Genomic DNA, 72,089 nt, shown 5'->3' on the forward strand with positions numbered 1-72,089 from the left:
CTTGATACTGCTCTGTATTGGAGGGACAGAAGTCTGCAGGGATTTGAGGGACATTTTAGGGTAGCTTTGCTGGCTAGTAATCTACCTTCTACTGCAGTGCTCTGTATGTAGCTGCCTGCTGTGGGCACTGATCTCTTCTGATCTCATCTGCTGTAATAACCCAATAGTCCTTGTAAGGACTGCTTTTATTTTCTTTTTTGTTGTTTTACTTTGCTACTTTAACAGCCAAGTGCTATTAGTCTAGCAGTGTTGGGGAGTGGGACTGGTGTGCTACTGTGCTGCTCCTAGTAGTTCAGCAGCACCAACCCGAGAATATTTTTTTTTTTAATATACATATATTTTTTTTTTTTATTTTACTTATCTTACTGTTCTTTAAGGTGTCCAGTGCTGTTTGCTGTTCTTCATAGTAGTGCACCAATAGTAGTGCACATGCAGGCATTATTTGCCCAGTGGCCATCTAGCTGTGTGAGCTTGTTCACATTCTGTCTAAATATCAATAATAATACCGTCTCCAGAAACACCACCTGAGTGACGTTTTTCAAGCAGCAATAATATATTCCGTATCCACCACTGCTGTAGTGTATACGTTGACCTTGTAGGCATTATTTGCCCAGTGTGTTCTTCATTTTCAAACCACTGCCACTTAGCTGTGTGAGCTTGTTCACATTCTGTCTAAATATCAATAATAATACCGTCTCCAGAAACACCACCTGAGTGACGTTTTTCAAGCAGCAATAATATATTCCGTATCCACCACTGCTGTAGTGTATACGTTGACCTTGTAGGCATTATTTGCCCAGTGTGTTCTTCATTTTCAAACCACTGCCACTTAGCTGTGTGAGCTTGTTCACATTCTGTCTAAATATCAATAATAATACCGTCTCCAGAAACACCACCTGAGTGACGTTTTTCAAGCAGCAATAATATATTCCGTATCCACCACTGCTGTAGTGTATACGTTGACCTTGTAGGCATTATTTGCCCAGTGTGTTCTTCATTTTCAAACCACTGCCACTTAGCTGTGTGAGCTTGTTCACATTCTGTCTAAATATCAATAATAATACCGTCTCCAGAAACACCACCTGAGTGACGTTTTTCAAGCAGCAATAATATATTCCGTATCCACCACTGCTGTAGTGTATACGTTGACCTTGTAGGCATTATTTGCCCAGTGTGTTCTTCATTTTCAAACCACTGCCACTTAGCTGTGTGAGCTTGTTCACATTCTGTCTAAATATCAATAATAATACCGTCTCCAGAAACACCACCTGAGTGACGTTTTTCAAGCAGCAATAATATATTCCGTATCCACCACTGCTGTAGTGTATACGTTGACCTTGTAGGCATTATTTGCCCAGTGTGTTCTTCATTTTCAAACCACTGCCACTTAGCTGTGTGAGCTTGTTCACATTCTGTCTAAATATCAATAATAATACCGTCTCCAGAAACACCACCTGAGTGACGTTTTTCAAGCAGCAATAATATATTCCGTATCCACCACTGCTGTAGTGTATACGTTGACCTTGTAGGCATTATTTGCCCAGTGTGTTCTTCATTTTCAAACCACTGCCACTTAGCTGTGTGAGCTTGTTCACATTCTGTCTAAATATCAATAATAATAACGTCTCCAGAAACACCACCTGAGTGACGTTTTTCAAGCAGCAATAATATATTCCGTGTCCACCACTGCTGTAGTGTATACGTTGACCTTGTAGGCATTATTTGCCCAGTGTGTTCTTCATTTTCAAACCACTGCCACTTAGCTGTGTGAGCTTGTTCACATTCTGTCTAAATATCAATAATAATACCGTCTCCAGAAACACCACCTGAGTGACGTTTTTCAAGCAGCAATAATATATTCCGTATCCACCACTGCTGTAGTGTATACGTTGACCTTGTAGGCATTATTTGCCCAGTGTGTTCTTCATTTTCAAACCACTGCCACTTAGCTGCGTGAGCTTGTTCACATTCTGTCTAAATATCAATAATAATACCGTCTCCAGAAACACCACCTGAGTGACGTTTTTCAAGCAGCAATAATATATTCCGTATCCACCACTGCTGTAGTGTATACGTTGACCTTGTAGGCATTATTTGCCCAGTGTGTTCTTCATTTTCAAACCACTGCCACTTAGCTGTGTGAGCTTGTTCACATTCTGTCTAAATATCAATAATAATACCGTCTCCAGAAACACCACCTGAGTGACGTTTTTCAAGCAGCAATAATATATTCCGTATCCACCACTGCTATAGTGTATATGTTGACCTTGTAGGCATTATTTGCCCAGTGTGTTCTTCATTTTCAAACCACTGCCACTTAGCTGTGTGAGCTTGTTCACATTCTGTCTAAATATCAATAATAATACCGTCTCCAGAAACACCACCTGAGTGACGTTTTTCAAGCAGCAATAATATATTCCGTATCCACCACTGCTGTAGTGTATACGTTGACCTTGTAGGCATTATTTGCCCAGTGTGTTCTTCATTTTCAAACCACTGCCACTTAGCTGTGTGAGCTTGTTCACATTCTGTCTAAATATCAATAATAATACCGTCTCTAGAAACACCACCCGAGTGACGTTTTCAGGCAGCAATAATATATTCCGTATCCACTGCTGTAGTAGTGTATACGTTGACCTTGTAGGCCTTGTTTGCCCAGTGTGTTCTTCTTCTTCTTCATTTTCAAACAACTCCCATCTAGCTCTGTGAGCTTGTTCACATTCTGTCTAAATATCAATAATAATACCGTCTCCAGAAACACCACCTGAGTTGTTGTTGTTTTTGTTTTAAAAATAATGCCAGGCAAAGGCAGGCCGCCACGCAGAGGCACTAGGGGCCGTGCTGCTATGCTATCCTGTGGCCCTAGGAAATTGCCCAGTTTTAAAAAGGCAATGACCCTGAACTCCCAAAATGCTGAAGAGGTAGTTGACTGGCTTACACAGCACACCCCATCCTCTACCGTTTCTAACTTTACCACAACATCCTCATCCTCCACTGCTATGGGCACCCCACGTAACACTTCCTCCACCACCGGCGCCCCTTCTTCACTGGAGTCAGAGGAGTTATTTTCACATGAGTTTCTTGAACTGAGTGATGCGCAACCATTATTGGCAGAAGAAGATGAAGGAGATGAGGACGTTACACCAGATTTAATTCTGGCAGAGAACACAACAGAGATGGACATAATGAGTGATGACGAGGAGGTCCCCGCTGCTGCTTCCTTCTGTGAGCTGTTAGAAGAAATTGATGCATCTGAGGAGAATGATGATGAGGAGATTGATGTTTTGTGGGTGCCCAGTAGAAGAGAGCAAGAGGAGGATAGTTCAGATGGAGAGACGGAGAGTCAGAGAGGCAGGAGGAGAATAAGACTTAGAAGAAGCAGGGAGGACAGCTCGCAGGGAACAGTAGGGCAACAACATGTATCGGCACCTGTGGTCAGCCGGCCAACGCACCCGCCATTGCCGCCGACTTCTACTTTTACCCCCAGATTGCCAGCCTCAAAAAGGTCAGCAGTGTGGGATTTTTTTAATGTGTGTGCCTCTGACAAAAGCGTTGTAATTTGCAATGAGTGCAGTCAGAAACTGAGTCTTGGGAAGCCCAACAGCCACATAGGTACAACTTCTATGCGAAGGCACATGAACGGCAAGCACAAAGCACTTTGGGAGCAACACCTCAAAGGCAACAGGCAAACTAAAAGCCACCCTCCTTCTGGTCCAGCATCTTACTGCTCTACCTCTGCTGTCCTTGACCCGTCAGAACCACCCTCCACTCCGCCTTCCACCTTGACCACCAGTTCCCATTCCCAGTCACCTGCCCCCAGCCAAGTTTCTGTGAGGGCCATGTTTGAGCGTAAGAAGCCAATGTCTGCGAGTCACCCCCTTGCCCGGCGTCTGACAGCTGGCTTGTCTGCACTCTTAGCCCGCCAGCTTTTACCATACCAGCTGGTGGACTCTGAGGCCTTCCGCAAATTTGTAGCAATTGGGACACCGCAGTGGAAGGTACCCAGCCGCAATTTTTTTTCAAAAAAGGGAATACCACACCTGTACCACCATGTGCAGAGCCAAGTCACCGCATCTCTGTCACTTAGTGTTGGGCCAAAGGTCCATATGACTACTGACGCATGGTCCTCCAAGCATGGTCAGGGCAGGTATGTCACCTACACTGCCCACTGGGTGAACTTGGTCATGGCTGGGAAGCAGGAAATGTGTGGCTCAACAACGACAGTGGAGTTGGTGTCACCGCCACGGATTGCACGCGGTTCTGCCACCACCTCTACTCCTCCTTCGCTCTCTACCTCGTCTTCTTCCTCTTCTTCGTCCTCTGCTGCTGGGTCCTCCTCCTCCTCCACACCTGTGCACCCCCAGCTCCCCCTAGGCTATTCGACGTGCCAGGTACGCCGTTGTCATGCTGTCTTGGGGATGACGTGCCTGGAAAGCAAAAACCATACCGGATCTGTACTCCTGTCATCTCTGCAGTCACAGGCCGATCGGTGGCTGACCCCACACCAACTGAAGATCGGAAAAGTGGTGTGTGACAATGGAAGCAATCTGTTGGCAGCACTGAGACTGGGCAATTTAACACATGTGGCCTGCATGGCACATGTTCTGAATTTAATAGTACAACGTTTTGTCTCAAAGTACCCAGGATTCCAGGACGTTCTCAGGCAGTCCAGGAAGGTGTCGGCCCATTTCAGACGTTCCTATACAGCCATGGCACGCCTTGCTGACATTCAGCAGCGGTACAACATGCCAGTCAGGTGTTTGATTTGCGACAGCCAGACTCGCTGGAATTCAACGCTCCTCATGTTGGAACGTCTGCTGCAACAACAAAGAGCCGTCAACGAATACCTGTTTGAACTGGGTGGTAGGACTGGATCTGCAGAGCTGGGGATTTTTTTCCCCCGTTACTGGGTGCTTATGTGCGATGCCTGCAGGCTCATGCGCCCTTTTGAAGAGGTTACAAATATGGTCAGTCGCACCGAAGGCACCATCAGCGACCTAATACCCTTTGCTTTCTTCCTGGAGCGTGCCGTGCGACTAGTGACAGATGAGGCTGTAGACCAGCGTGACGAGGAGCAGGAAGCGCACGATTTCTGGTCGGAATCACCAGAACGAACCCAGGCACCTGCTGCAACGCAGGGAGAGGTGTCAGAAGTGGAGTCAGAGGAGGAAGGTGGCTTTGTGGAGGAGGAGGACCAACAGGAGCAGGCTTCCCAGGGGGCTGGTGGTGACCTTTTGGGGACCCCTGGTCTTGTACGTGGCTGGGGGGAGGAGACCGTGGATGATGCAGTCCTTGATAACGAGGAAGCGGAGATGGATACCTCTGCATCCAACCTTGTGAGAATGGGGTCTTTCATGCTGTCATGCCTGTTGAAGGACCCCCGTATCAAGAGGCTTAAGGAGAAGGACCTGTACTGGGTCGCGACTCTACTAGACCCTCGGTACAAGCATAAAGTGGCAGAAATGTTACCAACATACCACAAGTCTGAAAGGATGCTGCATTTACAAACCAGCCTGCAAAACATGTTGTACAATGCTTTTAAGGGTGATGTCACTTCAGGAACTCATCAACATTCCAGGGGCAGAGGTGCCAGTAATCCTGCCACAAACGCACCTGCAAGGACAAAGCACTTTGGCCACTCTGTAACGTCAGACATGCAAATGTTTTTTTGTCCAAGGCAGCGGCAGAACCCTTCTGGATCCACCCTCAAAGAACGCCTCGACCGGCAGGTAACGGACTACCTGGCATTAACTGCAAATATCGACACTCTGAGGAGCGATGAACCCCTGGACTACTGGGTGCGCAGGCTTGATCTGTGGCCAGAGCTGTCACAATTTGCCATGAACCTCTTGTCTTGCCCCGCCTCAAGTGTCCTCTCAGAAAGGACCTTCAGTGCAGCAGGAGGGATTGTAACTGAGAAGAGAACTCGCCTAGGTCACAAAAGTGTGGATTACCTGACCTTTATTAAAATGAACGAGGCATGGATCTTGGAGGGTTACTGCACGCCGGAAGACTTGTTCTGACTCCCCATGCAGCTGTCCTTCTCTGCACGCCTCATGACTCCACACACAGCTGTCCTTTAGCGTCCTCCTCCCTCCACCACCGTTACAAACTAGGGTGCAAACCCTACTGGTTTAATTTGAATCCAGGTAAATCCTGAGTTTTTCTGGCCTCTGTGCTTCAGTGGCTGCGACCAAAAAAAACAGAATATTTTCAGCATTTATATGGCATATTTTTTCTGGCCTCTGTGCTTCAGTGGCTGCGACTAAAAAAACCAGAATATTTTCAGCATTTATATGGCATATTTTTCCTGGCCTCTGTGCTTCAGTGGCTGTGACAAAAAAATGAATATTTTCAGCATTTATATGGCATATTTTTTCTGGCCTCTGTGCTTCAGTGGCTGCGACTAAAAAAAACAGAATATTTTCAGCATTTATATGGCATATTTTTCCTGGCCTCTGTGCTTCAGTGGCTGCGACCAAAAAAACAGAATATTTTCAGCATTTATATGGCATATTTTTCCTGGCCTCTGTGCTTCAGTGGCTGCGACCAAAAAAATTGAATATTTTTAGCATTTATATGGCATATTTTTTCTGGCCTCTGTGCTTCAGTGGCTGCGACAAAAAAAACATTAATATTTTCAGCATTTATATGGCATATTGTTTCTGGACTTCTGGTTCAGTGGCTGCGACAAAAAAAACATAATTTTTCAGGAAAGTACACATGCCTAATTTTTCAGGGTTCTGCAACAGTGGCAAAATCGCATCTTTTATGGTCACCGCAGGTGATCAATAAAGTAGACCAAAACTGGGCCCACACTGCAGAATCAGTGTTTTTTGGTTCACTTCACTGTACATTGAATTACCTCTGCCTGACAGTGCACGTGCGCACAAGCACGGTGACTGCTAAACACACCACTACAGAAATATTGCCACCAACAGGACGAACATCCTGGAGGTGACAAGCAACTAGTAATTAAAAACTATTATTTGCTCACTTGACGGTATCATTCATTAAAGCTCTTTGCGTCTTTTTGCGTTGCAGTAAGCACCGCGTTTCGTCTTTGCGTGTGAACAGGCTGTAACTTTTACACGACTTGATTGGCATGTAGACGCCGGACGTTTTAAAGCATTTTATTACACAGGTTTAGAAATGTAGTGTGATTTCTGCCCTTTACAGCACAAAACGCAGCGCTGTGTCAACAATGGATTTTTTAGAAACATTTTTGCCCTTGATCCCCCTCTGGCATGGCACTGTCCAGGTCGTTGCACCCTTTAAACAACTTTAAAATCATTTTTCTGGCCAGAAATGTCTTTTCTAGCTTTTAAAATTCGCCTTCCCATTGAAGTCTATGGGGTTCGCGACGTTCGCGAACCGTTCGCATTTTTGACGCAAGTTCGCGAATATGTTCGCGAACTTTTTTTCCGACGTTCGCTACATCCCTAACCCCTGACTTCTAATATCCTTATCATTTACAGTAGGGGTTACATTATCCCTTATAATACATGAGTGATACTCAGTGTTCCCTGTATAACTCAGCCTGCAGCCTTGTGTCTTTATATGGTCACAGAGCAACCCCTCAGTGACTTCTAATATCTTTATCATTTACAGTAGGGGGGGTACATTATCCCTTATAATACATGAGTGATACTCAGAGTTCCCTGTATAACTCAGCCTGCAGCCTTGTGTCTTTATATGGTCACAGAACGACCCCTCAGTGATTTCTAATATCTTTATATATACCTCCCTTCCCACATATACACTCTGTGCTGCACTTCCCTACACTATACCTCGATATATACCTCCCATATACACCCACATATACAGCAAGCAACAAAAGTTTCCTGCCTCAATACACTGTAATGTAAAAGTTAATTTTAAACATCAGAATATGGAACAATACTATTGTCTTCTGTCTCTACTCCCCTGAAACAGTTAATTATAAACAGCAGCAAGCATAGCCAACAATACCCTCTGCCCTGCGTCCTTAAAGCCCCCCTTTCCAGCAGCCAGTTTGCATAGTGAATTTACGATCCTTCTTGTGACCCACGTTAACTTTAAACAGCAGCCTTCCAAAAAGAGTGTGCACTTCTCCTGAGCAGCACAGAACAGGCACCCAGTGCAGGCCAGTCCTCCCACATTCTTTTATTGAGAGAAGTGCGCACTCTTACCTGACCGGTGCTGGTACAACAGATCAAGGCCACAAGATGGATCATAATGTATTGCTGAATGCTGATTAAAAGATTCAATCTATTAGAATGAAGTTTAGGTCAGCACTGCTGTGCTGCTCCTGCATGAATATGTGCACTTTTGAAGAGTAGAGCGCTGCTCGCTCAAACACAAGCAGTTCATCAATCTGTTAGGAGGTGGGCTGGGCCAATTGTGAGGGCAGGCATCAGGAGAATGCACGCTCCTGCAGGGCACTCTCAGCATATGATACGTATGATCGTATCAGAAGAGGCTGCCCACAGATCTTCCAATCTCCGCCCTCGTGGCTCAGCCCTCCCCCTGTCCTAAAATGCTTGCCGACTGCCGTATACCTAAAGCAGACGGCAGGCATTCTTTCTAAAATAAGCTAATTAGGAGGAATAGAAGAAAAGTGCTGCGCCTAATAAAGCAGCATGCGGCCCACTTCAACACAGGATACAGTGGCCCCACGGGCATTTGCCCGAACAGACACATTATCAGTCCGGGCCTGTCCTCCATACAGGAATCCTCTACAGTTGGTCCTGACCCCAAAGGGAACTGTATTGGCGTGTGTGTGCCGGTCTCTGAAGAGAATGTATGTTTTCATTGAGGGTCTGGGTGGGGCTGCCATAGGGATGCACCAAAATCCATAACATTCAAATTTGTCAGGATTCTGCTTTATGACACATGACATAAGGGTTTGCGATTGGTTTGGCCAGGCACAGTCCTACAAAACACACATTTGAAAATGTTGATGACATCATAAGTACCATTAAACTCTGACTGTGCCTCCTCTATATCCAATTATATCAATCAATAAATATGTCAATATTATCATAAAGCACTAAAATAATAATTTCTAAAATCATAAAATCCATGTATAAGAACAACATAAATATTTAAAATCCTGTTTTCAATCACCTCTATGTGACACTAGGCGGGTCATGTAATAAAAGGTGCAATAAAAAGTTTGCTACAGGGCTAGACACCTATAGCAGCCAATTAGCAGGTAGCATTTACTGGTCTCTAGTTTAAAAGCAAACATCTGATTGGCTACTATGGGTTACTAGACCTGGGCAGATTTAGTGCCTATTATATTTTCTAGTTTCAATAATAAACCAACAATCTAAATTGATGCTTGTGCAAGGCTCTGATATTACCTTTAAAGTAGATCTGTCACCCAGACACAAAGATCTGTATAATAAAAGTCCTTTTCAAATTAAACATATAAACATATTTTTTATTAAAGCATTCAAAGCTGTTGTAAGCTCATTTAAAAATCTCAGCTGTCAATCAAATATTGTCTGCCCCTCCTCTATGCCTAGCCATAGAGACAGCGCAGACAATTACTTTCACTTTCCATTCAGCACTTCCTAGATGTCACTGCTCTCCACACATTCCCCCAGTTCTCTTCACCATTTAATTGTGTAGCCAGGGCATGGGGATGGACATCAGGTCCCCCAATCTGGTGCACAAACAAGATTCTGAAATGATGCAAGGCTTGTCTTAATAACAGTGTCCTCAAAATGGCTCCTGACTGCTTGTTATAATTATGAGTTCCCAGACTGAAGGAAACAAGATTCAAATAAGTTATATAGTGTAATTAAAGTTTAGTTTGTTTGACTAATGTGATAAAATAGGATTTGGAATTATTTTTTTTGGGTGACGGGTCCTTTTTAATGCCTGTCAGTATCTATCTATCTATCTATCTATCTATCTATCTATCTATCTATCTATCTATCTATCTATCTATCTATCTATCATCTATATTCAGTAATGATGTTTAATTCAGATTTATGGCCAAATAAGAACAGAAACATCAATGTGTAGCCTTTTTCTTTTTTTATTGTTATTTATGGTTCAACCACATAACAATATAGACATGAAAAACATGATGTGGGATCACAGTGAAATAATAATAGTACAAAAATAACAATATAATCACCCTTAATATTTTGAGAATATACACTGGAAATCACATCTAAATATATAAAAACATATTTATACATAAATAAAAATGGCCTATCCTGCCTGCAGATAGGGCTGCCACTGGGCAAGTTGTGCCAGTTTTATGCATAGGCAAACACTGGGAAATGGACATAAATTGATGTAAGATAATTGTTTCTGACCACATTAAGATGGTCAATATACAGTACAAACTTTGGAAACAATGACTGTGTATTGGTGACTTTATGTTACTGAAGTGATAGGGGAAGCTGAGAGACGTCGCTCACACTCTCCATGTTCTCTACCATCTCGATGACATCTTCCACTTGACCCTCCTCCAGTACATGTAGGGCATTGGAGCGGAATTTCTTCAGCAGAGACTCCCTGCTCAGGGGGTTCCTCCAGTGACCGTAGAACGTTTCAGTTCTTCCTATCTTCACGTCTCCGTCCTTCAGCACAATGACGACTTCTCCGTACATTTTATCGAAGTTGGCCACGTTGTCTTCTGGATGCTCCAGGACCACCTTCTTCAAGAGACTGTGGAGGTCAGGTCGATGCATGTTGTCGTCACTGAAGGAGCTAATGTTGACTTCTCCATCTAGAAGAGCTGTGCAAGCATTGAACTGGAAAGAGTGACGGGCTTCGTGTTCTGACTCGGGATAAGGCCTGTTGATGTATTTGGATACCGGGACTCTGAGAATTATAGACTGGATGGCGGATGGATTGAAAGAGCCATAGTGGTTTATAAGTCTGTTTCTAACAGAGACAGACGCATCGGCTATCCAATGCATTCCCAGATGTGCCGGGAAAGACTTAAAGGCAATGTCTTGCTTCTCCAGGAGAAATTCATAGTCCTCTCCTGCTGGTGACAATGATTTAGGATGATAATCTCCATAGAAAGCACTAAAACCTGCACACCCAGGAACATAATCCAGAATGAGAGCATTGGCTTCCATTCCCTTTGAGGCCAGCAGTGCAGCTTCCAGGCCCAGTCTGGTGGCATTTCCAATATGCAGCGGCTTTGAAAGTGTTGCAGCATTTGCCATAGGAGCCCCGGCCAGCGAAGCCGCAATAGCCAGGGCATGGGTGCATTGCTCTTTGTTTAATGACAGAAGTTTTGCTGCTGCTGCTGCACTTCCCATGGTTCCCACCACTGAGGGAGGGTGAAACCTGTAGGAAAACAAATGCCATTAAATGACCTTATTCTATATATCTGCACATACAGTCTGGGTCAAAAATACACCTTTTTGTGAACTTCCTTGGACTAGTTAGGAGGAAAATATACATACAGAAATACCTAAACATACCTCATTGATCGAGGTAGCATTGGTTGCTGCTGGGTTTTCTGTCTCACTGTATTATTCCTTTTTGGGATACATTTAATCTTGAAAGGGGATGTTCAGGCAACCAGGTCATTCTAAGCATCGTTCTAAGGAAGTATTTGGGTTTAATAAGTAGTAAAACAGCTACTCATTTAGTTTTTGTATATGAAGATCTGTGAATTCTGAGCCCTAATTGGCATAGATTTTCTAGTCCAATAGCCTATTGTAATCAATCAACCAGGGCTGGAAATAGGGGTAGAGAGAGAAGGCACCTAGGGTGCCATCATGGGGGGGGTGCACTTTTAAGGAGATTTTTTTGGTTTGCTTGACTTTTAATAGTTTTTAAATTTTATAAACTGCCTGTTCTTGCCCATGCAAGCAGAAGCACTTCCCACCTCCCTCTTGGCAGCTACTGGCACAGGTACATATTTGTGGGCAATATCTTGGCTGCTGCTTGCACATGTAAACAGATGATATGGGGCAGTATGATGGATTTTTGTCTGTTGCTGGCACATACACATATTTGAGGCCAATATGATGGATTTTGGCTTCTGCTGGCACTTCTACATATTTGGGGGCAATTTTGTGGATAGTTTGGCTGCTGCTGGCACAGGTACAGATCAGGGGCAATATGACGGATTGGCTGCTGTTGGCACAGGTACATGGGGCAATATGGTGGCTGCTGGCACAGGTACACAGATGTTTGGGGCAATATGATGATTTTTTGGCTGCTGCTGACAAAGGTACAGATTGGGGGTAACAATATGATGGATGTTTTGGCTTATGCTGGCAGAGGTACAGATTAGGGACTTGGGAGCAATCTGAGGGATTTACTGCCGTTGGCACAGGTACAAATGGGAGCAATATGATAGGTGTTGGCACAGGTACATGAGGCAACACAATGGCTGCTGGCACAGGGGGCAATATGAATGGTAAGGTGGGAAATGTTAATGCAGGACTGGGTGGAGGGCACTGATTGAAGCCCTTGCCTTGGCCCGGCCCTGCAAACAACAGTTTTTTCTGCAGTGGAGGGCAAACTGTACAGAACTGAACTGGTATTGTGCTATTGGACAATACACAGGTATGGCAAAAATAGCATTGTAACTTTTAGAACTGCCCCCTAAGGATACAGGTAGGGTTTATTGTTAAAACTGACCAAACTTCATGTGTTTATTGCTCTAGTAGAGCTATGAAAGAAAACATCTAGACAGATGCCATATGTTCCTGAATAAGATCTATAACAACTTGTGCCCATGTTAATGCTTAAACCCCTTGAGGTGTGATATAATAAAAGCTATAATGTATACACCGGGTCTAGAAATGTAGAGCAAACAATCAAATATTGTTTTCAGATAGGTGACCAGTAAATTAGTCTAGTAAATGCTACCTTCTTATTGGTTGCTATGGGTAACTAGATCTGGTGCGCACTTTGCACTTTTCCCACTAGTAATAACTTGTCCAGTAGCAAAGTAGATGTACCCTTTAGTCTCTAGAATAAATTGCCCTGTGCATGTTGAGTTACTTACTTTTTAGGAATATTCTTGGCTTCTTTGGAGAAACACATGAGCCTCCCTTGCACCTCAATCCCCACGTTATAGGCAGTTAGTAGGTCTTCCCCGCTGATTCTCTTCTCTTTAGAGAGCAACTGACTCAGTGCCAGAATGGAAGGCACCACTGCACCTGAAGGATGGGTGGCTGGGTGCCAGGTGTCATCGAAGTCCATGGAGTGAACCTAGGAAGAGACACAAAATAAGCTTTACTATAGTAACATATTATAAAAGTCAACCAGTAAATTGAATCAGCTGAAATGCTATTTGTTTCTAATTTATACATTCATATTCCAAGTTCCATATTTGTAATGCAGTTCAATTGTCGAATTTGGAAGCGCACACCAGTGGACCAAATAATTACTGGTTTGTGCATGTATAGTTTAATTGTTCAGCCCTCTGTTGGCTAAGCAAAGCCCCACCTGGTCTATTGTGTTCCATGATGCCTTTGCTATACAGATACTATCCCCAAACATCTATACAAAAGATGCTTTTTAGATACGGTACCACATTTCCAAAGTGCAGATTAATTGAACAACATTACTAAAAAACATGCCTCGCAAGGCCTTTTCCAGTTGTTTGTGGCAATTAAATAATGCCCCTCTCATCATGGCAAATGACATCATAAGAAATCTTATCATAGACTTACCGCCACTCCATTGACATAGGCAGCCAGGGTTGGTGACAGCATTAGGTCTTTCCTTCCGTACACTGAGCTGACAGCTGTGTTCCCATAGCCAGAAGAGTGCAAATCCTGCCACACAAACACCACCCAATATAAGTAACGGGACACTAAAGTTCTGCTCTCAGTACTAATAATAAGTAAGTTAAGGCAGAGAATAAGAACAAGAACTTATTCTGGAGTTTAGAATAAGAATATGAAGAAACAGTGGGGAGCATATAGGGATAGGGTTATGGGGTGGTCCAGCTGAAGAGATGAGAGTGAATTAGAGTAAAGAAGAAAGAAGTATATAACTAATATATGGGAAGCAGTTGGACTGAGCTGTACCTGGCAATACTGCAGAATGATGTTGAACACGTGAGTGGTTGTGCCCACGATGCCGACTCCGATGTTGTCCAGGATCATGCGCTTACTTCTGTGCCGCACAATGTCCGAGAGGTGCTCGGGGCGAATGTCAGTGATGAACGAGGCAAAGGTATTTGTGACAGATTCTTCATACTGAGGACTGACGGCAACTGCAACATTGTCATAATGACATGTTAATGTTATAATAGATGTCAATGAATAACTGAAATAATAATAATATCTCTGTGTATTTTGTGTGTGTTTTATGGGATGTCTCAGTACAGGAACAGCTGTCACTTCCTACCCCTTCCCATTGACTTGAATGGGACATGCCTGAAAGCTCACTACAGCATTTTTGGGCTCAGGCATTTTCCCATTCAAGTCGACAGGAGGAAACTGGAGATCAACTGGGGGTTTATAACAGGTTGGAAATGTGAAATGTGCTGTCAACCTATGGGAGGGCTAAATTGTGGCCGGACAACATGAAATGGAGGAAAGAAAAGCAGACATGGAAAATGTATAATGACTCTATGGGGAAAATGTAATAAAATATGCAAAGAGAGCAAATTTGCGAATAAAAATGTACATGTTGCAATGTAATATTCTTCATTAGGCTTTTATTGCATTGCGAATCTTAATTGCGCATTGTGAACCTTTATCACCTGCTTGAAGGTGGCATAAAATTTTGAAACAAACTTAACAACTTTTTCATTAAGAAGTTTTATTACATACACTACACACTATGGCAAACTAAAACATTTGCAATCATTATCCTACTGAGTGTTCGCAAAGGCAAAATTGTTCACTTTGCCAACATTTATTCACGTTGCAAACGAATTGTGAACGATTTTTGCGTTAGCGACCAATATTAAATTCCCCCTACAGCTATAATTAACCATACATACATATATATTACTAGAATTATTAGATATATATAAACTCTATTGTAGACAGGCAGGATTTTATGTTAGGCAAGAAAAATAATACATTTTCAATGCAAAGCTAAACAAAAAGCCATAGTTCCCATAGAGGACATTACCTTTTAAAGCTGCGCTGTGGAGCTGTCTGCATACCTGCTGAAGTTTCTTGGTATTCTGGTGATGAAACAAACCAACATCCCATAAGTGTCATAAGCCAGAACCTTGTTTCGCCCAAGTCTGCTAAAAGCCTAAGTCTGATATCAACTCATCTCCCATTCTTCCAAGTTCTACAGATATTACTTTTATTGCTTATATCTTCCCAAGGACTACATTTTACTAAATATTCCTATTTTATTCTTGGGCTAGCCTCTGTATTTTCCCTTATATAAGATGTATCTATATATAACATTGCTAAGTCCATTGCTAAGTTTTCTGATATCAGTCCTTCTGCTAATTAATCATAAGGGCTCAGAATCCTACAATGATATAATGATTGGGTTTCAGATATGTGACTCCTGTTCTCTCTCTCTCTCTCTCTCTCTCTCTCTCTCTCTATATATATATAAATATAAATATACTGTTTATATGTGTGTGTCTTTGTGTCTATATTAAATTTTCTGCTTTTTCTTGAATGTGTTTTATTTTTTAAATAAACTATTAAACCATAAATGAAGAAACATATAAATATATATAATGAAATTCATGTGCATTTTCATAGAGAATGTTTATAAAGTATAAATTATTGGAAATAGAATTATAATCAGCTAGTGAAGCTGTATGCATGAAAGTAAGTTTTGTGAGTGCTTTAGGTATGTAGGAGTGTAGAAATGAGTGCAAGAGCCCAGAGGTGGGTAGTAAAGGGCCACTTACCTGTAGGGTGGATGAGAGCATGTCTCAGTGTTGACAATAGCAAAGCTTAGTGAGAATGGAGAGGAGCTGCTGCTGTTGTATCTCAGCTGAGATGTGACTGTCCTCCTGCTCTACCTGTGGAGCTATTTATTGAGAGTCCCAGGCAGGTGCATCATGACATCACTATGGTGAAATAAAAATGGGTGGGGCTCAGTGTGGAGGCGGTGCCACCCAGGAAATTGTAAATTTGCTGCTTGGGAATTTTCTAGGAAGTAAAATGCAATTTTGTGTATCGGGAGCTGCAGGCTAAAACTGAAATTGCCAGACAGGGCTGATTATGAGACTTTCAATTGGTTTATTGAGTCCTGTTGCCTGTACTTGTATGTGTCAGTACAACATGGCCAGAAAAGGAAACAGGGGGCATTTAATGTGTCATATTGTCACCACTGTAAAGGGTAAATATGCCATATTCCCAAGGCAGGTCTAGTTGCTGTTATTGCTTATACATGTTCAGTATTCTGCACAGAAAACACTGTCAACCTTTTGTGCTGGAGCTGCCATACTGTACAATTAAAATATTAATTGCATAATGGACTTAGGCAAAATGATCATGAAAACCAATAAAATATTTGCTTGGCTTTACCAATAGATAATGTCCAAAATGAAGAATGAAAGTGACCCTTGTTTAGTGAGAAAAGATCTGATATTTACTGTTGTTTACATTCATATTAATCAGAAAAAAAACAAAATATATATATATATATATATATATATATATATATTATGTGTATGTGTGCTGCATCTTTAAAGTAGCCCCAAGCACTCTGCATCTACAATACCCCCATTGACTTGCACAGCAATTGCTGGGAAGTGGCAGTAAAAGCCCTTGTCTGGCAACAGGTTCCTGGCCCAGGCTGCATCATTACCCTAATAATACCCCCCTTAATTCTCATTGACTCACAAAAGTCAGAAATGAGCCTAGAGATATAGAGACACGGCTGCAAATTGATGGAAAAAAAAACCTTAAGGTGTGGACAGAGCGAAGCAACAGGTTTTTGCAAGATTTACTGTAAAACGACAAATGGGTGAAGCAGCAGCAGCAGCTCGTGGGCAGCTCCCCAGGTTGCAAGGTTAATTACACAGATTAGAAAGTGACAAGAGAAAATGTAATACTTGCCACAATGATGGAGAAAACCTTTTCATTGTACTAAAAAAGAAACATGAAAAATATTCTTTCCTTTACCCCATGGCCCAGAACAAATGGGGTTTAACACTGAATGGATTTCAGCCTAGTGATCTATAGGGGAACTTTTAAAATCGTTTCCTTTAGTACCAGAACAAGGAAATACACAGATTATTGGGTGTGTGCAATTATAAAAACTAGCAAAAGATGTGCAATGATATATCAGTTCTATCGATCATCCTTTTCATTTGTTTTTAATATTTTAGCTAAATAAGAAGAGCAATATGATACTTGAAAGCGATAGTAATTAAATATGTTTATTAGTATTATATATTATGTTTATTACTATGTGTATTACTATTTATTACAGGTATGGGATCCTTTATCTGGAACCCTGTTATCCAGAAAGCTTCAAACTGCAGGAAGGCCATCTCCCATAGACTCCATTTTAAGCAAATAATGCTGATTTTTAAAAATAATAGCTTTTTTCTCTGTAATAATAAAACAACACCTTGTACTTGGTCCCAACTAAGATATAATTAATCCTTATTGGAGGCAGACTAATCCTATTGGGTTTAAATAATGTTTAAATGATTTAAGTAGACTTAAGGTGTAAACATCCAAATTACAGAAAGATCCCTTTCCCAGGTCCTGAGCATTCTTGATAATAGATCCCATATAGTACTCGGAAACCAGATATTGAAAGTAATAACATGCTGTTAAAGTATACATTTATTTTAATGATCATTTATTATGTATAATTGTATTTTTTTTTTTGCATAATTTTAAGAATTATGAAATACACTTTTATTGCTTTTTATGGAGTGTCTGTGCTATTTGAACCAATAGAGGGAGCTGTTGTAATGCAGTTATTGACTTACTCCCAAAAATATTACTTAAATATTATATTAATTGATAAGAGAATTTATATTACTATATTTAAAAAAACAACTATAGACAAGCTGTTGTTGACTAAAGGTCTATTGGTAGATGCCGATCTACCTTATAGACACCCCTGCTTTAGATTAAATTATTTAAGAAATTATCTTGTTGGGAAAACACCAGCGCAATGTCTATCTATACAGGGTCGGAATGGTGGGTGCAGGGCCCCCATGCCCCCCGACAGGGGTTGCCACCACCCGCCCTTCCCCGAGGGGGCATAAGTTAAACCTTCCTGCATTGTGTCAGGGGAGGGAGATTCCAGTACTAAGGACACAATACTATGGGTAGAAATTGCATTTATTCACCCATATTGATCATGTCACTCTTAAGAAGCCTCCACTCTGTCAAGTCTTTTGTGATACTATGGGTTTATTCATATATGCCATACATTAATATGCTGCCTGTCCCTGTAATATGTTCAGCTCCATTTTATTAGATGATTTTATGGCCAAGATATTGTCTAACCCATGATTTATGCATAAGCAGAATTGTGCATCCATTGAAACCATTTTTCTTTTCTAGGATGTTATATCCCTTTACAACAACTGCCTGACACTGAGCACTGCTACCAAACCTGATGTCCTCTAGTATTCTTAAACCTTTTCTTTTCTATCTATATTTAAAATGATACTGCTACTATACCTTGGTTCTGTACCCAACCTTGAAGATATTCTTCTTTTCCCCTGTTGTAGAGCCCCAACCTTTTAGTAGATAAAATACCCAACATAAGAACCTGCCTTTGCTGTATGGTGAAGTGAGTACCATGCTGATCAAGAAGTAAACTGAATATACGCCTCCAAAGGACTGTATGTAACATTAACAGTGATATTTCAGCCATTGAACCAAAGAAGCATCACAAATGTGTTTGTATATTGAGGGGTCTTTATGTAATTCTGCCTTGGGCTGCCCATTTTAAATGTTATCTACATATAATATGGAATCTTTTAGTTTTAGACCAGTTGTTCTTTATCTGTGGGGTTGGTCACATTTAGGGGAGCCTGGAGCAGTAATTGGGGACCCAGTCTAAATTTTACATGGGGAAGATTTGGGGGCATTGTATCTCCTAGAGACACCTGAAAGTTTAGCTTGAAAGTCAATAAGGGTAAGATTTTGAGAAAAAAAATTGTCGCTGCCCAAGATATTCTTAGAACTATGGCTGATTCAGTATATCTGTAACCTTGTTATGAGCTAAGGTGGGGCTCTTGAACGTAAGGAGTTGTTTAGTGATATTCTAATACAATTTGCAATTGGTTTTTATTTTTTATTATTTGTGTTTTTTGTTATTTAGCTTTTTATTCAGCTGCTACCCAGTTTGCAATTTCAGTAATCTGGTTGCTAGGGTCCAAATTACCCTAGCAACCATGCATTTATTTTAACAAGAGACTGGAATAGGAGAGTCCTGAATAGAAAGATGAGTAATAAAAATCAACAATAACAATAAAGGTGTAGCCTTACAGAGCATTCGTTTTTTTTAGATGGGGGTCAGTGACCTCCATTTGAAAGCTGGAAAGAGTCAGAAAAAGAAGGCAATTAATTCAAAAATGATAAAAAAGAAAAAAATGTTGGACAATTGAAAAACTGCTTTGAATTAGCCATTGTATAACAGACTTTAAGTTAATTTAAAGGAGACTCATCCCTTTGATCACCAGTGCTCTAGACTAGACAAGCTCAATATCAAAGAGAGAGAAAACCAATTCCTGCTGATACTGCTGATCCCTTTTCCATTCATTGTAATTGATTTTGATCATTGGTCCGTATGTTTCATGTTGACCTGGGAAGCCAAAAGTTTAGTTTACTACACACCCTGCTAGAGACATGGAAGGAAGTCACATTGTTTTGCCACCAATTATTCATCACACAATCATGCTGATTCACTGTAATTATCTACTTACTGGAATGTTTTCCAAACTAATACGTCTTGTTTTTTCTTCCCAAACTTTCTGTCTTGTCACTTCCTTCTTGTCACCTTGTTGCCCTTTTGAGCATAGGCAGCATTTGCATCGATTACATTATAATTAGTGGTCTGTGACTGAAATCACCTCGTTAATATTTATAAGTTGACTGAAATAGTGATTATATTTGGTTGCATCTGTTCTTCCTCCTGTGTGTAGCTACAACAAATATTTCTTGGCGCCAGCACTAAAGTAACAAAGGCCGTGAAGTTCATACTCATTCTTGTGTTCTTCAGAATTTCACATTGTCAGGGCAATGTGCTACCCATGTGCTTCAATTTGCAATTGTAGGCTGGTATAATGTATAGGATCTGTTATTCGGAAACCCGTTATCCAGTAAGCTCCAAATTACAGGAAGGCCATCTCCCACTAATTTCATTTTAATAAAATAATTCAGATTTTTAGGAATGATTTCCATTTTCTCTGTAATAATAAAACAGTAGCTTGTACTTGATCCCAACTAAGATATAATTAATCCTTATTGGAGGCAAAACAGTCCTATTGGATTTAATTAATATTTACATGATATTTTTTTTAAAGGTAAACTTTAATGTTTATATGATATTTTAGTTAACTTAAGGTATGGAGATCGAAATTACAGAAAGACCTATATGGAAAACTCCAGGTCCCAAGCATTCTGGATAACAGGTCCCATACCTGTACGTAGGGTTGCCACCTTCTGTCCTTTGTAACTCTGGGAAGGGGGGCGCATAGAGCATGGACCCACTTTCAGCTGGATGGACTTTCGCTAAGGGGAAGGAGCATGTGAAGGTATTGCTGAACTATACCTCTATCCTGCCCAAGATGGAAAATGGATGCCAGGGGTTCTTTGCAAAACAATGACAAAAAAGGCTTTATTTAATATAAAGCACCACAGGGTTAAGAATACTAACAGCACATGAGGTAGACAGAATAATGGCAGGTACAATCACAGGTGTAGCAGATACAGACAGAATGGCACCACTGAAGGAATAGCAGGAGGAGTTGAAAGTATACACCTTCCAAGTTGTCAGTACCTCATGTGGTCCGGATCCCTACAATAGACATGGAACAGAGATAGAACAATAACCTGATTCCAAGCAGGGCCTGGGGGAGAGCTGCTCCCTTCTATCCTCCTTGTTGGAGCACAAATCTGCTCTTACTAGCTCATACTCACTGACTCAGTCTCCTAGAGAGTGCTATAACAGTGGCATTCCTGCACACTAGCTAACCTCGTTGTAATCTGTTCCCCAACTTCTCTAAAGGGGTTGTTCCTTTAGGGCAGAACATCTCTGGGTCTTGTTGACTTCCTGGCACCCTCTAGCACACTGGTTGGAGGGTATGAGGGGGTTCAGGGTCTTCAATTTACTCCCCTTACTTCAGAGGAATCATAGGAAGAAGAGAATCAAATTCTGGGTAATGAACTATGACTTGTCTATTCCTTAGGGGTTTTTAGGGGGTTGTTCACCTTTATGTTACTTTTAAGTCTGATCTAAAGCAGGGGTCCCCAGACTGTTTGACTCATGAGACACACTCAAATGTAAAAACTATTGGAGAGCCATACAAGCAAGGAAAAATTATTTGGGATAGGCTAATTGATAGCCCCACGTGGACTGCTACACTGCAGGAGGCTCTGTTGGAGTAAACATGTGCCTCCAAAATGACTTTAATTCAGGAACTTTAAAACGGGCAGTTATTATGAGGCCACTGGAAGAAAAATCAATGGAAGAGGAGAGCAACATGTTGGTCACAGGCCACTGGTTGGGGGTCACTTATGTAGAGAATGCTATTCCGAGACAATATTCAATTGGTTTTCATTTTTTATTATTTGTGGTTTTTGAGTTCTTTAGCAGCTCTCCATTTGCAGTTTGTGTTGCTAGGGTTCAAATTAAACCAGCAACCTTGTACTGATTTGAATAAGAGACTGGAATATGAATAATAGGGGTACTGAATAGAAGCATGAGTAATAAAAAGTAGAAATAACGATACATTTGTAGTCTTACAGAGCATTTGTTTTTTTTGAATGAAAGCTGAAATATTCAGAAGAAGAGGGCAAATGATTCAAAAACTTTAAACAAAACGAAGACCAATTGAAAAGTTGTTTAGAATTAGCCATTCTATGACATACTTAAAGTTAACTTAAAGGTGAACTACCCCTTTAAAATGCACAACGCAATGTGCAAAGTGCAAAAAAGGCTGCAATGTTTTGCACTTTGCACACTTCATCCTGCATTGTACAACTAGCCACAAGCCTCTGTGTTCATTTTCATAGCACAGAGACCTACAGCATGCCCCGTCATGTGAGTGCTAGTTATACGATGGATCTCACCCACCCCTAAAGCTGGCCATAGATGTTGAGATTTTTAAAAGATCAGATCCTGATCGTGAGACCACGATCTTCTCAGAACGATCGTACGAATTTACCATCAACTAAAAAGACCAATTTGCCAGGAAAACAAAGGGGAGCTGCCTGCTTGGCCCTGCAAACATAGATAGATTGCACTGGGACCGACAAAGACTTTTTGACCTGGCCGATCAATTTCCTGACAGATGTCGGCCAAAAAATCGTAAGATGTACGGTCATTCGAATCCCACTAACTGCACAATAATTTCGGAGGATTGGTCGGACTTCCCTAAAATCGGTCGTTCGGCAAGAAGAATCGTCGCGTCTATGGGGAGCTTAACTCAGACGTCATTTGGATGGTTTACACTGCGTTCACTACAGAGAACAACAGACCTGTGCAAGTGCTTTCTAAATGAACACTAAGGGGTGCGCTCTTGTGCTCGTGTAGCGGTTTTATTTGGCTCATGTAGAAGGTAACAGTATACTGCCCTTTTGTGTGAATGAGACGTCAAAATAATCTGCAAAGAATGTTAGCACCTTGCACTTTAAGATCTATATCTGAGATATAAAAAGGAGTGATCAGTGCTTAGCTGTCTGGTGATGGTTTAAAACCTCCATCATCATACAGATTATAACTGGGAAAAAGATACACTGTCATCTGTCATATCACAAAGAAGCACAAACAAACCTGTGATGTCCTGGAGGCATCTAATTCTGCAGTTAGCATGACAGTTTAGATGTTAGAGATGAGGAAATGCTGAATGTTATTCATGGTATTTATGAGTAGATAATTGGAAATCTGGTTCATGTCTTTGCTCAGCAGAACTGGGTGAGGCATTAAAACAACAATAAAGAAAAACTCTGTACAGAATGGCCGAAAGCACCCTCTATCTGGTCAGTGACAACTTAAATTAACACAGGTGCAACGACATAGACACGCTAAGCCCTACAGGTATGGGATCAATTATCCAGAAACCAGTCATTTCAGAATGCTACGAATTACGGGAAGGCCATCTCCAATAGACTCCATTTTACTCAAATAAGGCAAATTTTTAAAAGATTTCCTTTTTCTCTATAATAATAAAACAGTAGCTTGTACTCAATCTCAACTAAGACATAATTAATCCTTATTGGGAGCACTACCAGCCTGTTGGGTTTAATTAATATATAATTGATTTTCTAGTAGACTTAAAAGGTGTAGACTTATGGAAAGATCTGTTAATGGAAAACCTTAGGTCCCACTCATTCTGGATAACAGGTCCCATACCTGTACAATACTAATGCTAAATGCAAAAATACCATGGTGTGATATTCCCTGTATTTACCCCTGTTACTTGTTACTGGAAGCAAAGGCTATAGCGCGTGTATATAATCACATGAAAAGGCCTTCATGTTTTGCCTGCGGTGATTCTCACAGCTCCCAATAGCAAGTGTTTTATATGTGTTTTGTCACCCGCAGCTGACAATGCACCACCTGTGTCACCCCTATTCCTATGTGGAGGATTAACCCAAAATTGATCAAAACTTGATACTAAAGATTTTGGGGGTTTTCGGGGTACTTAGATGTTATGGTTGATAAGTAAATTGACATAAGGTAGGGTAATGCAGCACAGAAATATATATTTTGAATTTTATGACCAATATATACATTAAAATACATTACAAAAAGAATCTTCAGTGTAAATATTATTTCTCAATATTATTTCTCTCTATAAGTATGGTCTTAGCTAGGGATGCACTGAATCCAGGATTCAGTTTGGGATTGGGCCAAGATTCAAGAGTTTTTAGATTAGGTCCAGTAGGAAACAAAATTGAACCCTTGTTCTCCGACATAAACAAACACAGCTTGGGCAGCCTAAATATACAAAAGTCCTCAAGATTTCCCTGCCTTGCCTCTCTCTCTCTAGTTTCAAACTAAAGTGAATTCACTCTGGCACACATGCAGAATTCAAGCTTCCTTGAAGATTCCTTCTGCCTGCTGCTGCGGGCTGCTGGGGAGATGTGCAATCACTGTATGGAGCAGTAAAGGGAGCGATTCTCTGCAGAGCCTGCCTTCGGGAAGTGAACCAGCTGGTCGGCATGTTTGTGAATGGCAGGCCCCTGCCCAATGGGAGAGAGCGGGAACTAGGAGAGGACAGCCGCGCACATCGGCAAATGGATACAGAGAACCGGAGTGATTCCGGCACTGAAAGGAGGAGAGCCTTGTACAGAATAAGGCAGCCCGAGCAGGAGAAAAGGCTGAGGATGGTATAACCTCTGCTCCTGCGGAATCGGGAAACGAGAGGCAGGAGCGGCAGAGGCTCGGTGCAGGGGACTAGGCTGGAAGAGGTGATTGGAGCCATTGCAAAGATTGCAGTTCGTCTGGGGGATGTGCGGAGAGAGCTCTCTACTGACAGCGTCTGCAGCTCACATCCGCAGCCGGATAGCATTGGGCAGGGGCCTGCCTGCCAAGAGCTAGAGAAGGAGACACGCTGTCAGTGAATAGCCAGGGAGGAGAAATCAATCGCTGCAGGATGGATGGTCGCCCTGTCGCCTTTTCTGTAGAGGACAGGAAGTGGAGTTTGTAAGTTATTTCTTAATAAAGGCTTTGCTATTTTAAATTTTAATTTGTTTTGGTGGTTTTTTTGTTGTATTCTAACAATTTTTTTTGTAAAAATTTTTGATGTTACTGGTTCTTTAAGCACCTTTGAAGACTGTTTAGAAACATAGCAAGTAATATCATGACCTGTTTACTACTGTCTAACTGCTCCAAGTCATGGCCCTGTGATTTTATTGCCTACCTACTCTAAAATACATTTGTAAAAAATGGAAACAAAAATGGCAATGCTCATGGTCTCTCTATTAAATATATAATGTATTAAATATTACAAGAAATATAGGTGTTAGTACCAAACCTTGGCTAAAAATGTAAACACATGCCACATAAAGGATTGTCATTATACCAATCCTACTTTATCCTATTAGCTTAATAAATATGATTCTGCAATACAATTAAAAAAAAGTGCACTAATATATTACTAAGCTATATTCACTTAAGTGTCTAATTAAGAGCTTTACTGAGACAAACAGGGAAGCACTTAACCCATAAAATGAAAGGAGATCTGTCAAGAAATTCTTGTACAAAAGACTTAATGTGGCCATAGACGCAAAGATCCGCTCGTTTGGCGACATCGTCAAACAAGCGGATCTGTCCGATCGACCAAACGACCGATCTCCGCCAGGCGAACAATGTCAGTACTCTCCACACAAGATCCGAAAATTGTACGAATCCTCGATTCGTACGATAGGATCTGTGTGTCTATGGCCAGCTTTAATGGCAGCTAGAAGCAATGTTTGAATACTAAACGAAGACAAAAATCAACAGGGCTCAGTTTCTTTATTTGTTTTGTGTACATTTAAGAAAAGGCTCTTCAAAATCATGACATTTCCTGCTGCTATACTCATAGAATTGCCTCATAAAACTAGAAAATCAAGAAAATAACTGATTTGAGGGACCAACATGCAAATCTGCCCTATTATTTCACTTCAGATTAACTAAGCACATGAAACCAGAAGTACTGGTTTAAGGGCAAATTCAATGTGGTGAAGAATCCAGATCCATATACTGAAATTGTACATAAAGTTTGATCCGTTTAACACCCTCTCAGTTCGATTACATATTAGCTTCTGGGGTGTAGACAAAACCAAGAGGTCCTCTCCACTTAACACAATATATCAACACAATCATGGTTAAAACTCGCAAAAATGGTTGCCCTTTTATTGGCCACCACTGGGATCAACTGACTACAGCTGGGAAGGGTGTGAGCTACAACATGGAACTGGTCACTGCTCCTGTATAATAATACCACCTTTAACAACCCAGAGACTCTGCTGAACAGGGAAAAAGATAAGAAATGTATCAACTAAATACGTAGATAGATGCATACAGAGTTGACTTACTATCTGTGGGTTTCCTGTAGAGATGGGTCCCCAATGTTGAATTGTCTATGAAAATATTAAGGTCAAGAAAGTCTATGTTACTTTGACTGTGGCACATGGTCAGTCTGATGGGGCTGTCCAAGTTGTTAAGCTGCTGATGGAAGAAGAGAAGGGCTTCTTCAGTGTCAGTCCATATCAAGAAAAGGTCATCTATATAGTGTAGATATACTTGGATCTGTTGACCTACTAGGGGAAAGATGTGCGAAGTTTCATATTCATGCATAAAGATGCATAAAGATGTTGGCATAGGATGGTGCCAATACACTGCCCATCGCTGTGCCCAAGACCTGTAGGTAGAACTGTTTTTCAAATCTGAAGAAGTTCTTGGAAAGCGTAAGTACAAGTAAATGGGTGAGAAAATCAACTGGAATCCCTTTGGGAGGTATGGTAGTCAAAGCTCTCTGGCAGCCAAGTATACCATGTGCATATGGAATGACAGTATAAAGACTTTTGACGTCCATGGTCACTAGGATACTGTTGATTGGAATAGTGTGTAGATCATTCAGACGTCGGATGACGTTGCTGGAATCCTGGGTATATATGGTATATTTCTCAACACTCTCTTGCCATCTGGCCGACAGTATCAACAAACACTGGCCTATGCTCAGTATGGACGAGTCCCTTAGCCTCTACACAGCACAAAAACCCATTATGGGGTTCAGAAGGGGCAAAACCTGAGGGACTTACTGGTGAGGACTGATTTTGTTGGTTTACCCAACACGCAAACTGACTGGCTTTCTAAACAGAAGATACTTGGGTGTTATAAATGCCCTGACTGCGTGACCTGTAGATGCCTGCTCATTGGCGTGGATTTTCCTCATCCCCACACAGGGAAGAGGTATAAAATTGCACATAGGCTTGGTTGCTTCTCTCCATACGTTGTCAGGGGCGTTTCTGCCATGAGGCAAGGTGAGTACTTGCCTCCGGCAGCAGCTCCCCAGATGTTACCTGGGGCGGCAAAAAGCCGCTCCTGTAACTTTAAGAGCCGAATTTCCGGTTATTAAACCGAAAATTCGGCTTTTCTAGCGCAGAGAGCGATATTTCGCACTCTGCGCTAGCAATGCGCCCCCCACCAGACCTCCCGTGAGCATTCCTAAGGTAAGCCTGGGGCGGGGACATTGTGAACGCGCCTGTACGTTGTGTATATCATCACGTGCCCTTGTGGCAAGTACTATGTGGGTAAAACAAGTACCACACTCAAAGAGAGAATAAGTAATCACCGATCAGTAAAGCATTAAAAGAGGGCAAAGAAATACAGCCTGTGGGCTGTGGCTAAACACTTTCTGCAGATTGGACACACATTGCTCACCTTTAGGTGTATGGCAATCAATCAACAACCTCCCTTAGCAAGAGTGGGCAACAGAGATCAAGCCCTGCTGAGGAGAGAAGCCAGATGGATCCACAGACTTGATACTCTGGTACCACGTGGACTTAATGAAACTTTGCCCTTGGGTTGCTTCCTATAATGTCTGCTTTTGACTCTGCTGGTTACTACATTATGGTGTCATTTGTCCTCATATGCTATGTCCATCCTGTCTCGAGTATTTCATCATGTCCACCCTTCCTGGTTTCCTTCTTGCAGCAGTATATACTGTAACATTGTTTTTAACTCTGATCCATGACTCATTTCTATACTAACAGGTTGTTTCCTGTTACCTAGCCCTATATGCCTTTTAAGTCGCACTTCTGGGCAGACCCTAGTGCTGTGTTGGGTCACTGTATGTGGGTTTGGGAGTAAGGTGCTTTGACGCTGCCACCAAGAGCCGGAGGGTCTGGGGCTTTATCCTGAGCTAGGTGGGTCATGCTGCGTTATTACGTGGCCTAACCACCTTACTGCAAGATTAATATTGCTGGTGTACACGCCACGTGGTGTTGCTAAGACCATGGCTGTATGATAACGTGTGGGTGTGATTGAAGGGTTTGTACTCTCTGTGTCATCCCACTGCCCCTCCCTGCCATTCACGGGGAGCTGGACACGCCCCCCCTGAATACACAGAGGTGCCTTTGAATGCTCGTGCCTGGGGATTATAATGCGTCTGAGGAGGTCAGTACCCTGCAGTTCTTAGTAGCGATATTGCGCTACACTTCTCCTTCCCTGTCACTTCTCACGGACCTGCACTTCCTGTTTCCGGTTGCCTAGCAACCACAGCTGGCGCCAATTCTTAGCTTTAAATGTGCACTGCAAGTTGGTAGTTTGGTTTTCCCTGATGAAAGGAACTGAAACGTTGGATATTAATAAATCTTTTTATTTAACCACTATTATCTGGTTGAAATCCCTTGGAGTGCTGTCGCTGCTGCATTTTTTATTTTACCCGGTTCTGACTAGCACCCAGGCTATATTTTTTGTAAGGTGTGCGCTCCATTCGTTCTCTCTCTCTCTCTCTCTCTCTCTATATATATATAGGTCAGTATAAATATGTGTATATATGTGTACTGGGGTTTGTTTGGAGGGGTATTAAAAATATGCTGCGCACTGCAGCAAGAGAACACCACCCAAGAGAACTATGAGATTAACAGTTCTACAAGAGTTCTACAGAGTGCACAGTTCTACAAAGTACCAGAGATGTTCCTGCATTGTCTAAGAATGTACAGAACACACTTTACATTCCAACCTGCTAAGCAAAGCAGTTATTGAGAAGCAGAGATTCTACAACAATGTTAAATATTGCATTTTGTCCAGTCTGTAATGAATTTAGTAGAACTTCAGTAGATGATACACAATAACAACTGTGGTGCAGGACGTGTAGAGTAACCAAACCAGTGAGGTTGGCCAGAACACAATTTGTAAGTTGGGCATGGTTCTTAAATTATGGCTAGAAATGTGTGAAGAGTGGTAGTTGCAGACCCAGCTTTGGGCCTTAGCAATTAGAGATCCTCTAACTTTACAAGTGACATCTGACTGGTTAGCTCCATTTGGAGGATGGAGGATGAACAATGGATGATAGAGTTCAAGAGCTACCGTTATTTGCAAATAGTTTGCAATATCTGATGGTAATATAGCCCTAAATGCCAAAATTACCCATTAATTAAAAACCCTAGAATAGCACTTCTTAATCTGTATCTTAGAGGACCCACAAATATTTACTATAGTTAAGAATATTGTGGTTGTCTGCCCTAAACAGAAAGCTGATCCATTTTTCATATTCACTCAAGAAATATAAGCATATTCAGATGTAAAGTATAAAATAGAAGCCATTGATACAACACAATGGCACAGCTTGCAAGAACACCACTAAGATCATCACAAAAGAGTTAGAAATATTTACAAAACATTTCGCATAATTTATTAAAAATAGTATCAATTATAAATATACCAATGAGCAATGTAAAAATGAACATTAATAAATACTGAAACTCATACAGTTTATAAATACAGTATGTACAAAAACACTTAGTGAAGATTTAAGCAGCTTTTCTATTGTTAAGAGACACCATAGTTTAGTTAACCATTATTAAAGTTTCAAATCTTTTTCATTTAATGCAAATCCACCATTAACGTAGGCTTTGGGCTGTGGATTGGAATTTCCATCACAATTCTGCAGTTGGTCAGTGGTCTCTTTAGCTTCAATTTCTGCATATAACTCTGGGTTGGAATTGTCAGCAGAATTGTCCAGTTGGTCAGTGGAGCCAACAAAAGCACTGTTTTCATAGCCAAATGTATTTCTATTCTTAACTTCTTCAAAAATCTGTAATACCTGTAACAAATGTAACGTGGAATGGTGAATAAAAAGTAAAATATATACTGATCACACATTTGTTACCTGTCCATTTACAATAAAGCTGGGCTAGAATCTTAATTGCCTGGTACTGTAATACCAGCAGCAGAAACTGATCAAATTCAGCTCTGAGAAGTATTTACTTTGCCAAGTCATGCAGAGTAAAACTTTAATCAACAAATGCAATGAACATTTTTGGTTAAAATAGACCACCATTCCCTATTTCGAATGATAAATGGATACCAGGTAGATATTTGAAGAGCATGTATTAAAATAGATTTATTATCCCAACAAAAAAAGGCATTGGTTCAAGTCAGTGGTACTTCTGTTTATGGCCTGCAAAGAACACAATCTAGTGTAAATGATGGTGTGCAAAGAGTATCCTTAATTTGGAGGGAAGCATACATTACCTGGGATTTAGGCACAATGCCAACTCTGAAAAAGCCAAGGTTTCCACTATCAATCTTGGTGCAGTCCACCACAGTGGAAGCAATGTTTTCTGGGGAGGGCCCATCACAGAGAACACCATCTACCTAAAATACAAAAGTTATTACAGATCAGTCTAGTTTGTTGTCCCTATGAGCTACAATTTCACTAGCTGGGAAACTCAGAAGCAGAAGCATACTTCTTGCCCTCCTTCCTCAACAGCTCACACATGCGAACTTGTGCACCTACTCACACACCTACCATTCCAGGCAGTGAGTGGCCAGATTTTTCTACAGCAAGGTGTCTATAGAGGAAGCTGACCCTGCAGTCCAGTCCCCCCCATTCCCTGGACCAGCCATATCCCAGCCCCCCACACCATGGGGTCAGCTTCCTCTATAACTATGCCACAGAAGTCATATTGTACTGTACCTTATCTCCTAACTTGGCAAAAACTTGGTTATGGTGTGTTGTATCTGCTTCTCCTGATGGATTTGCTGATGTAACTGCTATTGGTCCCACCTGTATAGAAAGTATTTCTTTTAGTATAAACATTACAGTATTCATATGGTGTATTTATATAGTGCTTTATTAGCCAGTCTTGTTTAGTAGCAGTGATGAAAACAAGGTTTTCCAAATGCTTTCAACCAATAACACCTATATTCCCAACTAGATAGCAATTTAACATTCACAGCCATTTATAGAGGTAAATATGGGGAAAATATTTCTGCAATTATATTAGACATTTTTGGTTTCCATTTAAAAATGTGGTTTCTCTCACCATGTCTATCAAGTGAGTAGTAACAGTGCAGTCTGGGATCCGAATGGCAATGCTCTGAGGAGTTCCTATGTATTTGGAAGATTCCTTTGCACCCAAGACCTCCAGCCACGGCCCTGTAAGAGAAATTTGTATATTTTTATAGCAAATTTTATACACTGAATAAATTACTAGGAGACTCAATTTTCACATAATACTTTAAGTGCTGCTTCACCAGCAGGAGAATTTTTTACTGGCACATTGAGCACCTCATGAAGCAGTATATTCTAATACTGGTAGATGCCTGAGCCGCTGACTTACAGAATCTGATGTTTAGTGCCACTCACAGTAATAAAAGAACTGCAAGCCCCTGTACTGGGCGTTCCTTCCCCACAAATGCCTTGTGTTGCTTTCTTTACTTGCTGCATACATTTTGTTCAGAGCATTTTAAGACCCTTTAGATCTGTGTAGCTCTTTAATCAAAGTCAATAGACTGTTTTGCTATGAGTCACATGGCCTGATATGGGATTTTGCCTCCCTGAATCCAAGCCCAGTATCCAAGCTCACTACCAAATTCGATTGTTCGCTCTAAAGGCCAAAAGAAAAAACCGCAGCTTCAAATGATAAACCCTATACCACTGATTTGTTCTACTTTCAACTCTACCTTTTAACCAGAAATTCCTGTTCCCTTTGCTCCTTCCACGTAACTAAAGATGTCAGAACACCTTTTCATTTGATGCAAGAAAACTTTTGCAGACAAAAATGTTCATGTTCTCACCTCTAGGTATAACCAAACTGATTGACGATGGCCACGCTTTGTGCATAAAGTCCCATAACAGAGGGCTAAATAAGTGTTTGGCTGATGCAAGTTGCTCTAGGCTTGAAATCCAAAGCGACATGGGCCGGTCTTGAGCTTGACGCTTTGTTCTGTAACAGAGAAACAAAAATAAAGATTTAGGTCAATTTGGTGTGTTTGGGTTTTGTAGACAATAAGGGGCAGATTTATCAAAGGTCGAGGTGAAAATTCAAATAATGAAAAAAAATAGAATTTCAAGCTAATTTTTGTGTACTTCAACTAGGAAATAGTCAAAATTCAATTTGAATTTGAAAAAGATTTGAATATCGAAATTTATCATGTACTGTCTCTTTAAAAATTCGACTTTGACCATTCGCCATCTGAAACCTGCCGAATTGCTGTTTTAGCCTATGGGGAACCTCCTATAACCTATTTGGAGTCAATTGGTGGACTTTGAAAAATCTAAGGTTTTTTTTGGAAAAACGTTGAATCTAATTCGATCGAATGCGCGGTTACTTCGAATCGTACGGAAAACTGACCTATTCACCCAAAAAGAATTTTGATTTTTATAAATTTCGATTGTTTTTTTTTTTAATTAAAATTTTGAAGTTATGGGAGTTCAAAAAAACTCCTATTACTTCGAAATTTGACCCTTGATAAATCTGCCTCTAAAAGATGGTAAACACACGAAATAAGTAAAGACCCTAGCAACACACAATTCTTACCCTACTTTAGAATAAACACTAGTTTAAACTGAACTTGCAATAATCCCACTTACTTGTATGCTTTCTCCACAGCATCAGGCTGGTTGCAAGCAGCCACTAGAACATAGACCGTATCAGTTGGAATTACACATATTCCTCCATTCTTCATGATCTCTAAAACAAAAAGGGGGTCACATTGGAAAGTTAATTATTACTATTGGGTCATTTGTTTCTCCTAAACTCAAAACTAAAACAAACAAGTATCATATTTATCAAAGTTTGATTTCATCAATTGTTTAAAGTGTTCATAATGAAATTTAGTACCAATTACTATTTTTAATTTACCTTGAGTTTGTCTAGTATAATGACAAAGGAGTAAAAGGATAATTTTTGGATTCTTTTCCCTATTTTATCAAGTTGTCCCTTACAACAACCAAGCCCCTAAATTTGCTTGAATATATAAAGGTTTTTAAATGCAATTTAAAAAATGCCTCTCTACAGTTGAAATGTCGATATTGTTAAGTAATATTAAATGGATGGACAGACACATACCTGCAATTTGTCTGACGGAGCTTGTTCTGGTAGAGACGACGTGAGGGCACTTCGATTTATCGTTTGAAAAGCCACTGATTTTTATAAAAGGGCTGCCAACTGGTATTTGGGGACCTTCAAAAACACTATTAAATAAGGTAGCAAGGAAGCAGTAGAAGCTTACAAGTCCAAAGATAATAGTAATAGCAATATCATAGTCTTGAGGTAAAGCGTTTAGGGAATCTAGCAGAAAGCTGATGAGGATAAGCTGAAATGTTAGAGAATAGGCAAACCATGCTTTTGTAAGGAAAAGGGTACTGAAGACAATGAAGCTATTAAAGAGGAGGAAGCTTATAATTCCCACTGCAGTATTGAAACCTCTGCTTGTTCCATACAGGCCACCATAGCGTGTGAGTCCCCAAATAACCCACATGACTCCATAAAGTATAAAAGCACTACTCTCAAGTGTCTTACCACGAGAGAAGGCGACTGATCCACAAATAAGGTGATAAATGCCCCCAGCCACCACAACCCACGGCAAAACAACTGTAAGCAGAGGTGTGCTAGAGGTGCCTGGCATTGTCATGGCAAAAGCAGCAAGAGCACTGCACGCATGAGCAAGGACATCAGCATCTGCGTACTTTGAAAAACCAAGGAATGGCTCATGAATGCTTTTCCCTTGGCGCAACTTGAAAAAGCTATTACTTGCAAAAAGTTTCTCTATAATTCCCTCCCCAATGCAGATCTTAGCTGATGATTTAGAGTTATACAATTTAATTAGGAGAAGAATTGCTGAAAACAAGAAAATTGCAACATTAACCCCCTGTGATCCACCATGAAAAAAGGCCTGAGGACTGCAGGCTAACGCAATGCAATATGCAACAAACAGGAGTAAATATCCTGAATCTATCAGACTTTTTAAACTTGTGAAAAGGGAAAGGATGAAAAACAGGACGGCAAAAACAATCAGGAAAGGCAGAGGGAAGTTTGGCTCGCCAGTGTTAAAAAATTGATAAAGTAGCGAATAGCCCTCTGCAAATCTCAGAATGGAGAAAAAGGCAACTGTGGTTGCATCTAACATGTTGTAATAGCGATATGACAAAATACAAATGGCAGTCTGGAAAACTGCTGCTGTCCAGAGCCATGGCACTTGTCCAACAAACAGACTATTGGTTATACCCAGAAGTCTGCAGGCAAACACACTGGAAGAGACCATGTTAAGGAGAAGGTATGTAGCCTCAAATTCTATTCTACTTAATCCTTTCATTGTACCTTGCTCCTGATCTGCTTTCTCAGTCAGGCTTGTGCCTGGAAGATTAAACTGCCCCTTACTGAGAATGGACACTACTCTGCCTGCAACAAAGTACAACCCAATTAAAGTGACAATCAGATAGTTACAGGCTATAGCAGAGGCACCAAAGTTGACTTTATAAAGCAACACAGTTTCATGAATAGAAGAAAGAGAAAGAGCAATTGCCATGAAAGCAAGAGGCGTTTCATTTTGAAGTATCCCCATAATGCCAATAATAAACAGGCCCACAGCAAATGCTATTAGCCCAGGAACATTGGCATTGGTCATGTCAGGGTTGCCTGCTAGTGGAAAGTTGGTTCCACTCAGAGTGGACACAGTGTTCTGGTTAGTGTTGGAGAACACATTATTTCCTGCCAATATGAAGTTGATTCCAGAACTGAACCACAGAGCTGATACAGTCCAGTAAAATAACACACACAGTGAAGCATTTGTCCTGCATTTTCGAATTCCTGCATGAGAGAAAGATTGTTTTATCAGTGTCAGGGTACCAAAGTACAGGCAAATAATAACAGAAATAAGATTATTTACTAATATTCTAACAGACAGCATTTGCCTTTTAGAATGAATTGGGTGAATTACAAGTCCCAGACATTTCCAGGTCTCTACATATTTTCTGTGTGTTGTTTTACTTTATGGAAAGGATGGATACTTTATGGACACTACTTTAGGGACACTAAGCAGGATCAATTACCATTATCATTTACATTTACTACACTGCTACATGGGGTAGCCCTTGTCTAGCATAGCTATGAAAGCAAAGAATTCTGGCTGAAACAGAACAAACACTGAATTTCACACGTGCTGAAACTCTAATGTGACAAAAGTAAGACAGCTCTATTTAAAATGGATCTCTACCCAAAAACATAATGCAACTGTAAGAAACTTTCCAATATACATTAAACATTTTCCATTGCCTTAAAATGATTTATAATTGTTGTAATTGCTACGTAAAGCAGTATCTGCCTGGCTGTTTATATTCACTGCACTTATGGATGTGAGTCAATGGAGCGGAAGCCAGCTGATGAACAGACCTAGAGGAGAACTGACTGCTACATCATTTCAAGTTTAAATAAAATATTCAGGGGAATTTATTTTAAAAAATGCTGCTTTAATTGCAATTACAAAAAACCTTGAAACCACAAAATTGACAAAATTGGTCATTTTCCTAGAATTGCATTTTCTTTACATATGCGTAGATCTCCTTTAAGCTTGTTTTAAAACACATTTTTAAAGTTTAGTATCAACATGTATTTACAAGGTATGGAATCCGTAATTCAGAAACCCTGTTATCCAGAAAGCTCCCAGTTACAGAAAAGCCGTTTCCCATAGACTCCATTTTATACAAATAGTCCAGATTTTTAAAAACGATTTTCTTTGTCTCTGTAATAATAAATCCTAATTATAATCCTTATTGGAATCAAAATCGTCCTCTTGGGTATATTTAAAATTTCCATGATTTTTAGTAGACTTAAGGTATATCCTGGAAACCCCAGGTCCTGAGCATTCTGGATAACAGGTCTCATACCTGTATTGCTTTATTATGCAATTTAAGGATCACAAAAAACGACAGCATTTCTGCGCTAATAAAACAAAGAGCTGTAATAGTAATGAATCTTTTGCTCATCTAAAACCTGCCTGTAAAATGACTTATGACATTATAGTAAATGATTTTCCTAACTGTATATCAGAACAGCATTCAGTGCTATACATGTAACATAGTTATGGGTGTATTTACCCTGCTGTACTTACCCACATATGCCAGAATGGCAGCTACAATCAGAAGGAGAATGCCAAGGGCTGTGCTGGGTATAACTGTGGTTGCCGTCGTCCAGCTGTAGTAGTTTATGGCCAATAAAAACGAGCCTATAACATCATTTATGAGAAACATATTAATACAAGGACAAAGCATCAGCACATACGTAAATAACAATGGCAGGGCAGCCTGAGCAGTTGGCCCTTACCTGCGCTAATAGCCAGAGTGCCGATACTGGCGTGAAGGGACTTTGTTTTACCACTGGAATCAGTCATGTTGTGCTGAATAAACTCAACTCCACAGCCAGCTGCAGAGTACTTCTCTGTGGTGACATTTCCTGCTTTATATATCGGCACTTGGACACACCCACAAGCACCGCCCCCCAGTTATTCACTTGTTCACACTCTTTCATTGCCTGTGGCTTCTCCATGTAATTAAGAGTAGGCTTGTACAGCTCTGTCACACCACTTTCTATTAATTGGCTTTATATTCAGTAGTGAAGTAATAAAAACAGTGTCAGACTCTGTTAGGCTTACTTTAGGTTATAATAGGGGGTTTCACAGGGATAAATGCAGTATTTCTTTGCTGAGGTAAGAATGAGAGAATTGTGTTGAAATGAAGTAAAATTGCTTCAGGACAAACTATATGTCTACATCTAATTGTGAGCTCTGTGGGGCAGGGAATGCCTTCTCCTTGTCTCTCAGCACATGAACCATTTGATGGAGCTGTATTATGCTTCTTCTTTTTCTGTGTGGTGTCCCTGAATGCTGCCTGGGAAATGCTGGTAAATCTGATACAGATTTATGGGACAACTGGACTTACTGCTTTAACCTATTGGAGTACCTAGATTAACCGGCACTTAAAAAGTTTATTTTAGAATTTACTTTTGATTATTACTTTTACGTTTTTATGTTCATTTCTTTTTCTTTTCTGGTTATGCAGTATATATTACAGATGTTGAATATTATCAATACCAAATGTGATAACCACATTTAAAATGTGTGAAAAATACAGGGGAAAAAAGGAAACAACTGATGTAATAGAAAAACATGACTTGGCTGCTTTAGGAAACTAATTTTCTGTTCATTTTTCTCATCAAGTTTTCCAAACATAAGGAAGAGACCTTGGAAGAAGGTAACCTGTCGCTAATAAAGTATGTTATCATACAAGGTGCATCTTTACTCTACATAATTATACAGTCATTCTGGATTTCCACATTATTCTTGGCATCAAACAGGAAATGTAGTTGTTTAAAATCTCTGTCTAGGGGAAAGGTTGTGATTTCTAATAGTGTAACAATCAGTATAGGAGAGGTAAGAATAAGAAGAAACCAGTGCAGGACAGACGGTCCTTATTTCTGAGCATTTTGTTACAGCAGAAATACTAGTGCTGGATTATTAAGGCAACCAGCTGGAAACAGACTGAATGAGAGCTCAATCAGTCTTGCAAGAAACATGCCAAACTGGAGAATATGTTTGGTTATTCTGGTGTTGCGTCAGTGTTTAAAAATGACAGTTAATTTTGCAAAATAATTGTTTTTTGGAAATGGATGCATAATAATATTCTATATAATACATACAGGAAATATAACAAATTACAAGTGACATATTAAAGAATCTCACCAAACTGTAATATACAATTTTCTATTTAGGTTTACCCAATGGCACATACTACTAAAAAAGTATATTATGAACATTTACATGAAGCAGGGTTTTACATAAGAGCTGTTTTATGCAATATATTTTTATAGAGACCTACATTGTTCAGGGGTATAGTTTCCTTTAATGCCAATTACTTCCATACAATACCGTAGGCTTAAATTATTCCTGAAATATCTGGAAAATATCTGGAGCATAGTTTTACCTGCTGCATATATATAACAGGTCCAGTCACCTCTATTTATTAGGTTATTCACTGATTTTGCTGGTAAGGAATAAAAACAGTTGCTAAGTATTCTAATCAGCAACAAACAATCTTTATCAATTAAAATGATACAGCGACAACAGTAAAATAAATGATTTATCCCCGCACTATACACAATTTAATCACAATTTGCTGACTCAAAATATAATACCACTGACTGTCCAACTTACCAGTTAAGAAGGACATGTAAAAGTTATTGTTGCAAACACACAGATATTTGTATATAGCCATTAAAAAAACAACAATACGTAAGTGTTAATGTATATTGATTATAGCTATAAAAAGCTAAAAGGACACAAATATATAAATATAAAGTTCATGATATTTTGCTGATGATATTGGTGGAGCATGGAGCATTGTGGTAATACATAATGATGATGACAATAAAAAGTCACCATCTTACAGGGTTCATGCTCCTGGTTTGTGATCACTGCCAGCAGTATACAGCAATATCTGTATATGTATCTGTACATATATATGAAATTAGATATTTATCCTAAACAATACACCAATTTCTAAATAACTGTCTTATGGCCAAACACCTTATTAAAGGAAGCTTATGAGAATACTTTCAGTGCTGCTAATTTTACTTCCCACATCATTTATTCCATGACACAGGTATAAATGGGAATTTACCTTTCTGTAATAATAGAAACAGCCTCACCCAGCAGAGATACACTACAGATCTGCCCATAGAGGAAACACAAGTGACAGACATTACAGTATATTGCTAAATACTAAGGGAACTATCACTGCTGCTTCCATAGGAAATAGGTATCTCTAACAAGTTTCAGCTGCAATTGTAAAAGCAGGTATTTCAGGTTTATAGATGTAGACTTAGATGTGTGATGTCATTAATACAATTTCCTATTCAGCAGCCCAGCTTGCCCTAGGCTATTCACCTATTCTATTCCATTCTATTCATGTGACGTCACTATTGTTTTTCTCCAGTGAGTTTCTGAGAATTTCCTGAAAACGTAAGCTTTTGCCAGGAAAGGGCTAAGGTTTTACCATAAGGTGCATCTTTAAAGGGGCAGTTCACCTTCAAATAGTTACTATGACGTATATAGTAAAGTTTGCATTCATCTTTTTTTCAGAAGTTACCTGGTTATTAGGAATGGATCCAATTTACGCTAGCAACTACACACTGGTTTTAATGAGAGACTGAAAGAAAAGTAGGAGAGGGTCTAAGTAGAAAGATAATTAATAAACAGTAAAAATACAATACATTTTTTTGGCTGCTGGGGTCAGTGATCCCCATTTGAAAGCTGAAAAGGAGCAGAGGAGGAAGGCAAATACTTAAAAAATTATATGAATACCCCTTTAACTAACATAAACCTTAAGTCAGTTAAGTTTGATTTACTCTAACGTGATATAAAATATACTTAATAGAGTAAAATGTATTTTATAAATAGGTGATCAGTGCTTTAGCGCTTCATAAATAAGCCTCTTGGTTTACAATGAGCACTGTATCTCCTAAATTAGAACATATTCTATATATTGTCGAGATATTGCAGGACATTTTAACAAACTAAAAGGGATTGTAATGTAAATACCAGATTTCAAATGAAGGCTGAAACATTTTTTTTTAAAATAAGGTTTTAATAAAATGAATGACCTTGGTTCATAAGAGTAATGTTCTTTTTTTTAACAGAGAAGAAAGAATTTAGGACAAATTACTCCATATTTCATCACCCCATCCTTCGAAGAAGTTTGTTTATGAGAGGGTGAGGCAGTCTGACAATAGTGAAAGTGGATTAGCATAATTATTCAACCAAGATCATTACATCGCACACTGAAATGAATTGCTCTTCTCTCCGACCTTGCACAATCATTCAGGATTTCCAGTCAGTAAATAAACCAGTTTTTTTTTTACAAATTTGCCCCAGGGGAATAGCTGCAGTCTGTGACTGTATATAAAAGCCAGGGTGAGCACAAGCCAGGCAGTACTACATCCCTGATACATCTCAGCATTACTGTACAGCAGAAAATCCACTCCATAAACCATGAAGGCAGAAACCAAACAGCTAAAGGCTCTTTATGAAGCCAAAGGCTTCCTGACAGCTATTGATGTTCTGGGGAAGGAAGAGCTCCATCAGGCCTGCAAGGAACATGCAAAACTGGAGAACACATTTGGTAAGTCTGAAGTTCATTTTGCAGGAAAGCTTGGAAAATGATGGCATCATAAAAACAGTATTTTTGTTAATGAATAGAATTGTGTGTATTATGTAAGGTAAACCCAGGTGCATTTCATATTTAATCCTAGTTAGCTGCCACATCAGAGCATTATTTATATTATTAAATACCGTAGTTGTTCATGGCTTTCATGATCTCTCTCTCTCTCTCTCTCTCTCTCTCTAGATGAAAGATAGATAGATGATAGTCAAAGAGTATTTTATCTGCGAGTTATAAAGTTTGATTTATAAGGTTCCCTATTGATTTTGCAGGCAAGGAATACACACAGTACAACCTGCACAACATCCACATGCAATATGAGTGGGTGATGAATCTGGCTGCTCATCCCAAACTACTGGACACCATCACTGCTGTGTTAGGACCCAACGTTATTCTTCTGGACTCCAGGTTTATCTGTAAATACCCTTCCTCTGACGTCCCCCACAAAGACAGCACTGCTCCATACGTTGCTTGGCATCAGGACATGACGTGAGTCTATAGAAATCTGATTTATTTAGTAAATAAGTCAAGAAACTTGTCCACTGTAGCATGGATCAGTAATGGGTTCTCTTTATCCTTCCAGGTATTGGGGATTCGAAGGAGGACCTGTGGCTTCTGTGTGGCTGGCATTTGATGATGTGGATGCAGAAAATGGAGTCCTGCAAGTTATTCCAGGTATTAACTTTTGTACTTATGTATAAATTAAAAGGGACAGTGAATTGTTAAAAATTGCAACATAATAAAATGACAGTATGTATGTTGGACAAACAATTTATTAACAGCTTAACCTTCATTTTACAGGAAGCCACAAACAAGGCATTTTGGAACATAGAGTGGCAGAAATCCCAGGAAACTTGCTGACTACAAACCAGGAAATACCCAGACACTTGGTGCAGGTGGAGGATTTGGTTGAGTGTCCCCTCAAAGCCGGACAGATGTCTGTAAGTGCAAAAGTATTTTATAAATTATGTCTGTAAGTGCAAAAGTATTTTAAAAATTACTGGTTCATTATAAATATAGAAACTATAGGGTCTGCAATAATAAATGACAGGAAGGGAACAATTTTGCCACTCTGCAAAAAAAAATCAAGAGATCCTGGCATATAACAAAAGTAATAGATTTGAATCTTTATGATTTTAGGTCCATGATGGATTGACAGTTCATGCCAGTGAAGCCAACATGTCTGAGAGAAGAAGATGTGGGTTTGTCATTCGCTATGTGCCCACAACTGCATATCCTGTCAAGGTAAAAAACCAAGAGCAGATGGATGGACAGACAGAATAAATATATTTATACAGTATATATCGATAGACAGATGTCTAGCAGGAAATATTATTGATGAGGTGATAGTTATACTACAGCACCAGTCAGTAATTAATTACATTATTATATGGGTATTTTGTGTAGGCTTGGAACTCATAATCATCAATGCACTAAAACATGTTGTTGTTGTCAAAGTTTTTAGAAGCTACTGACTATATAAACAAATAACATGAACAAATTTGGGTATTGATGAACATTTTCTGACCACTCTTATGGGCCCTTTTATAATGAACATTGTCTCAGATTAAATTATAAAAAAAAGTAAGTGAAGTCCTCTGGGCACTTTTAATTTCCTCTGGTTTCCCAGATATTTATATAAAGTATAAATGTTGTATAAAACCTGGTATTGACAGTCTAAAACTTCGAATATCTTAGCAACCATTAAAAAACGAAAGTGAAATATAAAAAGATTTCATGTGGTCTATATAAAATACAGGAAAATAGAAGCATACAGTATGTATATAGACATCAGGTCCAGTAGTTGCTAGGAGGCACATTTACAATGTATGGGTGCAAATCAGATCTTTTTTTCCAAAGTTTGGTGTTTGCAGGACCTAAAAAGATTTTGCTGAAGGGCCAGTCATTTCTAGTTAATCACCTGCATGGAGGCTTGTGGTTTACTTCTCAAAAAGACAGAAGAAGCATAACCACCATTAACTACCATTGGTTATTCTTGAATTGCAGCACTGTATTTCTGCTTCTGAGACAGAATAGTTTATTAAAGCAGATAAACACATGACATTTCATTTAATTTCACAGGATCCTGAACGTCCCAGAACATTCCCTGCAACTGTCCTTGTGGCTGGAACCGACGAGTTCAATCAGTTTGAAGATCACGCACCTAACTTTTTCATCAAGACTCATTAACTGATGGGAAACATCTCTGATCCTTTAGTTCTTAGTTCTTTCTTACAGTTCAGATGGATGATGATTCTAGAGAATGTTCAAGAATATACAGTATATTCAGGGGGTCATTTTCATCACATTTTTAAAGCTTTATTTTAAAAGCTGGAAACCCTGTCTGCCAAGTGTTTTTTGCTTTGTTAAATTATTATTGTTTTTTGCTGCATAGACTTAAATGTTCTCAATAAAAAAAAACATGCCGGTCTGAGCATTGGCTTTCTGGTGTTTGTTTATGAAAAGAAGTTTACATACTATAGGTGTAAGGAATGGCTTGGTATATCATGGAAGATTACTGGTTCTATTCAGTATGAAACAGATAGAATACTTTTGAATCCTTTTGTTTGAAGCCAGGACACAGAAGCATTAAGTTTGGGCTAACATATGAAAACTGGGAACATGTTCAGGAATTTCAAAGAGGAAAGAAATCACGTACTGTTTCACTGACTATGAAGATATATCCATGACTACAAGAGTAATCTTGTTATACTTCCTGATATCTACAAAATAGTCAACTGTAACTCTCACTCTGACTACCTGGAGTACGTGAGCAGGATTGTCTTTAGTGTTGGTAGAGCCTGGGGCAAAAGAGGCTTTAAAAGCCTCATTATTAAATTAATTATGGGGTTGACCTTTCAATTGTTGTCTTTAGCTCTAAGTTTTCAAGTGTCCAATTGGGTGCTGGGAATTGTACTTCTTCAACCAAGAGCAATATATAATGTTACTGTAACTATTTCAGACTACTATACATGCCAAACACAAATTATCCTTCCAGTGGCTGTTATCTCCCAGTCTTACTATAGGCACCATCTCTCCCTACTATATCTGCTATCCCACAGTCACACTCCCTTCCCAGACACTATTATCCCACTGTTACTATAGGCATCATCTCTCCCTACTATACCTGCTATGCCACAGTCCCTTCCCAAAGACTATTATCCACTGTTATTATAGACACCATCTCTCCCTACTATACCTGCTATCCCACAGTCACACTCCCTTCCCAGAGACTATTATCCTACTGTTACTATAGGCACCATCTCTCCCTACTATACCTGCTATCCCACAGTCACACTCCCTTCCCAGAGACTATTATCCCACTGTTACTATAGGCACCATCTCTCCCTACTATACCTGCTATCCCACAGTCACACTCCCTTCCCAGAGACTATTATCCCACTGTTACTATAGGCACCATCTCTCCCTACTATACCCGCTATCCCACAGTCACACTCCCTTCCCAGAGACTATTATCCACTGCTACTATACGCACTATCTCTCTCTATTATACCTGCTATCCCACAGCCACAGTCTCTTCCCAGAGACTGTCAGAGAGGTTATTTTATGACAGTTTATTCAGCAAACTCAAAGCTCAACTACAAATCTCTGAATATAATTTCTTGCACGTTTTGTTTACTTTCCACACTCTAAGATCCTGGGCATGAAAGAACAAGACAGTTAAAGTTCAGTTGTAAGATCAGAGGAGTAGGGTGAAAGAGGTGAGAATACTGGCAGATTAAAGTTATATATTCTATCATACCCACTCTCCACATGTCTTGCTTCTGAACAAGTGCTTAGTAATGAACAAAAGGTAAATTGCTCAGCCAAATTAGAAGATTCCAAGTTGAACACTCATTCTTGCTCTGACTTTAATAAGCACAGAGGCAGATTTACATAGGCGCTATCTGGGTGTAGCCCAGGGCATATAGTTGAAAGGGGACACAATGGTGGCAAAATAGGATGGAACCAGGCTGTGCTGGGGTGGAGCTGACATGGGGCAGCGGTGGAGCTGATTTGGGGCAGCGGTGGAGCTGAGGCATCAGTGTAACACATCTCAGATTGCTTCTTAAGTTTAATCTTCATAACACCAAGGCAAAAGGCAGAGGGGTAAGGCTAATGGCACTGTCATTTTATCATTTTTATCAGTTTATCAGTTGTATGGCACTCCGCGATAAGATACAAATGTACCTTCCCTGTTTTATTATTAACCCAGTAACCAGTATTAAAACATGTTGCACTGGATCCCCAAATCCCACTATTGATTCATTTGCACCACAGACACTGCAGCGTTCAGCATTTATACATTATCAATAACCAACCAAATATATCCAAGAGAACAGCATGCAGTATAAATAGACATCTCTGTTTGTGCCTACAAACTACATGCAGAGTCATACTTACACACACTATGATTTGATCTGTTTCTTCTCTTCAAGGTAAGGAAGGAGTACAACACAGCAGCAGATTGGTGGTTATCAGGTGTTGTCATCTACCAAATGGCCACCAACATTATTCCATGTTACAAAGGGCAACAACAAACCAATATATTTCAGTTCAGCTCAGAAATTGTGGATCTTCTGCAAGCGGTGGGTATAAGCAATTACAGTCATATGAAAAAGTTTGGGAACCCTTCTCAGCCTGCATAATAATTTACTCCAATTTCAACAAAAAGACAACAGTGGTATGTCTTTCATTTCCCAGGAAACTGGGAGTACTGGGGTGTTTTCTGAACAAAGATTTTTAGTGAAACAGTATTCAGTTGTATGAAATTAAATCAAATGTGAGAAACTGGCTGTGCAAAAATGTGGGTACCCTTGTAATTTTGCTAATTTGAATGCACGTAACTGCTCAAGACTGATTACTGGCAACACCAAATTGGTTGGATTAGCTTGTTAAACCTTGAACTTCATAGGCAAGTGTCTACAATCATGAGAAAATGTATTTAAGGTGGCCAATTGCAAGTTGTGCTTCTGTTTGACTCTCCTCTGAATAGTGACAGCATGGGACCCTCAAAGCAACTCTCAAAAGATCTGAAAACAAAGATTGTTCAGTATCGTGGTTTAGGGGAAGGCTACAAAAAGCTATCTCAGAGGTTTAAACTGTCAGTTTCAATTGTAAGGAATGTAATCAGGAAATGGTAGGTCACAGGCACAGTTGCTACAACATCGTTCTACAACACAGCGCAATTTGCACAAAGAACATCTGTATGGCAGGGTGATGAGAAAGAATCTGTTTCTGAACTCACGCCACAAACAGAGTCGCTTGTTGTATGCAAAAGCTCATTTAGACAAGCCACAGTCATTTTGGAACAAAGTGCTTTGGACTTATGAGGCAAAAAATTTGTTATTTGGTCATAACTAAAAGCACTTTGCATGGCGGAAGAAAAACACCACATTCCAAGAAAAACACCTGCTACCAACTGTCAAATTTGGTGGAGGTTCCATCATGCTGTGGGGCTGTGGGGCTAGTTCAGGGACTGGGGCCCTTGTTAAAGTCGAGGGTCGGATGAATTCAACCCAATATCAGCAAATTCTTCAGGATAATGTTCAAGCATCAGTCATAAAGTGGAAGTTATGCAGGGGTTAAGAGGGGTTCCCAAACTTTTTCATATGACTGTATATTGTCCAATCAATTGAAAAAGAAGTTCAGCTTAATGTATGTTTTCAGAATATTGTTTTTTCTCAAATATATGTATTTCTCAATTCCATAATCTCAGCCTAAGAGAAGAATCAAGTTGATCAAGTTGAGGAGTGCACTGATCTATACAATGGGAAGACAAAACAACTGCTCACCAAGCGAATGGCTCAGCATAGGAGAGCGAACTCTACAGGGCAAGACTCTTTCAACACCTAAAAGACAAAGGACACTCCTTTGAAGATAGCAATGTCCAAATCTTGGATAAAGAAGACTGCTGGTTTGAAAGAGGCGTGAAAGAGGCGATTCATGTCAAGGTGGAGAAACCATCCCTGAACAGAGGCGGGGGCCTTCGACACCACCTGTCTGCTACATACAATGCTGTTCTAACATCTGTTCCCCGGCGGATTCAGAACACTTCAAACATCCATTAATGCAACCCTCACAAGTAACACCTATTTCTAGGAGTTGCATGACACATTGGTAATCCTATCACAGTAACTACACAGAATCAATCTGTGAATTTCAGATGTCACCTCTCTGAAGAGTTACAATGTGCCGTTGTGATTGGATTAGTGGAAGAGTCTTTATGCCGAGAACTTCCCACACCAGTCAGTTGAACTGAAGAAGCTGCTCAGATGAGTAATGAAACATCTTCAATAATTACTCATTCAATTTTTTTTTTTTAAATGACTTATGTTAGATAAGTTGACAAGGAAAAAAAGAGTAGAATATGTTATTATGCAAAGGGGAAACATGAGAGCACAAAAACCTCATAAATGCAGTCATGTTCCTTTCTACAACCTGGAACTCATGTACAATCCTTCATCTCTGCGACACTACAAAACATGTAAATAAGCGGGCTTTACCAGGCTGGAAGAAGCAGTAACATGGATGGAGAGTGAGGATATGTTTGCTGAGCAAAGCCGCAGTGGGTTGAAAACAATGTATTATACGATAATTAGCAACTGTATAGGTATTTGTTATAGAAAAATGCTGATGATAGAAAAAAGGCATGCAACTTGATTAACTTTGTATATCTCTTTATAATACACAAAAGCTATGACTATCTTGTATATTATATCCTTATAAACGGTGAGTTCTGATGTCATCAGTTATAAATGGTGAGTTCTGATGTCATTTCTGTCACATGACTCACTGAAATGTGTGTATTATAATAAATAAAGTACCCCCAGTTGTTAAATATGAGGATATTAGAAGTTACCTCGGAGTTCCATGACCTGTATAAAGACACTCGGCCTTCGGCCTCGTGCTTTATATGGTCATGAAACTCCTCGGTAACTTATAATATCCTTATATTTTACAAGAGGGGGTACTTTATTCACTATATACACTATTGCCCTAATACAGCTCCACAGAATTTACACTTCCTGGATAAGAAGCAGCATATGAAAACAAGGCATGGCTCAACAATCATGATTGTGCCGTTCAAATGTTAAATAACCCTCATTAGTACTGTAAAGCCAATTCATACAGCTGGTGCTGCTGTTACAAAAAGTATATTAGCAGTACATGTATCCTAATATGTTGGCGTCTTAAAAAATAAGTAATTGATGTAAATTCCAAAAGTTCTTATAATAACACTCTGATCAACGTTGCATTCATTTATTTAAAGGTTTACATTTATGAATCAGACACTATGTATGTATATTTTTATTTGTAAAGCGCTCCTTGAGGGCAAAGCACTGTACAACAAAACAATAAATTAGTAGTAACAAACAAGGGGTCAATACAATTCACATAAATATAAAATATAATTACAATGCAGATTAAGTGCTCATTGTCGAGGAAACAAAAGACTAGAGGACCCTACCCCGTAGGGCTAACAGTCTAAATGGGAGGGTAACATACAGACACAATTCAGAGGGGTATTAAGGTGCTGTGGGTTACAGTTTGTTACACTGTTATATAAGTGCCAGTTCAGGTGTTATCCAGGTGCTCCCAGAGGTAGTCTTTGAGTTATGTTTTAAAAACATTGAAGGAGGATTCTCTCCTGAGAGATTCAGGAATGGCATTCCAAATATAAGGAGTTGCAAGAGAGAAGGGTTTGATACGGGAAACAGCAGTAGTAGTGGGGGGTACAACCAAGTGGTTGCTCTGAGAGGAGCGGAGGTTTCGGCAGGAACATACAGAGAGACAAGAGATGAGATGTAGTTAGGTGCAGAGGAATGAATGGCTTTGAAGGTTATGAGGAGGAGTTTATAAGTTATTCTTTGTTTTATAGGAAGTCATGATAAGGACTTCAGCAGCAGAGCGGTGAAGAAGAAACCTGAGGTTTGGTTAGGGCTTCCATTAACAATTCTATTCAATATGGTTCTATTCAATATGAAACAGATAGAATACTTCTGAATCCTTTTGTTTGAAGGCCAGGACACAGAAGCATTACGTTTGGGCTAACATATGAAAATATGTCTCTATTTTGGCGTCTTAAAAAAAAGTAATTGATGTAAATTCCAAAAGTTCTTATAATAACACTCTGATCAACGTTGCATTCATTTATTTAAAGGTTTACATTTATGAATCAGACACTATGAAGAAGAAACCTGAGGTTTGGTTAGGGCTTCCATTAACATTTTGGAGGCTAATAAATGGTTTAAACATGCTTTTTATAATATATTTTAAAGGCACTGTAACTACAACAGTAGCATGGATGGCTGCTTGCCTGACACATAATATGTCAGAGACTGAGTTGATCATATTCTCTTCTAAATACAACTGTTCTACCTTACAGTAAGCAATGTCACCCTACACCAGGTCTCCCCAGCAAGGTGTGTAGGAGTCACACTGACTGGCATTAGACCTTTCCCTCATCCACACACATTCCATGACTAAACCATCCTTCTCAGGAGCATTACTAAAATATATTATATAAATATATCCCGTAGCACTGTATACATAGATACAATACAATCCAAACTTATTCTTGTGTAATATGTGTATTTTCAACTGCATATTCTATAATAGTAAACTGGGGATTTGCTCATAATTTAGCATGTCATTTACTAATATGGGTTTCTTTGCAAAGCATAAAAAAGTTACAGCCTGGCATGTTTTCCCTCACAATTCACAGATCTGCCAAGAACTCCACTATAACACTGCCATCTACAAACCACAGCAGAATTTTGAACACAGAAAGGTGACCCACACCTTTAAGATATTGTACTAGTGAATGCCTGAGCTTTTATATTACATTGTATACTTTCTGTAGTAGAATGTGAGTCAAAGCTTAGATTTACTAGTGGGGTGAGAGAGTGAGTTTATTATGATAGTATTATGCAGGCATATTTTAGTGTAAATAAGAGATGCCCAGTGTAGCAGCCCCAAACTAATATTTTCTTTTTTTATTGAATTCTGGAGACCTGTTTGTAAATCTATAACTTTGTTAAGAGCAAAATGTTTTTTCGCCTTGATATAGCTCTTTAGCGAAACGTATGTCGGCGTTCCCTGGAGATTCTAATTGTTCTCTTGATTCAACACGATTTTTTCTTTAAATTTAGCTTATAGATCAACAGTCTGGTTCTGAGTGTAACGGAAGTGGGGCGAAGTGCTGTTGGGTCAAATCCTCTCCTATTCTTTACAACCTCTTCATTCTTCCTTCCATTCTAAGGGGCCGTGGGTTTTTGGCTTTTTAGGGTTACTCTCTAAACATCTAGGGCAAGTTAAATACCAAGGCCACAGCCCCGGTTACCCTGTCCTGACTTATATTTGTGGTGTCCCAGGATCTAGAAAAAATCAGGCAGCTAGTTTACGGGACAACTCCACCATCTATATTTGTTTCCAATTTCTATTAACTGTTTTATGGATTGTGACTACAGATTTTGTTAACCCACTCTCAATTATGGTAATTTTTTATACTACCTTTTATTCAGCCAATTAATTATCTAGATCATACACATTAATTTATTGCACTGATTTGATAATCAATTGTGATTTCTGAAATATTAATTGAAATATCCAAATTTTTTCTTTTTGTTTAAAATTATTTAATGAATTATACATAATTAGCTAAATCCTGGATGAATTTGTGAAGTATTACTAATTTTTAGATGAACTTAGCTTCATAGAAATTGATTATCCTTATCAATTTTTTCACTTTAAGTTATTTAGGATAACTTAGTTGAATAATAACTGCACCAGCACTTTATTTAAATTGCACAGCACTTTATTTATTCATTTTATATAGGTATGGTTGAACATAATAGTTAATAGTACTTCTTTTAAACCTGGTAATTATATAACAGTAACTATTGGTGGGGTTTCTTTTTCTATCTAAATTTCTTGCAATCAAAATGTTAAACTGTGAAGGTGGGAGAGGGTATTTAGCTGTTGTAAAACACCACCTGGCTGTTGCTATAGATATGGCTCAAGCTGGACAGGCGCACGGTCAGCAAAAGGCAGATATATATATATATATATATATATATATATATATATATAGTAACTACCTCATACATACTCACAGAAACCAATCATTTGTTTGTATCATACCTGCAATAGGCTGATCAAAGAGATTTGCTGATTGGTTGTGATAAATAATGTTACTGTTATGTACCAGTAAAGGAGGCATATTGTGTAATAACAAGAATCTGCCAGTGCATAATACTCCTGTAAATATAGAAGGATTGTGCTTAAAAAATATGTGTTTGGGGCTCATTTATTTAAAAATTCCCCCAAAACTCAAAAAGCCCTCCCCATCTGTTCCAATTCCTGCCCGCTGAATTCTCTGGCTGTGTAGGGGAGCCGGCAGCACACAGCACTGTAGGATAGGAACCAATCAGCAGCTAGGCTGACCTGATAGAGAACTGAAGTCTTTCTTTGTTTGTGTGACTGCAGGGCTGTGATTGGCTACTCCCTTCCTACTGTGTTTCTGGCAGGGACCTTTAGGACACGCCCACCCCTCATTTGAAACACAGACAGCGACTGTAACAGATCTATAGGAGCTCCAATAAAGTGGATGTTTTTGAAGAAAATATTAATGTTTAGCCCCAAGTAAAAACATCACTATGTATTATCCATTATTGTCTACATACTGTAACTTGTTTTTATTTTACATATCCTATATATCTCCTTTAATGTTTCTAAACATTCTAAAACCTTATCTGAACTGCAAATAAGCTCCCAATCCCATCATAGAGCCATCAGACATTAGCTGAGTTGTCAATATCTTTCATTACAATCTGTGTAAGGATCAAGTGAAAAGGCTCACAAAATATTCTGGTGAAAGGATGCAATTTTATTGTATGATATATAAATACACATTTTAAATAACTATTGTGAATACTGTTATCAATTTGTTAGCTTCAGAACGGATTTCACCATTTCCCCAATGCCGTCATAAATCTCATGAACTGGACTGTTACACATAAAGGCGCTGGTGGTGACCAACTTGTTCTTTGCATCCACATGGACTTCACTCACTTGCTTGTTGATGTGCTTGCAGCCGAGCTCCTTAATGGCAGCTGCTGTGCCTGCATATGGCCACCTATAGAACAAACAAATGAAAGTTTAGGGACAACAGCAACTTCTCATTTTTACATAGAGAGACTTTTATGTTAAAATGTCTCTGTATTTCCAGTTTTAGAGACAAAATCAATGAGCCCCTGCAGGCTAGATGGAGAATAAGGTCCTTGCAAGGTACTAAAATACAATTACATACTACATTGGGTCTTCAGAAATTTAAAAGGACTATTGATATACAGATTAATCTTTACGAACCTGGGTGTTCTCTCATTCAAGGGTACAGCATAGGGCAAAACTGTGCTGATATTTTTGCTATGTTACTACCTGGGATTTATGGACTGCCCCAAGTGTTGTTATAATGGGCTTGTAGAAGGGGTCTCTTTGGCCTATTTAGGCTTCAGTTGTCTCTAATTTTGGGTATTTATCCAGAAATGCAGTTCTCTCTCTATTCCAGATACACAAGTCTCTGAATGTCTATTCAACTTTCATCCAATTTAGGAACAAGTTTTTTTTAGTTTTTTAGTTATAGTTTTATGTTGAGTTTTTAAAAGTGCTACCAAAGGTTGGACGTACTTTTCACACTCTGTATCACAGCCGACAGTCAGTTCACATCCAGGAAAGAGCTTTGCAGCCAGTACGGGGGAGATACAGCACAAACCGATGGGTTTCTTGGCTCCATGGAATCCTTTGATAACTGCTTCAACCTCTTTTGCAACTGAACAATCCTTTCCTTTCACAGCCCAGGTAGAAAGGTTTTTGGCAACTCCAAAACCTCCTAAAATTCAATGATAAATCAATAATGAATAACCAAAAACACATTCACAGTTTAATGATTTCTTCTAGAAACTTAACATTTGTATGTATTGTGTATAGACCCAGAAAGATCTATGTTACCTGGTATAATAACTGCATCATATTCACTAACGTCAAGATCTTTAAGGTCTTTGATATTCCCTCTTGCAATCCGTGCGCTCTCCTCAAGCACATTACGTTTATCTTCTGTGGGCAGCCCTTTGATGTGATTCACTACGTGCATCTGATCTATGTTTGGGGCAAAAAATTCAGTCTGTGGGAGGAAAATATTACATTTGTTAATCCAACAGCAAACTGGCAGGTTTATAAAGACTGAATACAGGAATCTGAGCCTATGTCTATGATCATGTTGTATCAGCAGAGAAGTAGCAGAAGACATCTCACCCTTGTTGGGACAGAAGTGTTTCCTTGCTCAGAGCTGTTTCAGCTGCTATTGACCCCCATGATGGGGAAAGAAGTGCTCAGCTCAGAATGAAGTTACTTGTAACCACAACCTATTAGGACTTTCTCTTTATCCATATTTGTAAGTAACATGAGTCCTTATAGTATAAGGCCAATGTCACATGTAGTGCATGGGAATCACAGGGTAGAAATAAAAGCATTTCAAAGGGAAAGAATATATTGCAAGGTTCCCATACTGTTTGTAAGAGGTCTTATAGCCAGATAGAATAAAGAATATAGAACTGAATTTAGTGGGATAGGAAACCTCAGAAAAAAGTATTATAGGTGATTATTATAGTACATAAACAGTCTTGTCTCAGAAATTAAAGCAGTCTGTGTCTTGCATCAGGTACAAAGCTCCATGGATTTAAAGTGAAACTGTAAATAAGAAATGTTGGCCAACACCTGGATCGCTTGCTGCAGCTTGCTAACTGGCACTGGAACAATAATTCATAGCAACTACAGACAACAAGCTGATTCATATGAAAAACTGTAAGAGTTTTACCCATAAACCCCTGTAATAAAATGACTGTCCCTTTTCAGAAAGTTTTTAGGGTAGAACTGGCATAACAATATAAAGCTCCAGATGGGAAGAATCAAACAGTATCACAATATAAATTCATATTGTATCGGACCATTGCCAGAACAGCAGTACATCCATTAGTCTAGGACAGGGGGTGGGGGTTTAGGATAATAGATTATTAATAATTATTATTATTAACAATAATAATTGTTCGCTTTCAAAGTTCTGGGTGCCTAGGCATGCCTATAAAGCAATTCATATTGCCACATTAGATAAAATGTACATGAGTGTGATGAATAATTCAGTGTATGCTGTTTTAGTCTGAATGGCAGGGGCAAAATAAAAAAAGCACACACACAGCCCATGAAAGAGAAAGATTGTTTCAGGGGTTCCAGGGTTCGAATCATATCACATGCTAAACCACAGTCTTTGCTGAGTCACATAATTTCCCTGTGTCTCAGGCACCCAATATTTAGATTGTAAGAAAGGGAACATGTGCCTGAACAGATCCCTTAGCAAAGTGCAGTTAGTAACAGTAATAAGAATAAAGATGTAATGAAGCACAAATTGAGCTCTTGGTGTATTCTGTAACAGTGAGAAGGTAATTTGCATAGTTTGTAAAGTAAACTTTTACCTGAGCTCCGGCTCTGCTAAGGTGAACGTATACAGCCGACGACTCGTGAATCTCACTGCCATCATAAACCCCACAGCCAGCAAGGATCACTGCCACCTTCTTAGCCATAGTTTCAGGGAGAGCTGCAAACACAAAGGTGTCTCTGCGGTAAGGAGCACAACAGTGTGGGAAGGAAACCTGTCTCTGCTTTTTATACACACGGCAGGAGAGTCAGGGAGGGGGAAGATGATACTCCTACAAGGAAGTCTGTCTGTATTTCCTCACCTGGATACCTGAGTCATTGCACACAATAGGAATTCCCTATCTGTCTGTCTGCAGGGGAGGGAGGAGGTTTCTCAAAATATTGATATTTTCCCATAGAATAGCTACATATTAGTTTGATTTTCATTTACTTTTAGCTTTCAATACATAAGCAAATATAAACCTGTATAATTATAAAAACAAATCAGTTTAAAACTGCCCAGGCTGCAATTTAGCACTTCTGCAATTTACACAATTTCAAAGTTATTTTTAAAATTCTAACATAATGTATTTTATCTGGATAAACATGATATTATGTAAAGAATAACAATATAACAAATTAACTTAGTCTGACAATGAGGAGTGTGGTGTAGTAATACTATGCTAAAACTGTTATTCTAATAACATGAATGAAAAAGAACTGATTAATGATGTCATTGTACTATCAGTATGTTGACGATTGGGGAAATATGTTCCCGTTTAAAGCAAGAAATCACAAGGAAGATATGCAAATTAGCTGTTGTTAGGCTTTGGTGTAGGCATCAATAAGATGAACTTTAAAAGAGCAGCCAGAACCATATTAAATATATTATAATTGTTCCTACCTAAAATGCAATTGTTATGTTGTCCCAAAGCCAAACACTATACTGTGTAAAATATGGAAACCATTGTTTAACCCTTCATTTTCTAATGACTCTGCATGAAAGAATAAAGACACCCTTTATGTACAGTCATCATAAAAGCTCATTTCATTGTTATTTAATGGTAATTCATGCTGTTTTTCTTGTGAGGGAACAGGGGGAAGGGGTCAAAGTTCAATTTTTGGTGCAATATTAAGTCAGGCTTTCCTAACAAGGTTACAGATACATGAAGATATTGTAGGGGACAGGAAGAATCCTTCCCCTGTTTGTCTTCCAGTGACATCATCCAGCCCAGTTGCATGCTGGATAGTGACCCGATTGGCTGGGAACCCCAGTGCATCCTGGGGAGAAAGGGTGTGCCTGACTTTGGAGCCAAAAGCACAGGGTCTCCCAGGAAGAGAGCTGAGAGAGCCAGCGTGAGTAGCTGTAAGACTGTGAGGTGCAGAGAAGAAGCTGCTGAATCTGGGGAGATTGAGCCCAGCCTGTCCCCTGCCAAGTTGCTGCAAACTCAGAAGGAGAAAGGTGCCACTAGTGAGACTGATTCTGCTGCAGAGCTGTGTGTGATCTCCAGTGTGAATTCCTCTGAGAGCACCCCGGTGAGTGAGCCACCCAAGGGAGGATACTGGCACGGATACAAGCGTGGGGCCCCATACTGAAGACAGCTGTTAACCCTTTACCTGCTACGAGAGAGCTGCTGCCAACATTCAAAAGGGAGAGGTACTTTTGGGGAATAAGGTAGCGCTACCTGGGGAGTAAGAGCTCTGGGGAAGGGACAATCATTTGAACTGTGTGATTATTAACCCCTTCAGGAGGATTGGGACTGTGATATCTACCAAGGACTGTGATATCTACCAAGGACTGTGTGAAGCAACAGTTAAGCACCTAATAGTGGTTTAGGGAGTGTCCCACGTGTCCCCAGTGTAGGAGTGCAGAGTGTATTAGTTGCCCAAGTGTTTACTTTTTGTTTATATAAAGTTTATATTGGTTCAAATTGCAAACTGTGTGTTTTATTATTCCTAGTGTAACCCCCTGAGGTGTCTTCCTCAGTGTTCACTAGGTGGAGGCACTGCGCTGTAATTCCCAGTTCCCAGTACTTTTCAATGCAAAAGGGACTCAGGGCCCCTGGATTGCCAAGGGTAAGTGGTGATTTAAAGAGACAGTAACCAAATTAGTGTTACATTTTGGAGGCACTGCTGAGATGTCGACTGGGAAGCTGGATATGTTTGATGAAAATATGTCTTCATTTGAAACTCCACAAACTGTTCGCCAGTGGTGTACTGCATTGGGACTTAACCCTCGAAAGGTTGCCGCTGTAGGGCCTATGGTGCCCAGAGTGAAAGAAGAATTTATTTACCAAATTCTCGATGGGGAACAGACTTTTTACCGCCCAAGAGTGGCTGCGTCACGGAGAGATTCTGCTGGGGTCCTACTAAATGTTCTTATAGAAAGCCCTAAAGAGATAGATCGTGACCGGGTTCCCCCTGATATTGATGCTGAAAGTGACATCATCCAGCCCAGTTGCATGCTGGATAGTGACCCGATTGGCTGGGAACCCCAGTGCATCCTGGGGAGAAAGGGTGTGCCTGACTTTGGAGCCAAAAGCACAGGGTCTCCCAGGAAGAGAGCTGAGAGAGCCAGCGTGAGTAGCTGTAAGACTGTGAGGTGCAGAGAAGAAGCTGCTGAATCTGGGGAGATTGAGCCCAGCCTGTCCCCTGCCAAGTTGCTGCAAACTCAGAAGGAGAAAGGTGCCACTAGTGAGACTGATTCTGCTGCAGAGCTGTGTGTGATCTCCAGTGTGAATTCCTCTGAGAGCACCCCGGTGAGTGAGCCACCCAAGGGAGGATACTGGCACGGATACAAGCGTGGGGCCCCATACTGAAGACAGCTGTTAACCCTTTACCTGCTACGAGAGAGCTGCTGCCAACATTCAAAAGGGAGAGGTACTTTTGGGGAATAAGGTAGCGCTACCTGGGGAGTAAGAGCTCTGGGGAAGGGACAATCATTTGAACTGTGTGATTATTAACCCCTTCAGGAGGATTGGGACTGTGATATCTACCAAGGACTGTGATATCTACCAAGGACTGTGTGAAGCAACAGTTAAGCACCTAATAGTGGTTTAGGGAGTGTCCCACGTGTCCCCAGTGTAGGAGTGCAGAGTGTATTAGTTGCCCAAGTGTTTACTTATTGTTTATATAAAGTTTATATTGGTTCAAATTGCAAACTGTGTGTTTTATTATTCCTAGTGTAACCCCCTGAGGTGTCTTCCTCAGTGTTCACTAGGTGGAGGCACTGCGCTGTAATTCCCAGTTCCCAGTACTTTTCAATGCAAAAGGGACTCAGGGCCCCTGGATTGCCAAGGGTAAGTGGTGATTTAAAGAGACAGTAACCAAATTAGTGTTACAATATGGATGTAACAGCAAATCTGATTTGGTTTCTAGAAAACTGAAAATCATAAATAAGTGTTCAGCCCCTGTATCACCCTAACTGTACTACAGGCTGGGATCCTCTCCCCATCAACTACATTTTTGTCCCTTCTAGGGTAAAGTATTGTTTCAGCTCTTAGGAAGAGATTGGTGAGTCCACTTGTGACTCTCACAGTCTGGTTTCACTGATGTTCCAAGAGTGGACTTTATTACCCCTTAATCTGTACCTGAGCTCAGAAGATGAGTTGCTGCCACAAGGCAGAGAGTCAGACAACACATTCCCTTTAGCTTGCAGTAAGCTTGCTGTAACACTGCCATCTGCTGGAGCTGTGTAAGAAAGATCAATCTTTTTATAGTATAAGTTCTGGAAGTATAAGTTCTGGTAAGTTCTGCAGCTTGTGTAGTTTACTGGAAGGCTAAAGGAGGTTGGCAGGTGTCTTGAAAAGGCATGAGAATGGAGACTTTGTGGGGCATTAAAATGTAAAATAAATTCACAATGCATCTTATTTTTTGCCCTGTTCTGCCTTATTTATACTAATTTATTAGTATATTTCTCTCCTCCTATTCTTGCAGTACTGAAATACCTCATTCTGACAGTTTATATTATACTTCTGCACATACACACATACCCGGCACTGGAGTGGCAAGAGGGGACCGGAGGGGGCCTGGGGCCAGTAGCCCCTAGTAACAGACTTACTAGGAAAGGGTCTTTGTGACCTAGTGTAAGCAGTCAATGGCGTCTGTAGTCATAGAATGCAAGTAGTTCCAGGTAGAAGGAGACTAGAATGGACTGTAATATAAATATTTCTTGCAGTGCTGGGATCTGGAGTAAAATTCCTACCTGCAAGGATTTAGTATGTTCTCTTCAAGTCTTTGTGTATTTCCTTAATTTGCTTCCATTTCCTCAAAAACATAGAGACAGGTCTATAGTCGTATGATCAATGTGACCCTAGTGTGTATGTGAATATGATAGGAATCTTAGATTGGAAGCTCCACTGGGACACAGGCTGATGTGAATATTTAAAATATATGCTTAAAACTGTTTTTTAATGTCTCCACTTCCTTCTTGTTATCATTTTATCACATATCTTTAGCCCATGTTATCTGGGCATTTATAATTCAAAAGTAAGTAATGGATAGAGTTGTTGGGATGAGAATGAGTCTGCCATTTGCCAGAACCCACAGATTGCTAGTCTAGGCCTTGGAAGCATAATATGTAGAGTTCCTAGCAGTCATTTGATCTAGTAAGTCATCTGATCTAGTAAGAACAAGAACTTCTCTCAGGAGTAAGTCCTACTAAGCCAACAGTAGCAATAACTAACATAGTTGCTAAACTGGACCAGTGCAGGTACCCATAGCAACCAATCAAATCTTTTATTTTGTAACTTGTAGCAGACTGATTGAAATTATTTGTTGATGATTAAAGGAAAACTATACCCCCAAAATGAATACTTAAGCAACAGATAGTTTATATCAAATTGAATGACATATTAAAGAATCTTACCAAACTGGAATATATATTTACATAAATATTGCCCTTTTACATCTCTTGCCTTGAACCACCATTTTGTGACTCTATCTGTGCTGCCTCAGAGATCACCTGACCAGAAATACTACAACACTAACTGTAACAGGAAGAAGTGAGGAAGCAAAAGGCAGAACTCTGTCTATTAATTGGCTCATGTGACCTTACATGTGGTTTGTATGTGTACACAGTGAATCTTACGATCTCAGTGGGCGGCCCTTATTTTTTAAAATGGCAATTTTCTATTTATGATTACCCAATGGCACATACTACTAAAAAAGTATATTATAATGATAATGGTTAATTTACATGAAGCAGGGTTTTAAACATGAGCTGTTTTACTCAGTATCTTTTAATAGAGACCCACATTGTTTGGGGGTATAGTTTTCCTTTAACTGCACTGGTTTACTTTAGCAGCTATTTTAGTAAATTAGCCCCATTCAGGGTCGGATTGGGGGGCCCGGGCTCACCAGGACTGCTGTCAAGGCCCCCCTCCGGACCCCGTAATGCGACAATGCGCGAACTGAGCCGCACAGCAGATAAATGCGAACCGAGCTGTGTGGCGTGCATGCACGAATGGCGCTGCACGGTGCCACTAATTGTTTTTTTGTAGGGCCAGGAGATCGTGAGCAAATATATTCTATGTGTAAATGCCCTCTTTTAATTCTGTATTGGACACAACATGTTTACCTTGGTATGTACACCAATATTTTACTCATTAATAGACTTAATTAATAGACTAGGGAAATCCTTTGAATCAAAGGGAACAAAAAGAAGTACAAATACAAATATTGCATGAGCTGCGCAATAAGTTTCACTGCAGTTTTTCATGACAAGGCTGTGTCAGCACTTCCTTGTTTTATAGTTTAATCAGGTTGGAAATTATATTCCTGTCCAACACTTACATCCATAAATGTTTCAAAAATGGCCCTGGAGCAGTTTCTTATACTAGTCACATTTAATTACTAACTTGCTGTGTTTCCCGTTTCAGTGAATGGAAGGAATAAGGCACAGGAAACGACTTTCTGATGTTCACATGTTTGTGAGTAATGTTTTTTGGGGCAGATCTATTAAGTTGTGTTTTCCATGAAAAATTAGAGTTTTCAAGGTTATTTTTAGTCAAAAATCTATTTTTTTTGGGTTTAAAAAACTAAATTTTTTTTTATTATACCCTGACCCTGGAAATAGCATAAATCTGAAAATACACCATCTAAAACTTGTTGAGGTCATGTAGGAGTGAATGGCAGAGGTCCCTTGAGCTCCATTGGAAGATGTTAATAGCCTTCATGATGTTGGAGTTTTTTTGGGGTTTTGCTTGAAAACTCAACCAATTTGAGTGATTCGGTTTTTTTCCACCAAAACCTCGATCAATTCGACTTTTTTAGGTTGTTAACTCCAAACTTGCTGATTTAAGTTTTTTCTTAAATTAGAAACTAATCAAGTTGTGAGTTCATTTGAGTTCATTCAAGATCTAAAAAACTCGAATTTGACCATTGATAAATAACCCCCTAAATTTCAGACCCCACCCCCATTCCTGGACAGAGATGTACCTTATGTACTTATTGTCCGAAGAGATTGTCATTATAATTTCTCCTGCTGAAGGAAATCTCTCCCGTATCCGCTAGCAGTGCCCTAAGCCTGTGCAGCGTCTCAACGTGGGAAGCCATGAGGCCGACATTGAAAACACATCAGAAAGAGATTTATTAATGAAAGTGGTTGTTTTATTGATTTTTTAGGCTTTCCATAAACCATTTGGCTCACAGACCATGAGATTAATAGACTGTACTCTAGCACTGATGATTTTGGCAGGTTGTGTCGCCTCCCATGTGACTGATGTTGCAGAGGTGCCTGGGTAATATAGGGCATTGTTCCCAGCCCGTATCATAAGGTGACTACAGATTATCAGCTCAACCTAAAACCTGTTGCCTTCCACCTTTTTTCCACTCCCATCATCCTCTTTGCCAGTGCATCATTTTGCTTATTTTCAACTTGAGTGTCTGACATATATGTATATGCAACTACAGCATGCGGGAAATCAAATTTAGCATAACAGCATGGATTTCCTGATATAAAATCATGTTGGCATTAAGGGTATAAAAAGAAATATGCCAAGAATGTGTAATACTTCTTCTAAGGTTAAAAGGTTCTCCCACTTTGTTCAGTTTTTGTTGGCCAGATGTGCCCCCTTAAACTGGAATTCCAGCACCCAGCCGGCTAAGTGACTTCATTGCATTACATATCTTAATGTACTTTCCAGTAAGCAATGATCAGTCCATCCACCATTGCTCCATAATAAGGTGCCAACAAGCAAATTCCCAGTTAGGTGTTGATAGAATAGAAGATCCTGTTCACTTCTTCCCTGCTTGTCCTCATGAAATGCTATGGTGGTCCAGGTCAGTTATATTTCATACCCAAATTAAGAACACAAAGTTTTTCAGATGATTAAAGTCCTTCAGCCTGTGACTTTACAGCTAAACTGCAGTTCTCAGAGGGTCCTGGAGAATGGGAGGATCCTAAACCCAGTTTACACTTCCTGATTGGAGTCTGTCAATTGTATTTCCATGTACCTGTTAAAGAAGGTGGTCACCTTTGAGTTAACTTTTAGTATGATGCAGAGAGCGATAGTATGAATCAATTTTCAATTAAATTTTTTATTATTTGTGGTTTTTGAGTTATTAAACTGTAGAAATAAGTCAAACCAACTGGATTTGCTGTGTTTTTTTTTTCCTTGAAGATGTCATCCAACTGGCTTTCTCAATTCAGAATAACTTGTAAATAGGATCTTTTTTCAGAAGATATCCTTTGGAACGTTGCTCCAATCAGCATAATCTGTTTATCATATGCCACAAGGATGTCATGATAGATTGTATTAGCATGTAGGCTATCCTTTCAGAAGAAACAGCTTTTACTACCTCCCTGCAGAGTGTTATCAACTCCACAAGCCAATCATGACGTTTTTGTAAGTTTAGGAAAGAAATGTAATGTGGTTTGCCCTGTTATATAACATTTGGGTGGGGATACAGTGCCTTAGCCATCAACATACTGGGTCAGCTGGTAGGAAGTGCCATTTCCCAGTCACCTCAGTGGGACAGAGAGCTTTATATTAATGTTTGACTGTAACTTCATGCTGTGTATAACCACAGAGACACCGGGGATCATTTCTCAATATTACCCCTTGAAATGCCACAAAAGCTGCTGCTTGTATATTCCACATTACCCCCTTGTATGAAGTTACATCATGATCATTCTTTTATTGCTATAGTTTTATGCATGAACTTCATTATGTATAATCACCTTTCCTGAGCTTTCAGTCATTAGGCTGTTAGGATCATTATGGGCTCTATAGGAAGAACCACAGTGATTAAAACACCAGTCGTGTTACATTGCTTTATAATCACGAGTATTACCTGGCCTGTTAGTGTGACGGAGGCACAGAGACGCCTGTACTGTACAACTGCTACATGCAATGCTGGGACATGTTGCCCATGATCTGTTTAAAGAGCTCAGATTTTGTTTCAAGAGGGTGCAGGTGACATAAACACAGAGGCCCTGTGGCTCAGCATTGTTCTATTCCAGACACACTGTTAACCACCCATTAAAGGAGAACCCCTCCCTGAATCCCATTCACAGAAACCTTTCAATATATAATCATTTTAGTAGTTTTAAAGTTATTTGTAAATGCAGTTGCTATTGAAAGCAGTATCTGTCTAACCTGGAGGAGAACTGCACGGCACTTCTCACATAATCATTTTGTGATTAAATAACTGGCACTGAGTCACCTTGTGTGGTTGTAGATTTATAGGGATGATGCATATAAAACTGTTTACTTCCTTATTGAAACACTGTATGTTTATCATATTGTCATATACTTGTATTTTATTGAAAATCTCAATAAAAAGAATTTCAAAAGAAAGTAAAACTGTTTACTGATCTACTAATCTTCACGGCAAGTTGGCACAAGCGCAGGCAGCATTTGGCATGATCCTTTCATTTGTCGCACTGCTGTTAAACGAGACGATACTAATCATCCAAGCTTTACTACTGGCAATTTATATATATATATATATATATATATATATATATATACGAAATCCAAAGGTGCACTCCGTTAACTGCGTCGAAACCTGGGTGCCACCCGAAGTAAATGGATATTTGCAGAAGAAAGCGACACTCACAGGAAGTTTTTTGATGCAAAATATTAGTGTATTTATTCCACTCAACGTTTCGATCCCACACAGGGATCTTCGTCAGGAGATTACAAACAAACAGCCAGACCATGCCCCAACCCAGAATTTAAACCCCCTGGCCGTTTATTGGCGCCAAAACCGTTGCTAAGCAACCACCAAACAATGTGGGGAAATGTAGGGATCTTCATAGAGCAGTGTGGGGTGTGGGAACATCATATAAGTATCGATAGTGCTGGCAAGTGTAGCCATGTGAGACAAAGTGAAGGATAAGATAAAAAAAGTAAGAAAGTAGCAAGTGGGGAAACGTGCCATTGTGTCAGTTTTAGGCTAAACATCACAGTATAGCCGTCAGCCAATCGCAACAAGCCTCTCCGTGAATCGACCAATCAATGCGCAGTGTAGAGGTGGGCGTGCGCGTAGACGCACCAGGACTGCTATACTCCGATCCGCTCACTAGCTGGCGTTACCGGGGCAACCGGATGACTCTGTTCCGTGCAGAACTGACAGGGGGAGCCGTGCGGGATTCCTTATATGCGGCCAGCCGACATTCTTTTATAGTAGCGCTGGGAACGGCCAGCTACAGGTTACTCGGTAACCATATTGTAACAGCCAAAGGACCGCTAAGGAGACAGTTTACCGCTACTCCGCTCATGAGTGCCAAAATTCCCAACCGTCATGGCTGACACGATCAAAGTAAATAAAATCGACACGGGTATATTCGTCCTTGCCCACATACCGCTGCTTCATGGCGCTTTCATCTCTTATGTAGGCTGCGATCTAGGGGCTGCTGGCACATTTGGGGCACAGGGAGGAGAGGGGAGGAGGAGGGGAAGTAGGTTAAAAACAAGTTATAGGAGAGGAGGAAAGAAGGACAGGTCAGAAATAGAAGTAACATATCAAGCAATGGGGGGCCTTAAATAGAGTCAATCGAGTCCTTCATGTGACTTCATTTGGGTAACGGGGCGGAACACAGCAATAAGGGCAACATGAACAAACTCACTGGTAATATCTGTTAAAGCAAAAGCAAAATATATTAGTGTATAGTCTTGTAGCGTGAGAAGGGTTGTTCAACCCAGAATAAAGTAAGTCAGGAGAGGTGGAAAAAATCTTTGGATCTTCACAGGAAACAGCCCAACGGTAATGTTTCGTTTAGTCCACGGGGAGTGACCGTGTCCAGTCGTTGGATCCATCTTGCTTCCCTTTTGAGGAGGGCCAAGTCCCTATTTCCCCCACGAGTCAATGGTGGTTGGTGGTCAATCGCCATACATCGGAAGGTGGGTAGGCCGTGTCCCATCTGTAAAAAATGTCTAGCTACCGGTTGTTTGGCTGACTGTTCCTTCAATGCCTTGCTGATCGCTGACCTATGGTTGGCAATCCTTTCGCGAAGGGGGGTGGTGGTCTTCCCTACATAATAAAGGCCGCAAGGGCAAGTCACAATGTAAACCACAAAAGCCGTTGTGCATGAAAGTCTGTGTTGAATTTTAAAGCGCTTACCCGTATGTGGGTGAGGGAAATCCTTCCCTATCAGTAAAGACCTGCAGGTTGTACAATCTGGGCACCGGTAGCAACCCAACTTCTGTTGCCCACTCAGCCAATTACAGTTAGCCCCGGATTTGCCGATGAAATCCGTTCTCACCAGGATATCCTTTAAGTTATGGTTTTTGCCATGACCAAAGGTGGGTGGAGGTGCTTCAAACAAGGATAGGCCATCGTCCATAGCTATGATCGGCCAGTTCTTCTGTAAGCTGCTCCTCAGATGTTTGGTGACATGTGAATACTTAGATGTGAAGATCATGCGTGGTGTCTGAGACGTGTCTTTATTTCTCCTGGTTAGCAGATCAGTTTGTTTGAATTGTCGGGCTCTCTGTAGTTGTTGTGTCAGGACTTCCTTGTTATAGCCTCTATCCAGGAATCTTGTGAAGGTTTCCAGTAACTGCTGCTGCGAGTTCTCAGGGTCACTATTGTTGCGAATTGTCCGTAGAAATTGCGAGTATGGAACCGCCCGAATAGTGGAGGGTGGATGGTCGCTGGCTGCGTGTAAGATGGTGTTTCGATCAGTCGGTTTCCTGTAAAGACTTGTTCCCAAGCCATCTTCTGTTTTGTAGATCAACAAATCAAGAAACTCTATACTCTTTATGTCATACTTCATGGTAAATCTAATTGGGGTGTCCATGGAGTTGAGTGTGTTAACAAATTCAGTCAATGTAGCAGCGTCCCCATCCCAAATCAGTAACAGGTCATCGATATATCTGAGATAGGCTACCAACCTTTCTGCAGTTCCCTTGATGATGTAGTTCTGTTCGTATTGTAGCATAAAAAGGTTTGCATAGGAAGGTGCCAGGGCACTGCCCATCGCTGTGCCAGATATCTGTAAATAAAAGGAGTTCTCAAATCGAAAGTAGTTCTTGGTTAAGACCAATTCCAGGAGGTCAATGAGAAATTCAGTGGGGACAGCCTTATCTGGTCGGGTTTCCAATGCTTCCCTGCAGGCCACTATCCCTTGTTCATGGGGTATCACAGTATATAGGCTGCTGACATCCATGGTTGCTAGTAGACAATGTTCTGGTAATCCCTCCAGTCCGTTCAGAATCTGAATGACATGGGTGGCATCACGTGTATAAGAGGGCATTTTGGTGACCACAAAAGTAGCTATTGGTTGGAATAAAGAGCCCACCGCTGATATAATCGGTCTCCCTGGCGGTGCAGACTGGGACTTATGGATCTTTGGGAGCGTGTAAATGATGGGCACTCTAGGAAACTCGGAAGTCAAAAATTGGAAAGTCCCTTGGTCCACCCAGCCAGCCAGGAGGGCATTTTGGAGTTTCAAGTCCAGCTCCTTTTTAAATAGCCTTGTTGGATCCCCTGGGAGAGCACGATAAGTTGATGTTGCTGAAAGTTGGTCGAGAAGTTCTTGTTTGTAATATTCATAGCTAAGGAGAACTATGCCCCCACCCTTATCAGCTGGGCGTATCACCAAGTCTTTGTCTTGTTTCAGGGTAGTGATAGCTTGTCTTTCATCCGCCGAAAGGTTCCGATGGGGTTTAATGCTGTGTAAGGTGGACAATGCCTCTTTGGACAGTATGTTGCTAAAGGTTCGGATTGATGCCGGAGTGTTGGGTGGATCGAATGTACTGGTGGGTCTGAATAAGGGAATGGCTTCCCTGGGTTTGTGTTTAAAGTGCTCACGTAATTTCAGTTTGCGTTGGAATTTGTGTATATCGCTTAGTATTTCAATAGGTTCAGGGGTCCTGCTAGGGATAAAGGATAGGCCCTTATTCAGAAGGGATAGTTCTCCAGGGGATAGTATGTGTTTACTCAGATTGAAGATCACATTCGCCTCCCCCTCGGTGGCTTGTTTTTTACCCTTGTATCTCCCCCGTCTCGTGTGGTTCCTTCTCCTTTTGTTATGTCCTGTCGGGACCTTGTACTGACCCCTAAAAAAGAAGAAGCATTCTGTGTGGCCTGGGTGGGAGGACCGGAATCTGAATCTGTAGACTGGTCAGAACTGTCCACGGTTTGTAGTGTTCTAGGCTTATGTCTTCTACGGATGTTGGGGAATCGATCTGTGTTGATCCCCATCAGCCAACCATATACTCTTTTTTGTTTGTAGTCCTCGGCTACTTTGTGTACTTTAGTCTGTTTGAAATTAGTAAGTTCTTGTCTATGTCGTTCGATGATTTCAGAAAGTTTTTTTAACCAGTCACAGGTTTTGTCAGCTTTAAGTGTCTCCAAGTGTGTGGATTCAATTTTTTCAATGTCGTCACGAACAGTGATTAAATCTTTGCCCACCTGTTCCACCACAAGCAGCATGAGGTCGAGGGAGCAGCGATTAAGGATGCCGCACCACTTGCTACAAAAGGTTGGATTATTGCGGCCTATGGTGGGTGTATTATGAACCCTGAAGCCTCTTGGGATCAATTTTTGTCTATGGTAATTTGATAGGAATACTCCATGTAGATTTAAGTCAATTTCTTTTCTTTTTAAGTCCAATAGTTCATGATAAATATTGATAGGAGACTTACTCACAATTGTGTTCAGTGTGGATTCAGGGAACAGAATACGGTCTGCATCCAATGCTGTGAAGCCAAATTCCCCTGTAGTGTCGATGTTCAATGCTTGTTGTGTAAAAAGGTCCTCCATCTTCCCCTCTTGAAAAGAAAATCGATGTCCTGATGGTCTAGAGGTTGTGTAATAGACCAAAAGATAAAAACTGTCTTTGGATTAGTAGTGCCGGTGCTGTCGGGTGCTACCATAGAGGCATACGAGGTCCCCAATATATTCGAAATCCAAAGGTGCCGCCCCGTTACCCAAATGAAGTCACATGAAGGACTCGATTGACTCTATTTAAGGCCCCCCATTGCTTGATATGTTACTTCTATTTCTGACCTGTCCTTCTTTCCTCCTCTCCTATAACTTGTTTTTAACCTACTTCCCCCCCTCCTCCCCTCTCCTCCCTGTGCCCCAAATGTGCCAGCAGCCCCTAGATCGCAGCCTACATAAGAGATGAAAGCGCCATGAAGCAGCGGTATGTGGGCAAGGACGAATATACCCGTGTCGATTTTATTTACTTTGATCGTGTCAGCCATGACGGTTGGGAATTTTGGCACTCATGAGCGGAGTAGCGGTAAACTGTCTCCTTAGCGGTCCTTTGGCTGTTACAATATGGTTAACGAGTAACCTGTAGCTGGCCGTTCCCAGCGCTACTATAAAAGAATGTCGGCTGGCCGCATATAAGGAATCCCGCACGGCTCCCCCTGTCAGTTCTGCACGGAACAGCGTCATCCGGTTGCCCCGGTAACGCCAGCTAGTGAGCGGATCGGAGTATAGCAGTCCTGGTGCGTCTACGCGCACGCCCACCTCTACACTGCGCATTGATTGGTCGATTCACGGAGAGGCTTGTTGCGATTGGCTGACGGCTATACTGTGATGTTTAGCCTAAAACTGACACAATGGCACGTTTCCCCACTTGCTACTTTCTTACTTTTTTTATCTTATCCTTCACTTTGTCTCACATGGCTACACTTGCCAGCACTATCGATACTTATATGATGTTCCCACACCCCACACTGCTCTATGAAGATCCCTACATTTCCCCACATTGTTTGGTGGTTGCTTAGCAACGGTTTTGGCGCCAATAAACGGCCAGGGGGTTTAAATTCTGGGTTGGGGCATGGTCTGGCTGTTTGTTTGTAATCTCCTGACGAAGATCCCTGTGTGGGATCGAAACGTTGAGTGGAATAAATACACTAATATTTTGCATCAAAAAACTTCCTGTGAGTGTCGCTTTCTTCTGCAAATATATATATATATATATATATATATATATATATATATATATATATAGAGAGAGAGAGAGAGAGAGAGAGAGAGAGAGAAGGAGAGAGAGAGAGAGAGAGAGAGAGAGAGAGAGAGAGAGAGAGAGAGAGATAATCGGCACTCACCATTCACTTGGTCGATTGCTGGGTGCTAACCAATCAATACTTATTAATTCACAGTCCATGAATAGGGATGTAGCAAACGGCGGAAAAAATGTTCGCGAACATATTCGCGAACTTGCGACAAAACATGCGAATAGTTTGCGAACGTCGCGAACCCCATAGACTTCAATGGGAAGGCGAATTTTAAAAGCTAGAAAAGACATTTCTGGCCAGAAAAATGATTTTAAAGTTGTTTAAAGGGTGCAACGACCTGGACAGTGGCATGCCAGAGGGGGATCAAGGGCAAAAATGTATCTGAAAAATCCATTGTTGACACAGCGCTGCGTTTTGTGCTGTAAAGGGCAGAAATCACACTACGTCACTCAGGTGATGTTTCTGGACACGGAATGTGAAAAAGCTCACACAGCTAGGTGGCACTTGGTTAAAGACTGGGCAAACAATGCCTGCAAGGGCAACGTATACACTACAGCAGTGGATACGGAATATATTATTTCTGCTTGGAAAACGTCACTCAGGTGGTGTTTCTGGAGACGGTATTATTATTGATATTTAGACAGAATGTGAAAAAGCTCACACAGCTAGGTGGCAGTTGTTTGAAGAACACACTGGGCAAACAAATTGAAACAATGCCTGCAAGGTCAACGTATACACTACAGCAGTGGATACGGAATATATTATTGCTGCTTGGAAAACGTCACTCAGGTGGTGTTTCTGGAGACGGTATTATTATTGATATTTAGACAGAATGTGAACAAGCTCACACAGCTAGGTGGCACTTGGTTAAAGACTGGGCAAATAATGCCTGCAAGGTCAACGTATACACTACAGCCGTTGGATACGGAATATATTATTGCTGCTTGAAAAACGTCACTCGGGTGGTGTTTCTGGAGACGGTATTATTATTGATATTTAGACAGCTAGGTGGCAGTTGTTTGAAGAACAGATGCAGATGAGAGATCAGCAGCAGGACAGCTGCCCACAGCAGCTACATACAGAGCACTGCAGTAGAAGGTAGATTACTAGCCAGCAAAGCTACCTAACCTAAAATGTCCCTCAAATCCCTGCAGACTTCTGTCCCTACAATACAGAGCAGTATCAAGTAGATTACTAGCCAGCAAAGTTACTATCAACTGTCCCTCAAATCACTAACAGCTCTCTCCCTACACTAGCTCTTCCAAGCACACACAGGCAGAATGAAAAAACGCTGCAGGGCTTCAGTTTATATATGGAAGGGGAGTGGTCCAGGGGGTGTGGGGGTGGTCCAGGAGGGAGAGCTTCCTGATTGGCTGCCATGTATCTGCTGGTCTGGGGTGAGAGGGCAAAAATAAGCGCCAGCTAAGGCGAACCCAAATTGGCGAACGTCGCGCGACGTTCGCGAACATTCGCCGAACGCGAATAGTCGATGTTCGCGCGAATTCCCTATCCATGAAAGCACTCACAGCAGACGCCATCCAGCGTGTATCAAAAGGTTATTTATTGGTGCATGGTGTATATATATATATATATATATATATATATATATATATATATATACACAAGGGTGTATAGATGTTTGATCACAGTAACCGTTAAAACTCGGCATGGCTTAAGATATGTGAGAAGGCAAATACAAATACCAAACCAACTGAGTGTAAAAGAAAGCTGCGTTCAGCATTAAAGTGTATTCCAGTGGAGACTGAAATCATTAAACCCCTGTGTTGCCATGTGGTGGAAGTATCAGTATATCCTCCATACAGGAATCCTCTACAGTTGGTCCTGACCCCAAAGGGAACTGTACTGGTGTGTGTGTGTGCCGGTCAATGAAGAACAACATAAAATATTTAAAATCCTGTTTTCAATCACCTCTATCTGACACTAGGGGGGGGGTCATGTAATAAAAGGTGCAATAAAAAGTTTGCTACAGGGCTAGACACCAATAGCAGTCAATTAGCAGGTAGCATTTACTGGTCTCTAGTTTAAAAGCAAACATCTGATTGGTTACTATGGGTTACTAGACCTGGGCAGATTTAGTGCCTATATATTTTCTAGTTTCAATAATAAACCAACAATCTAAATTGATGCTTGTACAAGGCTCTTTGTTTGACTAATGTGATAAAATAGGATTTGGAATTATTTTTTTTGGGTGACGGGTCCCCTTTAATGCCTGTCAGTATCTATCTATCTATCTATCTATCTATCTATCTATCATCTATCTATCTATCTATCTATCTATCTATCTATCTATCTATCATCTATCTATCTATCTATCTATCTATCATCTATCATCATCTATCTATCTCTCTCTCTCTCTATCATCTATCTCTATCTATCTATCTATCTATCTATATTCAGTAACGGTGTGGTGTATAATTCAGATTTATGGCCAAATAAGTACAGAAACATCAGTGCGTAGCCTTTTTCTTTTTTTATTGTTATTTATGGTTCAACCACATAACAATATAGACATGAAAAACGTGATGTGGGATCACAGCGAAATAATAATAGTACAAAATAATTCAATAACAATATAATCACCCTTAATATTTGGAGAATATACACTGGAAATCACATCTAAATATATTAAAACATATTTATACATAAATAAAAATGGCCTATCCTGCCTGCAGATAGGGCTGCCACTGGGCAAGTTGTGCCAATTCCATGTATAGGCAAACGCTGGGAAAGGGACATAAATTTGGCCAACATGTTTTATAATTGTTTCTGACCACATTAAGATGGTCAATATACAGTACAAACTTTGGGGAACTATGACTGTGTATTGGTGACTTTATGTTACTGAAGTGATAGGGGAAGCTGAGAGACGTCGCTCACACTCTCCATGTTCTCTACCATCTCGATGACATCTTCCACTTGACCCTCCTCCAGTACATGTAGGGCATTGGAGCGGAATTTCTTCAGCAGAGACTCCCTGCTCAGGGGGTTCCTCCAGTGACCGTAGAATGTGTCAGTTCTTCCTATCTTCACGTCTCCGTCCTTCAGCACGATGACGACTTCTCCATACATTTTATCAAAGTTGGCCACGTTGTCTTCTGGATGCTCCAGAACCACCTTCTTCAAGAGACTGTGGAGGTCAGGTCGATGCATGTTGTCGTCATTGAAGGAGCTAATGTTGACTTCTCCATCTAGAAGAGCTGTGCAAGCATTGAACTGGAAAGAGTGACGGGCTTCGTGTTCTGACTCGGGATAAGGCCTGTTGATGTATTTGGATACCGGGACTCTGAGAATTATAGACTGGATGGCGGATGGATTGAAGGAGCCATAGTGGTTTATAAGTCTGTTTCTAACAGAGACGGAGGCATCAGCTATCCAATGCATTCCCAGATGTGCCGGGAAAGACTTAAAGGCAATGTCTTGCTTCTCCAGGAGAAATTCATAGTCCTCTCCTGCTGGTGACAATGATTTAGGATGATAATCTCCATAGAAAGCACTAAAACCTGCACACCCAGGAACATAATCCAGAATGAGAGCATTGGCTTCCATTCCCCTTGAGGCCAGCAGTGCAGCTTCCAGGCCCAGTCTGGTGGCATTTCCAATATGCAGCGGCTTTGAAAGTGTTGCAGCATTTGCCATAGGAGCCCCGGCCAGCGAAGCCGCAATAGCCAGGGCATGGGTGCATTGCTCTTTGTTTAATGACAGAAGTTTTGCTGCTGCTGCTGCACTTCCCATGGTTCCCACCACTGAAGGAGGGTGAAACCTGTAGGAAAACAAATGCCATTAAATGACCTTATTCTATATATCTGCACATACAGTCTGGGTCAAAAATACACCTTTTTGTGAACTTCCTTGGACTAGTTAGGAGGAAAATATACATACAGAAATACCTAAATATACCTCATTGA

At 40.4% G+C, this 72,089-nt stretch overlaps 4 protein-coding genes, 1 long non-coding RNA gene and 1 pseudogene across 6 annotated transcripts in view; 2 read left to right on the forward strand and 4 right to left on the reverse strand.

The window, feature by feature from the left end:
- Positions 1-10,014: 10,014 nt before the first annotated feature.
- Positions 10,015-15,973, reverse strand: LOC108698346 (cis-aconitate decarboxylase). Its single transcript, XM_018229769.2, has 6 exons — positions 15,821-15,973; positions 15,070-15,124; positions 14,013-14,200; positions 13,653-13,757; positions 12,983-13,188; positions 10,015-11,304 (listed from the first exon to the last, which is right to left on the reverse strand). The coding sequence occupies exons 1-6, from the start codon at positions 15,839-15,841 to the stop codon at positions 10,383-10,385; spliced, it is 1,497 nt and encodes a 498-aa protein (XP_018085258.1). The 5' UTR covers positions 15,842-15,973; the 3' UTR covers positions 10,015-10,382.
- Positions 15,974-29,436: 13,463 nt separating this feature from the next.
- On the reverse strand, positions 29,437-36,483 carry satpb.L (uncharacterized LOC100489887 L homeolog). The gene is given in 11 exon segments (NM_001088600.1): positions 29,437-29,872; positions 30,304-30,426; positions 30,749-30,838; positions 31,098-31,210; positions 31,852-32,000; positions 32,648-32,747; positions 33,126-34,154; positions 34,157-34,172; positions 34,174-34,865; positions 36,166-36,279; positions 36,378-36,483. Coding segments are annotated over 11 exon segments (2,736 nt in total). The 5' UTR covers positions 36,445-36,483; the 3' UTR covers positions 29,437-29,629.
- Positions 36,484-36,629: 146 nt separating this feature from the next.
- Positions 36,630-37,335, forward strand: LOC121397016. Its single transcript, XR_005963343.1, has 2 exons — positions 36,630-36,759; positions 37,270-37,335. It is a non-coding gene; the product is annotated as an uncharacterized LOC121397016 (long non-coding RNA).
- Positions 37,336-40,058: 2,723 nt separating this feature from the next.
- Positions 40,059-42,701, forward strand: phyhdlb.L (probable alpha-ketoglutarate-dependent hypophosphite dioxygenase-like gene B L homeolog). Its single transcript, NM_001096084.1, is given in 6 exon segments — positions 40,059-40,228; positions 40,540-40,756; positions 40,851-40,942; positions 41,069-41,208; positions 41,408-41,512; positions 42,350-42,701. Coding segments are annotated over 6 exon segments (792 nt in total). The 5' UTR covers positions 40,059-40,098; the 3' UTR covers positions 42,458-42,701.
- Positions 42,702-51,137: 8,436 nt separating this feature from the next.
- On the reverse strand, positions 51,138-54,092 carry gatd3alb.1.L (annotated as a pseudogene). The gene is made up of 4 exons (XR_001932623.1): positions 53,797-54,092; positions 52,280-52,451; positions 51,959-52,160; positions 51,138-51,407 (listed from the first exon to the last, which is right to left on the reverse strand). The product of XR_001932623.1 is annotated as a glutamine amidotransferase like class 1 domain containing 3A-like gene b1 L homeolog (transcript).
- A 16,543-nt stretch (positions 54,093-70,635) lies between these two features.
- acod1lb.L (aconitate decarboxylase 1 like gene b L homeolog) overlaps positions 70,636-72,089 on the reverse strand; it is a 5,193-nt gene continuing 3,739 nt past the window's right edge. The window contains 1 exon segment of the mRNA NM_001088443.1: positions 70,636-71,944. Within this exon segment, the coding sequence (NP_001081912.1) occupies positions 71,023-71,944 (922 nt within the window). The 3' untranslated portion in view covers positions 70,636-71,022.

Source organism: Xenopus laevis, chromosome 8L (genome assembly GCF_017654675.1).
Source record: "Xenopus laevis strain J_2021 chromosome 8L, Xenopus_laevis_v10.1, whole genome shotgun sequence".
Classification (NCBI taxonomy): Eukaryota; Metazoa; Chordata; class Amphibia; order Anura; family Pipidae; genus Xenopus; species Xenopus laevis.

Excerpts from the sequence above, each read along its gene's own strand:
- LOC108698346 (XM_018229769.2), bottom strand. The coding sequence starts at position 15,841 with ATGCTCTCATCCACCCTACAG. Across the intron at positions 15,125-15,820 it reads TGCTCTCATCCACCCTACAG|AATACCAAGAAACTTCAGCA; the intron begins GTAAGTGGCCCT and ends TTTCATCACCAG. Across the intron at positions 11,305-12,982 it reads GCCAAGAATATTCCTAAAAA|GTTTCACCCTCCCTCAGTGG; the intron begins GTAAGTAACTCA and ends GTTTTCCTACAG.